This window comes from Corvus kubaryi, unplaced genomic scaffold, assembly GCF_017639235.1.
Source record: "Corvus kubaryi isolate FWS band 111438036 unplaced genomic scaffold, C.kubaryi_AGA036_p1.0 37367, whole genome shotgun sequence".
NCBI lineage: Eukaryota > Metazoa > Chordata > Aves > Passeriformes > Corvidae > Corvus > Corvus kubaryi.
Genome location: NW_024581119.1, coordinates 1,565,669 through 1,632,396, shown reverse-complemented (window position 1 = coordinate 1,632,396; position 66,728 = coordinate 1,565,669). Strand labels below are relative to the sequence as shown.

At 52.5% G+C, this 66,728-nt stretch overlaps 6 protein-coding genes and 1 long non-coding RNA gene across 11 annotated transcripts in view; 2 read left to right on the top strand and 5 right to left on the bottom strand.

The window, feature by feature from the left end:
• The window catches only part of ABCG4 (ATP binding cassette subfamily G member 4), a 12,494-nt gene extending 9,386 nt beyond the window's left edge, over positions 1-3,108 (bottom strand). Inside the window, exons 1-2 of one of the 2 annotated variants that reach the window (XM_042034442.1) lie at positions 2,673-3,108; positions 928-1,165 (exon numbers count right to left, since the gene is read on the bottom strand). In XM_042034442.1, coding sequence (XP_041890376.1) covers positions 928-1,156 — 229 coding nt within the window. In that variant the 5' untranslated portion in view covers positions 1,157-1,165; positions 2,673-3,108. Of the gene's footprint in view, positions 1-927; positions 1,166-2,467; positions 2,581-2,672 lie in introns of those variants that run through there. The other variant, XM_042034443.1, reaches the window with a different exon arrangement.
• Positions 3,109-3,641: 533 nt separating this feature from the next.
• On the bottom strand, positions 3,642-7,411 carry LOC121667611 (complement receptor type 1-like). The gene is made up of 5 exons (XM_042034452.1): positions 6,401-7,411; positions 5,999-6,133; positions 5,676-5,843; positions 5,355-5,558; positions 3,642-5,240 (listed from the first exon to the last, which is right to left on the bottom strand). Exons 1-5 carry the CDS (start codon positions 6,573-6,575, stop codon positions 5,227-5,229), a joined length of 696 nt encoding a protein of 231 aa, XP_041890386.1. The 5' UTR covers positions 6,576-7,411; the 3' UTR covers positions 3,642-5,226.
• Positions 7,412-7,509: 98 nt separating this feature from the next.
• LOC121667607 (histone H4 transcription factor) lies at positions 7,510-12,518 on the bottom strand. Its single transcript, XM_042034444.1, has 9 exons — positions 12,219-12,518; positions 11,392-11,618; positions 11,115-11,226; positions 10,529-10,681; positions 9,951-10,028; positions 9,739-9,859; positions 9,506-9,644; positions 9,265-9,389; positions 7,510-8,678 (listed from the first exon to the last, which is right to left on the bottom strand). The coding sequence occupies exons 1-9, from the start codon at positions 12,379-12,381 to the stop codon at positions 8,171-8,173; spliced, it is 1,626 nt and encodes a 541-aa protein (XP_041890378.1). The 5' UTR covers positions 12,382-12,518; the 3' UTR covers positions 7,510-8,170.
• Positions 12,519-17,005: 4,487 nt separating this feature from the next.
• Positions 17,006-23,067, top strand: CUNH11orf53 (chromosome unknown C11orf53 homolog; the record flags this gene model as incomplete). Its single annotated transcript, XM_042034034.1, has 4 exons — positions 17,006-17,167; positions 20,852-20,894; positions 21,546-21,844; positions 22,499-23,067. Coding segments are annotated over 4 exons (903 nt in total), but the record flags the coding sequence as incomplete, so codon positions are not given.
• A 2,308-nt stretch (positions 23,068-25,375) lies between these two features.
• Positions 25,376-33,494, top strand: COLCA2 (colorectal cancer associated 2). 3 transcript variants are annotated; one of them, XM_042034451.1, is made up of 5 exons: positions 25,376-25,603; positions 27,446-27,555; positions 29,273-29,339; positions 30,745-30,971; positions 31,361-33,494. In XM_042034451.1, exons 1-5 carry the CDS (start codon positions 25,597-25,599, stop codon positions 31,697-31,699), a joined length of 750 nt encoding a protein of 249 aa, XP_041890385.1. In that variant the 5' UTR covers positions 25,376-25,596; the 3' UTR covers positions 31,700-33,494. The 3 variants fall into 3 exon arrangements, with proteins under 3 accessions (XP_041890385.1, XP_041890384.1, XP_041890383.1); XM_042034450.1 differs by lacking the exon at positions 25,376-25,603 and adding an exon at positions 27,141-27,292 and having other exon boundaries at positions 27,446-27,540; XM_042034449.1 differs by lacking the exon at positions 25,376-25,603 and adding an exon at positions 27,141-27,292.
• On the bottom strand, positions 26,999-30,430 carry LOC121667613. The gene is made up of 2 exons (XR_006017120.1): positions 29,228-30,430; positions 26,999-28,974 (listed from the first exon to the last, which is right to left on the bottom strand). It is a non-coding gene; the product is annotated as an uncharacterized LOC121667613 (long non-coding RNA).
• A 20-nt stretch (positions 33,495-33,514) lies between the features above and the next one.
• On the bottom strand, positions 33,515-57,399 carry POU2AF1 (POU class 2 homeobox associating factor 1). 2 transcript variants are annotated; one of them, XM_042034445.1, is made up of 12 exons: positions 56,022-57,399; positions 48,585-48,712; positions 47,877-47,919; positions 47,532-47,803; positions 46,279-46,550; positions 43,186-43,291; positions 42,400-42,546; positions 40,295-40,346; positions 39,732-39,898; positions 39,278-39,394; positions 36,499-36,663; positions 33,515-36,300 (listed from the first exon to the last, which is right to left on the bottom strand). In XM_042034445.1, the coding sequence occupies exons 1-12, from the start codon at positions 56,035-56,037 to the stop codon at positions 36,229-36,231; spliced, it is 1,557 nt and encodes a 518-aa protein (XP_041890379.1). In that variant the 5' UTR covers positions 56,038-57,399; the 3' UTR covers positions 33,515-36,228. The 2 variants fall into 2 exon arrangements, with proteins under 2 accessions (XP_041890379.1, XP_041890380.1); XM_042034446.1 differs by lacking the exons at positions 33,515-36,300; positions 36,499-36,663; positions 39,278-39,394; ... (2 more) ...; positions 42,400-42,546; positions 43,186-43,291 and having other exon boundaries at positions 44,366-46,550; positions 56,022-56,727.
• Between the last annotated feature and the right edge of the window lie 9,329 nt (positions 57,400-66,728).

Below are 66,728 nucleotides of genomic sequence, written 5' to 3'. Positions count from 1 at the left end.
CTTTCCCCCTCCCTCGCTGCAGGGCATTGGCCCGCTGGCAAGCAGCCGGTTCCCTCCTGGGGGCTACAGCACAGTGTGCCCTGGCGAACCCGCGGCTGTGCCATGGATCCTCCTGGGATGCCTCCTCAGCATCCCGGGTAAACAGGGAGGCACCATCCCGGCAGATGTCGGGGCTGCTCCCACCGTGTTTCAGTGCCTCGGTTTCCCGAGCTGCACAGCCCGGGGACAGGGGCAGAGCTCCGTCCGGCGCTCCTGGCTGGCAGGGCCCCTCACCGGGCAGCCCTGTGACCTCGGTCCCTGCTCGTCCCTGCCTGCCTTCGGCTTCTGCAGATCAGCTCACCCTCCATCTTATCGGGCTGCCTGATTGGCATCCCATTAACTGAGAGCGCTAATTAAAGCGGACTACCACCCACCAGCCACCATCTGCCTCCCCTCTCCCCTCCCTGAGCTCTCGGCCAGAGTCGTACACAGGGAGGGGAGCCAGGGCCTCGGCTGCACAGGGAGAGGAAATCCCCCCCAAACCACACCTGCTCCTCGCCAGGCTCTGAGCTGGGGCAGCCCTGGGGTCTCCTGCTGCATCCCACACAGCCATCATACCCCAAACAGCAGTGCTGGGGAAACCCATCCCATCCCATCCCATCCCTCCTGGCTGCCCCAGGATAGCTGCCCTGGCCAGAGGTTTCCCTGGAATGCGCTCGGCCTTCGCCCGGCATTGCACAGCACACGCAGGCACGCAGCAACTGCTGCGGGACAAGAGCCTTCCCCCTCCTCCCGCGGACACCCAGAACAAACAAGCGGCCACAAAGAGCCCCTGGCACTCGGACAGACCAGGGTGAGATCATGGCATGCAGAACGGGAATGAGAACGGGTGTGAGAGCCCTGCAGGTCCCCTCCCCTCCCTGCCCTTCCCCACCCGCCAGCTCCTACCTCTCTTCCTCCACCAGGATCCCTCCCGCACGGAGTAGGACAGGTCGATGAACTCGATGTTGACAGCCGAGCGCTTCGGGAGGTGGGAGAACCTCTGGGCCTCTGTGATGTGGTTCTCCACCTTCTTTAAGTGGGTGGTGAGCAGCGGGGCGTCCGGAGGGCTGGCGTGGCACACCGTGTCCTCCAGGGCGATGGAGACGCACGCGGGATCCATGCCCTTCTCCGCCATCCTGCTGCTCTGTGGGGAGCGCACAGGGATCGGCTCACAGCAGGCTCCCTCTTCCAGGCACTGCAGGGACCAGCCCACAGCGAGTCCTGTCTCTCCTTCTCCCGCTGGCTCCAGGCCTCGCTGCCCCCTCCGCCCAGCTGGGGCCAGCACCCACATCTGGCTGGAACGATGGAGCCGGCCAGGGATGCCGAGCCTGCACCGAGAGGCTCAGGGCGAGGAACAGCAGGATTTTGTGCAGCTCCACAGTCAATAATTCATGCACTTCCTGCAGCTTGGTCCAGCTCCGGCAGCAGAGCTGGCAGGGCTGCTCAGCTCCCCCGGCCCTGGGGCTGCTGGGGTCCCTGCCCCGATCCCATTTGTCACGGTGGGTGCAGGATGGGAGGTGGCAGAGCTGATGTTCTGCCCTGTGCCTGGATGTCCCCAAGGACTCACCAGGAACCAGCCCTGCCCGCCCTGGCCTCAGGGAACACAGGTATGAAATCTGAAGCAAGCAGATTATTCCAGCTGGTTTCTTGGACAAAGCACGCCGTGCTCCCGGGCCAGAGCAGTCAGGGATAGATCAGACCCTCAGCTGGTGCCTGGGGTCCCCCTGGGCTTGCTGGGAGAACCTTAACAGAACAGGGAGGGGGCCCTGCCGGTGCCATTCCTTCTCTGCCTTCCTTGCCTCATCGTTTCACCTTCCGGGCTCTTACAGAACAGCCTCGGAGGCCAGGCCAGCCCTTAACTGGGGCCATGACGCTGACACACCTGCCCCAGCCCTCTCCTGCCTGCAGCGCTCTCACGGCGGCTGCAGCCCGGCCGAGCTCCTCGTGTCTCCGCTCGACTTGGGGACTCTGCGGCGCCGGGGGATGCTGAGCCGAGCAGGGCGGGGAGCACGCTCACCCCGCTCTCAGAGGCTGGGAGGAGATCGGGGATCCCCCCGGCAGCAGGAAAAGGAGCTCGGGCTGTGCCTGAGCGGGCTGTGCCCTGCACCCATCTCGCCTCCCAGTCCGGGGTCTCACCGCCTCGCTAACCTACATTCAGCTGGGGCTGCGGGCAGTGGCTCGCTGCGGATGCCGCGCACAACCACGGCCCCTGCGAGGGGCGGCCGGATGCCGGGAGCTGCGGGAGATCCCCCAGCCCACTCCCTGCTGCAGGCAGATCCCGCTCAGTGCTGGAAGGAAGCCAGCCCAGCCCCGGGGAAGGAGGGGTGGGAAGGAGGGGTGGGGGTTCCCAGCCCGCGGGTCCCCTCTCAGCATCCGCGGGGTGCAGCAACGGGGGGCTCGGGGGTGGTGGTGGGGGGCAGCGGGCTCGAAGCGCCCTCGGGCTCACCTTGACTCCTCCGGCTGGGCGTTCACGGAGCGCTAAATCCCGCAAGCGGCTCTCCGCGGCTTAGCCCAGCCCCGAGGCGCGGGGTGGGGACGGGAAGGCTTTGCCGAGGATGCTCTTCCTTCATCCCTGCTCCCCGCCGGCCCCCCCCCCCCCCAGCCCCCCCCCCCCGGCCCCGGCCCGGGTCCCGGCTCTCCCGCAGCCTCACCTGGCAGGGTGCGGGGCGGCGGCTCCGCTCCCGCAGCGCCCCCGCCTCGCCTCCTCCGCAGACAAAGGGGCGATGCCCGGGGGGCCCGGCCGGGCGGGGGCCGGCTCGGTTCGGCTCGGTTCGGCGCGGCTCCGGTGCTCAGCGGCGGGAGCCGGGCTGGGCGCTGCCCCCGCGGGTGCCCGGCCCGGGTCTCCTCCCCATCCCTCCGCGGGGCTGGGTGGGCAGGGCGGGCGGGGGGCGCTCCGGCCCCAGCCCCGCAGTGGCTAGCAGAAGCCCCGCAGTGGCTAGCAGCGGCCCCGCAGTGGCCAGCAGCGGCCCCCCAGGCCCGGCTGCTCGGGGGTGCCCCTCTCCGCCAGCCCCGCGGCCGGTGCTGCCGGGCGGGGAGCGGGATGGGCGGCAGGATGGATGGATGGATGGGCTGCCCGGGCGGGCAGCGCTGCCAGGCAGCGAAAAATCCTCTTAAAGGGACCGGCCCTATTTCCTCCCGCTGCCTGCCAGCAGGCCCTGAGCATCCCCGAGCACACGCCTGGGGTTTGCCAGCCCTGCCTCTGCACCCCCCTGCACCCCAGCGCCGGCTCCCGCTCGCACCTGGGACACAGCCCCCACATCTCCCCCCGCTGCCCCCTCAGCCCAAACCCCCCTGAGGGGGCCCCACACACCCTAAACCCACTCGTGCCCCGCTCAGCCCTGCACAGACCCCTGTCCAGACACCTCAACATGGGCATGGGGTGAAACCAGGGCTGCGATGGCTTGGGACAGCCAGTGGGGTGACAGCTGGTCACAAAGGGTCGTGCTAGGGGGTGTCCCTCCAGGGCTTTACGCCCAGCACACCCTCCCCGCTGCAGCTCATCCTGCAGGACCTGGATCCCGCTGCACCTCCACCCCCCCAGCATCACGCCTGGCTCCCTCCTCGCTGTTACTCACACCTCTCACCCACCACAGCACTTAAACACGAAAGACATATGGAAATGAGTGGCACCAGCAAGAGTATTAATTAAAAAACCATCTGTTGAGCCAAGGAGAGCTTTCCCCACCCCTCACCAGCTTAGGGCTGGGACAGAGCTCAGGGCAGGATCCAGGCAGGGGAGACCATGGGGCTGGGCCAGGGGAGGGCACGAGGAGTTATCCATGGAGCCAAGCTCCTCATGGAGGTCTTAAGTCATCTTGTCATGGAGCAAAAGGCACGTGGGACTCACCCAGCTCTCCCTGCATCCAGCTGCCTCCCCTCCCTGGGGCAGTCCCGTGAGCAGGTCCCAGCCCAGGCCCGCTCTGTGCAGCGCCACACAGCCCTTCCTCCCTAGAGGGGGGCAGAAGGATGTCCTGGGAATGACTCCGTTGCTGTTAAACCCCTTTCTGCTCAGCTGGGCCCAAGCTGGTGGCCATGCAGCAACCAGCAGCTGCTGTGGAGTCAGTTCAAGGTGGAAGGAAGCAGAGATGGGGCCCATTCACATCCCTCTAATCCCCAGCTGGGACCCTCCTGAAGTGGCCTTGTCCACAGCTGTGTCCCCATCAGGACAGTGGCACTGTCCCCACTCGCTCAGGACAGCGGCAGAGAGAGCCTGTCCTGGTTCTGTCATCTGTGTTCAGGGCCCCAGGGACAGAGCAGGCAGCAGAACCTCTTTGCATGACAGGAAAACCTGTCTGATTCCCTGCAAATATACTTTTAATTACCCGTGGCTGGTCCTGCAGCGCCCTCAGCAATGCCACCACACGTGCTCCAGACCTTCTCCTTCCCTGGGGAATAACGCTGCTTCATCAGGAGCCAGAGACGTCCTCAAGGGGCACAAAGCTGTTCCTGGCTGGAGCCAAATCTCTCTCTTTGTAGCCTCAAAATGCTGGGAGGAGAAGCCCCTGGGGAAAGGGGCTCTCAGAGCAGACCACAGACCCCCTGGAAGGAGCAGGACCAGCAGCCAGCACGTGGAACAGCCCAAGGGAAAGATTTTCCACGTGGGAGACAAGACCTTTCCCCACTCTGCACTCCTAGGGAGGCTCAGGGCAGTTTGACCCACTGGATTCCTCAGCAATGCTGAGCCCTGCAGCCCTGGCCAGGCTGCTCTGCCTGTGGCATGGGGACAGGAGGCACATGCCACACTCCTGATGGCCTCAGCAAGCTCAGAGGGCAGCTCCACCTCTCATTCAGGGCCTGGAATTACCCGAGAGGGAGAAATCCCAACCTGCAGCACTGAGGGACAGGTATTTTGCAACAGGCACAGGTGCTACCTCTGCCCTAGAAGGGGGTCTGGGCCTCCTCGGGGAAGCCACCAGGCAAATGGGTGCTGGCACCGCTGCCCCCAAGTTCAGCTGCAGGAAACACACGCAGATCCCAGCAGCTGCTGCTCCCAGAGCATCCCCTGCCTCTGGAGAGTCCTGGGATGAGCCAGCCCTGCACGAGTGAGTCCAGAGCATCTCTTTGCCTCGCAGATGGCAGCCTCGGGACAGGCAGAGCTTATGGAAGGAGCACAGCAATGGAGACATGTGGTGAAGGGAAGCAGAACCCAGGGTGGAAGCCTCCCTCAGCACAGGGCCAGTGGCCACAGCCCCGGGTGGCCCAGCTCTACGTGGAGGAACCTGAGGAGAGCAAAGACAGGAGATTTTAAGCTGTTTGCAGCCCTCATCTCCCAGTGCCAACCTTCCCCACAGACCAGGGAGCCACAGCTGGGCAGTGCCACCGCCAGGACTCACCGCAGGGCACGTGGCAGTCGCACTCGCAGATGTCACAGCGCTGGAACCAGCGGGCCCAGCCCGACAGCTTGGTGACACAGGCCGAGATCTTGATGCAGCCGCGATTGAGGAAGGCTCCCAGGTGCGCCTGGCTGCCGCAGGACGAGGAGCACTTGCCGGTGATGTCCCGCTCGCTGATCTCGATGCGGCCCCGCAGGCAGATCCCTGCAGGGGCAGGGGCAGAGCCCATCACGGGCTGCTCACCTGGGGGACGTGCTCGCCCTTGGGGACATGCGTGCAGCGCTGCTGGCGAGCGCTCAGCGCGGCAGCCGCGGTACTCACGGAGGCAGGAGGGCTTGGGGGTCCAGCGGCCGTCGGACTGGCAGGCGCTGGCGGGCTCCCCCAGCAGCAGGAAGCCGGGCCGGCAGCTGTAGCGCACCACGGAGCCCACCCACCAGTCGTTCCCGTGCACCACCGAGTTAAAATCCGCCTCGGGCCGCCCGCAGTTCACTGCGGACAGGGATGGAACCGGGGCTGGCAGCCTGGACAGCCCCGGGCTGTGTGCCCGCGTGGCCCGGGCTGCTGGCGGCACTCACACACCTGAGTGTGGCACAAAGCCCTGCAGCACCCCCGGGGATGCCCCGTCCTTCCCCCCGTGGCTTTACCTCTGCAGAAGGACTTGTAGCCCAGCCAGCAGCAGCTGCCGTTCCCACACTGGCTCCTCTTCAGCTCCTTGTGCCTCCCCTTGCAGCCCCCCACGCAGATGGGCGCCGTGCCAGACCAGTAAGTGTCCAGCTGTCCTGGGGCCGCAGCGGGCAGGGCAGGGCTGAGCGGGGCTGGCGGGACACCATTCCCACAGCCGCCCAGCCCTCAGGGTCCCACAGGGTCACAAAAGCTCAGCCCAGCCCGCCCCAGCCCTTGCTGTGGTGAGGAGTGCATCCACTCAGAGCCCAGCTCCCAATTCCCCCGTGCCAAGCCTTGCTCTTGCTCCTCACTGGGGAGGACTGGTGCCAGCAGCTCTGGGGCACCCCATAAACCCCCTCATCATCCCCCAAGGCCCCTGTTACCTTCTGGGTCCTGGCAGGAGACCAGCGTGGCCAGCACGGTGAGGAAGAAGAGGCCCAGTGCCATCATCTGCCCTCCTCCCCTTGCCCCTCCAACCTCAGACCCCTCTCTGCTCGCCCAGGAGAAAGTGAATTGGTTTCCACACACACACCCAGGCCAGGGGATGCTGCAGGACATGGGGGGAGGGAGGAGACATTCCCTTTAATGCCAATCCTCCTCCAGCAGATAATCTCTGGCAGATTACCCTGCACCTGGTGGTTAAAGGGACAACTCCCAGCCACTCCCAGCACCCAGCACCCACCCGAAACCCAGCAGGATGCGGGCACAGCCGTGGCTTTGGAGCACATTGGAAAGAGGGCCAGGCTGGAAGTGCTGTGAATGCAAAGCTGGCACGGGGCCCTTCTCTCGAAGGCATCCTCAGCCCAGCTCTGCCAAGGCCCGGGAGCAGAGGCCAGGCAGGGACGGGAAGGCTGGGCAAGGCCACGCTGAGCACCAAGGGCAGGGATGCTCTGCCTGGAGCAAGGAGCATCTTCCAGCAGTGGGGGCTGTCAGGGACAGCCTCTGCCTCTCCCTCAGGGGTGCTGGGATCAAGTGGTTTCCTCCGGCAACCTGGAATTCCAACAGCTTTTGCTCCGCTGCTTGAGAAAGGGACACGAGGGGATAAGTCAGCATCCAGCCAAGACCAGCAAGGTGCCTCCCTGTGTCCCCCTGGGCACATCACCTCCACACCCACGGCAGGGAAGGCCTAAGTGTCACTCCAGGGACCCCAAATCCATGCTGTCCTTGTCCGAGCACTCAACAAAGGACGAGCTGGCTCGGCTCACAAGCCCAGGCTGCTCCCTGTATTCAGACGAGGCCGGAGCAGGCAGCAGACAGCCCTGGGGGAGGCAGCAAAACTCAATCCCACAGCAGCAACAGCGCCAGAGCTAAACCTGGCCTTCCAGTGCCACCTCTGGGGAGCAGCACACTCCAGTGGTGCCTGCACAGTGCCAGGAGAGCCTGGCAGCTCCTCAGCGCCCACCTCCCACACTGCAGGCATCCCAGTGCCATCCACCCACCACAGCAAGGCTGGCAGGGATGAGGCTGAGCAGAAACAGACACCAGACACTGCTGGGCCCAGCAGCCTGATGTTTATTTTCTTGCCAAAGTACACTTAGCTCAGCCAGGAGCCCAAACCCCAATGTGGGGAGGACACCCAGGGCATGATAAAAGCAGCAAGAGGCTCCCAATGTCCCAGTGCTGCAGTGGCCTGCAAGGGACAGCACCTCCAGTGCTGTCCTCCCAGAGACCAGTGCTGGTTATGGGATCAGGGAGGGAAACACCACCACCAGCACCAGGTGAGACAGGAAACGTGTGCAGGAAGTGCTGAGGAAGGCGTGAAATCCCCTGGAGAAGGGGGCAGGACAGGCCTGCCAAGGGCCACACACCTCCCCAGGGAAGAGGCGTCAGCACCAGTGTGTGCTCCCACAGCCTGCAGGGCTCAGCACGGGCACAGCTGGTGACCAACTGCCCCTGCCAGGCCCAGGCCAAACCGCCTGGAAGGGTGGGAGAAGCTCGACAGGCCCTAATCCCCAAAAGGAGGAGGCAGACAGCTCCCTCCAGCTCAGATCCCTCGATTCACACCTGGGAGAGCTCCCCCGTCCCTCCCCTGTGCCCATGCTGACCAGAACCAGCCACCAGCGAGGCCGGGCTGAGGACAAGCCCAGCCCTCTCCCCAAGCACTCCCCCAGCAGCACAGCCCATGGAGGTTTAGGCTCTCCTCATGCAGCCCCTCACACGATCTGGATGCCCAGCTCCTCTGCTGTTTTCTGCAGCCTGTCCATGACGTTCTCCTCCAGCTCTGCAGCCAGGGCTGCTGTGCCCTGCTCCTCCGAGGCCGTGCTGGCCATCACGTAATAGACAGTCTCGCTCTGGCCCTGCTCGTTGGTCCTGTTCACCACTCGGATGATGGGGCTGCTCGTGGGGCTGGCTCCTTGCTCCGAGGAGGAGGCAGCCCCCGGGCAGGGGCTGGGCCGCGCTGGCTCAGGGCTGGCAGCAGAGCACAGGGCTGGGGGCACCTGCAGCTCGGACATCCTGCTCTCTGCCAGGGCAGGGTTTGCTGGAGGCTCCAAGAGGATGCCCTGCAGGTTGCCCTCACCCTCAGGCAGCACCACGCACTCGCTGGAGCCATCCAGAGCCTCCCCACGCTTCTCCCTGTCCTTGAGCAGCTGCTCCGTGAGCTCCACGCTCTCGTAGCGCACCAGCTGCAGCCTCATGTAGCCGTCCTCGTGCTCCCTGTACCTGGGCACAGACAGGAAGGGTCAGCCTGGCACGCTCCCCTTCCCAGGAGATGGGGAGCAGCCAAGGAAAGGGCACAGCATCCCAGGTTTCAATCCCAGTGCTGCACAGATGGTACTGCAGCCACTACCCCCAAAAGCAGACCCACGTGGCAGCTCCTGAGCTTTGATGACAGGCCTCAATCACCTCCCCAGCCCACCTCCTTCCACCTCTGTCTCACTGGGAGCACTTCAAGTCCATCCTCTTCCCCTCCCAGCTTCTAGGCTCTGGAAACCCTTTGGAGTTTCCTAGAGGGTGCAGCAGAGGCTTCTGACTCTGACTGATCTCTCTGGAGGGGGACACCTGGACCCAGCCCCTGCCAAGCTCAGAACTGTCCCACCAGAGGCAGCTGTGATGGCACCACTGCCACCCAGCACTGCTCAGATCCCACTGCATGTTTGCTTCCCAGTGCCTCCCAGCCACTGGGAAAGGGGTCTTGAGCACGTTTACAAACAGCAGAGCCCAAGCACTGACAGCACAGCACAGGACGCAGCTCCAGCAATCCCTTGCACTGGAGAGGAGGTACTGAGGAGCTAAAGGTGGGCAGTACCTGAAACGAGGATGTCCCGAGGGCCACTTGAACTGGTGCTTCTTCCTGAGGTGCACAGTGAGGTTGTTCCCCCGTGTGAAGCACTTGTCACACACGTGGCACTTGTACCGGGGCTCCGAGTCACCCTGGGGGCAGAGGGAGCGATGTCAGCACCCCACAGGTGCATGAAAGGAGACACAAAGTTCTCTGAGAAGCCTGACATGGGCTATCACGAGCAACGTAAGCTCTGCTGCCTCCCCACCTCGTGGACTTTCCTGTAGTGCAGTTTGATGGAGCAGAGGGAGCGTGCAGAGAAGGTGCAGGCCTCGAACTCGCAGCGATAGGCCGGCTCCTTGCTGTGCGTGTCCAGGTGCTTCCGCAGGTCAATGAGGTTCTTGCAGCTGAGGAGACAGCGAGGGGACAAAGCTGCAGCACACACACACTCACACAGGTGCCTCTGGGAGGTCTGGGGACAGGGCCAGCGCCGGCCTTCACCTGTAGTCACAGTAGTCACACTTGAAGGGGCGCTCCTCGCTGTGCCGGAAGCGGATGTGGTTGCGCAGGGAGGAGGGCAGCGGGCAGGTCATGTCACACAGGGGGCACTTGTAGTGGTTCACTGGGCCAAAAATGGGGGGAAACGTCACCCCAGAGCAGGGCAGAGCACACAGCCCACAGAGGCTGGGCTGGGAGCAGGGGCCTACACTCACCGTGGTTCCTCATGTGGTCGCGGAGCAGCCTCTCCGTGGCAAATCTCTTGGAGCAGTGGGAACACTGAAACCTCTGCTCTGCAGCAGTGGGGACAGGGAGGGAGGGCAGGGTGGGGAGGGGAGAGGGCAGGGCAGGGAGAACAGCACAGAGAGCAGTGAGGAGAGGTGTCACAGTGGGGCTGGGTCCCTACAAGAGGAACAGTCTCCAGTCCTGCCTCTGAGAGGAGACACTGCCCGGAGGACACGGCCTCAGGCTGTGCCAGGGGAGGTGCAGGTGGGACATCAGGAGGAATTTCTTCATGGAAAGGGTGATTAGATGCTGGAAGGGGCTGCCCAGGGAGGTGGTAGAGTCCCTATCTCTGGTCAGGGCGTGGCTGGCTGACAACGTGAGCATCAATCACAGGCTGGACTCAGTCTCAGAGGTTTCTGATTCAGGAATTCTGTGGCTCACATCAGTCAGCAGAGAAGTCAGGCTGTCCCAAGCACACCCTGCCCTTGGCTCACAGGGTACAAGCAGCTCCAGCAGCCCAAATATCCCAGCCCAGGCCTCCCCCAGCCCTCCCTGCCCCGGGGCTTACGGTCCAGGGCGGTCTGGCGGCGGATGTGGTCGAAGAACTTGGTGTTGTTGGCAAACATCCCCCCGCAGGTGGGACAGGCCACCACCTTCTCCTGCGTGTGGCTGCGCAGGTGCTCCCGCAGTTTGCAGCGGCCCTTGAAGCTGCAGTCGCAGTCTGGGGAGGGACAGCACAGCTGAGAGCCCTCCCATGGGTCACAGCCTCGCTGGAGAGCAGCTTCTGCCTCCTGTTCTGGCTGGCAGGGCTCCAAAATCCCCACGGAGGGGGGTGAGGTCACCACAGTACAACCAGTGTGGGCCCCCCACCCAAGCAGTTAAGGCAATTGCACAAACACAGGAGAAATTCATGAAAAAAGTTAAAATCGAAGGAATAAACTGCAGCCTTTTCTCCAAGGCATGGATTACACTTAAATGGGAAGTTCTGCACTAAGCACTCAACTGATTCCCTGAAGGAAACTCTGCAGGAACATTTCACAGCCAGAACCATGCACACAGCTGGTTCTGAATATCAGGGGGGTCTCTGAAACCTGTTCCCCTGTTTGCAACCCAGCCCAAAGCTCTCAGGAGAAGCTCTGCAGGCTCCCACAAACCTTTCCAGCCACAGAGCACCACGTGGTTCTCCTTGCCCGCTGCCTTGTACTCGGAGCAGAAGCTGTGATCCTCCACGTGCCGGTAGAACCACTCAGGGTTGTCAAATGATCTCTGAGTGGGGCAAGGACAGATAGGACAGGGTGAAAAGCCCAGAACAAGCCCAGATGCTTCCACACAGCTCCAACAGAGCCAGCAGGCAGCTGTGCAGGTGTCCAGGTGAGCTGCAGCACGGCAGCACCTCCCCTCTCACTGCCACACTGAGCCCCCTGCTCTCACCTCACAGTACTCCCAGAGGCACAGGAAGTTCTCCTGGATCTCAGGGATGATATTCCGGCTCTGGAAGTCCAGCTGGCAGTGGCTGACGTCCGCCTGGCTCTGCAGGGCCCTCAGCCCCCACTGCTTGAGCTTGGTGTGGTAGCAGTGGAAGTAGACGTGGCGCACCAGGTCAGCCGGGCTCTCGAGGGAGCAGAAGCCACAGTCCTGCCACAGGCACGTGTACTCCTCTGCAACACAGACAGACAACAACCCCTGCAGCACAAACCACCCCTCTGCAGCACAAAAACACAGCTCCAAGGGTCTCTCCAAGCAAATCTGCCCTCCAAGTAACTTTACTCTCCAAGCAAAGCTCAAGTTCCCGCAGGTGGATACACACCACGTGTGTTCTCCTGAAATCCCAGCCCTGCAGCACTGCTCTACTCAGGGAGAGGAGGAAAAAGGCTGGAAGCTTTCTCTTGTCAGAAACACACAGGGTTATTTAGGCTGGAGAACCCTCCAACATCATCGGGTCCCAGCTGTGCCCCATGCCCACCCTGTCCCCAGCCCAGAGCACCGAGTGCCACCCCCAGCCCTTCCTTGGGCACCTCCAGGGATGGGCACTCCAGACCTCCCTGGGCAGCCCCTGCCAAGGCCTGACCACCCCTTCCATGGGGAAATTCCTGCTGGTGTCCACCCTGAGCCTCCCCTGGCCCAGCCTGAGGCCGTTCCCTCTCCTCCTGTCCCTGTTCCCTGGGAGCAGAGCCCGACCCCCCCGGCTGCCCGCTCCTGTCAGGGACTTGTGCAGAGCCACAAGGTCCCCCCTGAGCTCCTTTTCCCCAGTGCCTTACCCAGTGGGTCCATCTCGTCGCGATGCTCGCCAGGGAGGTGCTGCTGCAGGTGCTGCGCCACGTGCCCGCAGAACTCCTCCATCTCCGGGGCCACGAAGGAGCACTGCTGCCACTCGCACTGCAGCACCACGGCCCCCTTACCGCCGGCCCTGGCGGGCGGCATGGCCGGGGTCGCGCAGGGCTCCCGTGCCGCCCGGAACCGGCCCCGAGCCCGGCGGGACCCGCGGGGTTCGGGTAGAACGGGGACGCGCCCGCGGAGAACGGGGACGCGCCCTCCGCCCGCCTCTGCCCCGCGGGGGGCCCCGGAACGCGACGGACCGCACCCCCCCCCCCCCCGCCAGCCAGCCAATCACAGCCGCCGCCGCCCGCCCACCCGCCAATCACCGCGCAGGAACCCGCGGCGTGCGCGCGGCGGCTGAGCGGGCCCGTCGGGAAAGGGTGCCGGGTTACAAAGGTTCCCAGGTTCTTTAGGTCCTCGGGCTAATTCCACGGATTAATTCGGGTTCGGGAAAAAGCCTATCCCGGGAGCCAGGACCGGTTTTCACTGCAAGGAAGCTGTGGCTGCCCCATGCCTGGAAGTGTCCAAGGTGTTAGACGGAGCTTGGAGCAGCCTGGGACAGTGGAAGGTGTCCCTGCCCATGGCAGGGGTGGAACGGAATGAGCTTTTTAAGGTTCCCTCCAACCCAAAGCGTTCTGTGACTCCAAGTTAATTTTTGGTGCTTCCGGAATAATTCCTTGCTTAAACAAGAGTCCTCACACTGAAAATCCATCCCAGCCAGCACTGAACACAAAACCCACCAGCTCTGCAGCTCCTGCCGAGAGATAACACAAGGAATTCTCTTTGCTCGTCCATCAGTAGGCAGCTCGGAAGGACAGTTTGAATTAAACCCACACTGACTCTCCCATCTGCCGTCCCAGGCTCTTTTGTTACCCAAAGCTGAGGCAAAATTCTCCAAGTTTGCTCTGGCACAGGTAAATGCCTTTTTAAAAGCAAATGTGGGCATACAGAGCAGGCCCAGAGCGCGTCGTGCCAACACACAGCAGCTCCTGCAAATCCCACCACACAGCCCAGCTCTGCCCCAATGGGAACGGAAAACACGGGCCCAAATCCACTAAACAATCCAGGAAATCTGGGTGGGATGATTTTTCAAACAAAAACACAAGGCAAGAGGTTTTCATCTCAAAGAAGCCTGGCTGAGCTTTTGTTCTCTCTCTGGTTGGTTGCACTTTGCAACCAGCACAGAAAACACCTGAATGGGGCTGGGGTTGAACTTGAACACCCTCACCAAAACACATCAATATCCAGCCCAGAAGACAAAACTCCGTGCCAGGAGGCAGCTGGCAAACGCAGCCCACTGCTGATAGAGCAAAACCAACCCTTTTCTGGGCCACTTTCCATCTGCCCCGGCCCACCTGGTGCTTCCTGCCCCTTCTGTTACCTGCCAGCCAAATCCCAGACACCTGTGGGCACCAGAAAGGGCTGGGAAAGAACAGAAGGGCTGAAAGGAGAGTTGTTTTTATATAGAAATCCATCCACACACTGGGAAAGATTCCGCACCCAGGGGCTCGAGTGCTCCCTGGGCTTCGTGGTGTGGAGTCCTCCCGGTCCTGAGCAGGCAGAGAACCCGAGTGGTTCTCCAGGTTAAAAACATCAGGAATTATTCAGGATGTTGTTTCAGCTTGCCTTGCCCAGACACGGCCTTGGCCAGATGCTGCTCTTGGTATTTTTTATTTCCTCCGAAGGAAAAGAAGAATTACACTTTAAAAAGAATTACACATCAAAAAACCCTTCCCCAGGAAGGCAGGACACCTGAGAGGCCGAATGAATCTCCGGGCCAGCGCTGGGGAGAGCTCATGGAATGAGCAGGAGGGCAGGATCTTCCCTAATGGCCCCGCAAGCTGGCAGCAGGCTCCACAAGGAGGGAGATTGAATTAGGAGCAGCATCTCGGCGCCAGGCTCGTCCTGCCCCTGTAAGATGAGCACAGCGATGCTGCACAGAGCCAGCCCCCCCTGCTCGGGCACACAGCACCCCAGAGAGCCTCTGTGCAAGCCCCACTGCAGGGAAAAGGCTCCCTACCAGCAAGTGTGGGGACGTGTCAAAGCAGGGTTTAAGTGGCAGTGGTTAAAGAAGGGTTTAAAGGCTCCATTCCTTGGTCAGATGTTGCACAGCCAAGCCCTGCTGCCGACAGAGGAGTGGCCGTGGCAGTTTTGGCCACCAGAACCTTTAATCTGGGTCCAGCAGCTCCTTTGCTGGCTGCTGTTCCCTCTCCTTGTTCGCTCAGCCCCTCAGAAAGGGGAACCCTCAGTTGACAACAGGGAGCCAAAGCCAGGGATGCTCCTGCCCCAAACTCTCATGGAGCTTGTCCTGCTCCCTGCAGACTCCAGGCAAAGCCCCCTGGGTTCCCAGGCACAGTTTTAGCTGTGGAAAGCCCAGACCAGTCTGTGAGTCCCAGAAAGGCAGAACTCCTGCCCAAGGCCTTCAACAGCTCGTGGGGATCTCACACAGGACAAGGTGCTCATCCCAAGCCTTGTTTTTCCAGGTAGATTCCTCACCTGTAAGGAAATCGTTCCTCCCCGCAAGGCTTGGCAGCCTTTCACTTCAACCCGAGGGTTTTCTGTCCATAAACCTCTGGTTTTCATCCATGAAATGTCAGCTCGGACAGGAAGGAGGCTCCTGGGGAAGGATCTGCACTGACCATGCAAATTGGAGTGAAACACAGATCCAGGGATTTGCATTTAAGCAAATCCCAAACAAGGTACGGTGCTGGAGTCATCCCTAAATTCTAGAAAACCCATTTCCGCCAGGCTCAGCTGGAAGTTTCCCAGGGAATTATGAGCACAGGCTTCACTCTGCTCTGGGAAGCTCATGAGGGACAGACCTTCCCCAAATTCCTGCAGGATCCGGGAGCTGGGACTCGTCAGCAGCACCAACAATGGAAACAGGTGAGTTCCAGCACCTCAGGTTTTCCCAAGTTGAGGCATCTTCATGGCAATATCAGGGAAAGAACAAACTGTGCTGTCCTTGGGCTCCTATTGAAAAAAAAAAAAACCCACAAAAATTGTTTAAAGCAGACAAATGACATCGGAAATGTCCCAGGAATTTAATGGCATCCATTAGCACGCTCTGCCTTCTCCAGACTGAATTGCTGCTCCTTCACACTGCAATGGTTTTTTGGGTTTTTTTTTTCCAAAAGGCAGTTAGATCAAAGTGATGTGAAATTGGATTCAATTTGCTTGGAAATGATACAAACTCAGGCCTGAATTAGCATTTTCTGCCCCAGTGCTGCCAGTGGCAGAGTTGTCTGAAGTTCTGACAGCTCAGCATCAGATGCCTCAGGATAATTCACTGGAAGCAACAGGTTTGGTGGTGTGGTAACTTCAGACCAGGGTCTGAGGGCTGAGCATTGCTTAATTAAAACCATTTGGGCAGAGGAATGAATAACTGAGGGTGTGAGTGAAGTGACTTCACCAGCACAGAGCAGCGTGTAAGGGTGGAGGGGGATGGAAATGCTTTCCTGATGCCTTGAGACCACAGTAAAGGTGTCAGGAAAACCCCTGCAGAGCATCAGGCTTGCTGGAGTCCTCTGCAGATTCCTGGGAGAGTTGATGTCCATTTTGGGCCACTTTTGCTGCTTTTTGGTATGAGATTCTCACCTTCACCTCTGGTTTTGGGACTCCATCCCTTGCTTTGTGTTTGCTTTGTGCCTGGCCTTGGCTGAATCTGTCTGGTCAGCACTCAAACACCAAAATAAAATTCCAGTTGCCCAAATTTGCAGCTGCTATGACCCAAAAAAAACCGATCTGGGGCAACGCCAAGCCAGCACTGTGCTGTTTGAACCCTCTCATCTCCCCCTGTGTGCGTGTGTGTGCACACCTGGGGCCACAATGCCACCAGAAACGGAGCCAAGGGACACATCCTGAGGCACAGAAGAGCCAAATGATCAATTCTAGAGATCAAACACATCAGCTGTGCAGTGGCAGTTTGTGCTCCTGCAGGAGAGCGTGGCTCTGTGTTTTCCAAGGGATTAGCTTCAGTTAGGGGTTATTTTCCGGGATAAGTCAATAAAAGCCCACATGGAAACTCCCCCCTGGCTGTGCAGGTGCGAGCTCTGTGTTCAGGCCAGGATAAAAGAGCTGGCCCCGCTATTGTCCCTCAGCTCTGCACCCTCCCTTGTGCCACAAGCTCTGTGCACAGTGTGGATCTCCCAAAGCTCCGTGCAGGCACGGGGAGAGGGCAGGTGCCTCATGCCAAAGCCACCCAGAGCTGTTTTGGGTTGTGCTGTGTCCCAGGCAGGGCAAAAACACAGGGCCAGAGCCTCCAGGTGCCACAGCAGGGACACTCAGTGCCTTCCTCGATAACCTGGGTAGAGCAGAGCCCTGAGTACCTGCCTGTGGCTGCTGTGGAGACAAAACAGGCTGAGCCTTTCTCTTCTTGAGGTCCAGAGGAGCCTCTCCATCCATCCAGAGCATTTCCATGGGATCAGAGCTGGCAGGGAGCTGTGCTGGGAGCCAGCAGCTCCACAAGGGCTGAGCCACAACCCCTCTACTGAAAGAAACAGGGACTGAACAGTTAAATAAACATTTGCTGACCCAAACGGGAAATGTGTGGGATTCCCTTTGGAAAAAGAAAAGCCAAAAACCACCAGGCAGAGAGGGACCTGCATGGAAAGGGTAACACACACCGGTCTTTCCTCTGCTCTCACTGTTGGGCTCCCGAGGGATGATTTTCTACTAATAATTGCAGATTTCTATTTTTCCTCCCTAACTCGATGCCCAGAGGTGATGAATTGGCTTCTTCCAGCTGCTCTGTGCTCTCCCTGAACCCTGCATTCCCTCAGTCCCTGCAGATTTCGGCAAACGTGTGTACCAAGGAGTGCGAGTGAAACACACGGTCAAGGATCTCCTGGCTGAAAAACGATCCCGGCAGAGCAGCGGCTCCCGGTTCAGTGTGAGTCCCATCCCCCCACCCCCTTTTTAACCTCATAAAGTCGTGTCATCCCATCCTCTGCTTTCAAGAGAGTTTGGGGCCCTGTCGGTAGTAACAGAGAACAGCGAAAACGTTTGCAACACTAATGCTTGCCCCAAGACATCGATGATGGCTCTGTGATTTTTACATCTGTGAACCCTAAATGCCTCAAAGCCCTTTTTTTCCCCTCCCTTTTCAAGCATAGCAGTGATGTTAAATTCCTCTTTCACATCCCACGTGTGACACCTTCCCAAGTCAACTTCCTTTTCCACCAGCTACACTTGGACAGTGCCCTGAAAATAGCTGCTCTTCCCCTAATGCCGAGCTCCTTCCAGCTCCTCTCAGAGTGCCAGGGGAAGCTGCAGGGATGTCATGGGCTGGAAAGAGGCCAAGCATCAGCTTGGAAGAGATGATTTCCTCTTGGAGTGGTTCTATGGCAACAGGAAACCCAAGTCCTACTACACTACATTGTTTTTCTCCTCAGTTGCCAGCCAGAAAAGCAATGCTGTCCCCAGGAGGGGACACAATATTGTGATGCCAGTACGAGGTGGCATCCAGTGGCACAACGAACCTTCCCCTGGGTGCTCCTGGGACTCACCTCTGCTGGGCAGCAGCTCCTCCCTTCCAGGCTGGCTGGGAGCTCTGGGACACTGACAGAGGAGGGAGTGCTGGAACTGTGTCCTGGAAGGAAAGAGACGGAGCAGAGCCCCGGGTTACTGGCAGCAGAACACAGAGATTGGGGCTTCTGATGCTTTTCCCCCCAAAAGCCATTCACCTCTGGCTTTTTTTTGCTGAGGAGACCTCACAAGGACTTACTTGAGGGTTCTGCTCACTGTGACTTTCATGCCCGTTAACTCTGTGCAACAAAACAGGCAGGAAAAACCAGGATTGGGCATCACCAAACACAGCAAAATCCAGCCACAGATCCATCTGCAGAGCCTTGAGCTGCTGCGGGAAGGCAGAAGCCCCCCGAGCCATGGAGAGGCACTGGGAAAGAGTCATTTGGAAAGACAAGCTCCCACCAGGCAGAAGTTTAGGAAGAGTTCCTTGGGGAGCAGCAGGAAGCAGCTGAGAAAACAGCTCAGAAAACAGCTCCTGGTTGATGATATCACCATTTACCTGCTCCCTTTCTGGAGGCGGCAGCTTCAACAACCACAATCAAAATCCCCTGGAACTGTAAAATCCTCCTCGCTTTATTGCCCTTGGCTTTGTGCTCCGCAGCTCAGCAGTTGTGTGTCTCTGCCTGATGCAAAACCAGCCCTGCTGCTCCTTCCCTGAGAGAGACAAAAAATTATTGTGCAGGGCAAACATCCGTATTTGCTCGGACATATCATGAAAAGAGCAGCTGTAAGTGCAGCTCTGTTTGTCTGGCAGAATACGACCCAGAATCAAAGCCAGTGGCAGATAACTGAACACCCCTTTGTCTCTTGATGATGTGGGGTAATTTAGCTGCATCTTTTCTTTCAGGGTGATCTTTGCTCCAGAAAAAATCCCTCGGCCGTTGTTGGTGCGAGCAGAGGCCGCTGGAGGAGGCCTGAGCTGAGCAGGGAAGGTCAGGGCTCAGCAGAGCAGAGCTTTGGGCTGAGGGTTCAACAATTTCCTGACAGCCAGGCCCTGCACACATCGAGTGGTGGGAAATCAGGGTGTGCTGTGAGGAAAACCACACCGGATCGGGGATTCTGCACCAGCTGCAGGGCTCGGGCCTGGGCTTTAGGGAGGCTCTGGCTGTTCCTGTGCATAGGTATGAACCTGCAGTTGTCCTCTGCAGGGTAAAAGGATTCCTGTCTTCTCTGAGGTGTGGAAGTGGATTCCTGCACAGGTGAAGCACTGCAATGCTCTGGTTTAAAGAGAATTCATTGCTGGGTGCCCACAGACCAGGGCCAGACACTCAGCAGTGCCCTGCCCAGGCTAAGCTTTGCTTTTTTGGAGAATTTTTATTCCTTCAGCTGCTCTACTACAGACTGGGACCAGAGAAGTGATGCCCAGGAGCCAAAGCACTGCCAAAGAGCAGCCAGTGCAGAGCCAGGTCATTATTTTGAGCTGGATCCTTGCATTTAGGCATTCTGTAGATGAGTTAGGAGGCAGTGAAGCAACAGAGCTCTCTGGAGTAATCCCAGGCAGGATCTGTGCCTGGCCATGGGCGAGGCAGGCTGAGCCCAGCTTATCAACAGCTGGACACGCTCTGGGCCCCAGGGAGGCTGAGCAGACCTGCAGGAGATCCAGGCTCCCCATTCCCATGGCATGGAGAAGAAGCAGTGCAGGGAGGAAATTAACTAATGGGTTTCAATTAAGCCTGATAAGGAGCAGGGAAGGGAATGAAATGCAGGGCTCAGCTCTGATGAGCCCAAGGATGGGCTGCAGCAGAGGCTCCTGCACTCGAGTTAAGGCAGGTAAAGCCCTCAGAGCTCCTGGCACCTCTGTGACTCTGCACCACAGGTGTGTGCACAGAGCCAGGCAGTTCAGTGGCTGTTGAACAGACAGGATCAAAGATTAAATCCTCTGATAACTGGAAATGATCCCTGCTGGAGCCTGCCAGCCATGCCCAGGGACCTTCCTGTTCCTCCGGCAGAGCATCCCAGCTCCCATCACTGCAGCCCCTTGTCCTTCGGGCAGCATCTGTGCTGTGTGAACCTCCCAGCTCGGCTTTTTCCTCTGAAAGTGACCTGGATGCTGAGAGAGGACCTGGATTTGCATGTGATGGCTTTAGCTGGGGACAGGTGCAAGCCCTGCCCGTGTGACATGAACGCTCCTCTGTCCACAAGCCCAGGGGCTCCTTCCTGACACCTCCTGTCACCTCTGCAGCGCGTGTGGCCTGTGCAGGCTCAGAGCTCATTTCCATGACAGAGCAGGGAGCAGCTGCAAACCTTCCCTTGGCAGTAAAGGGAAGTCCTCAGAGCTGGCAAATTTAATTCAAATCTAAACCTCTAAATTTGGTTGCCTGCTACAGCAGGAACCTCCTGTTTGCACTATGCAAACTGGACAGAGCACTGCCCAGGGGACACAGAGATGACATCAGTGCAGCTCGGGGCTCTGGATTCCTGCCCTGGGGATCCCAAAAGCAGAACTCAGTGGGATTCCAGAGGAGAAGATGCCTTTGCCAGGGTGCTGTGGAAGGAATTAGGCACTGGGAGCATCAGGGGCACTCCGGGGGTAATTCTCCTTTACCTGGGGACCAAGAGGACATGATGAGGGTGATTGTTATTGCTGTAGGACCCAAATAGGATCTAGGAACTCTCTTTCCACACAGCCTGCTTGTGCTGCCAGGAGGGGCCAGGTAAAGCAGCTCCGGGGCAGCAGACCCCGCACAGCTGAGCTGGAACACGGGCTGGAATCTGCCCACTTTGGCCACTCCAGAGCTCAGATCTCACCTTGTCTGGTTTGTGCCAACACCAAAAGGACTCCTCAGCATTCTGCCTGCTTTATGGGACGCTGTGGGACAGGAGGAAGAAGCCAGTTATCTTGATACTCCTCCTCTTATCAGCTCTGCACAAGACCTTCAAAATCTCTGCTTAGCCTACATCTGTTAATACCTCCAAGGCCCCGGGCTGGAAATCAGGGAGTTAAACCCTTCACAGCACCCAGGCTCAAATAATGCACGTGAATTACACTCGGAGAGCTGCCTTGCTTTGAAAAGTCATTTTTAAAATGTTTCTTTCTCTTTTGCAGGGCAGCACCAGCACAGTGCAGTCACCCTTTGGCCAAGTGCCAGGTAAGGTTTTCCCTCCGCAGATAAACACCTTCCCTGCAGGTGGGAGGGTTGGCACAGCCCTGTCTGTTCTCCTCCAGAGGATGTGAAACAAGCTCTGCAGCGGGGCCACCCCTCAGAGAGAGCCCAGGAGGAAAGTAATTAAAAGAATGGAAAAAAGAACAGCAATAATCTTGTGTAAAATCCTCAAAGACAGTAATTAAAGCACTTCCCACCTCTTTTAGCAGAGGAGCCACACAGAACCCATCCTTTTCCTCCTGTGTTTTCCAATTTTCCCTGGAGCTGGAGAGAGAAACCAAAATCAGGAGCTGATCTGTTTTATTCCTTGAGCTCTCATGCAGAGAAAGGGGAGTGAGGCTGGAACCTCCTCCCCAGGGGAGCAGAACAAGGCAAAAGCCCAGCCTGGCTAAGCTGACCTCAATCTCCCTGCCCTCCTATTTAAAGCTCTCCAAACACGTTTGGTTTGCTGCAGTTGGAGGTCACCAGATGGAACCCAAAGCACCTGGGCTCACACACCTGTGTCGAGGAAGGATGGATTCCTGGGTGATGCTGGACAGAAAAGGGCTCTGCTTTGCACCCACAGAGGTGCCCATAGTTCTGTGGCTGCTGTCAGAGTTTTTCTTACAGTTTCCCACCCTTTTTTCTGGCCCCCAGGCTCACCCACCACGGCTGGGTACTACGGCGTCCGCAGATCCTTCCCGGCCGAGCTGGATTTCCACAGCACCAAGCAGTTTGTCAGTGATGTCTACTCCTCCCCTCTGGGCTCCAAGCCCTTTTCCTGCGACTCCTCTGTCCCCCAGGGCTACCCAGCCCTCCCGGAGCCCTACCTCAGCGAGCAGTTCGGGGATCACCGTGCTCCTCCTCTCCCAGCTGGCACCAGCTCCTTCTTCAGCCCTCCGGCCGTGCCCCCTCTCCTGCCATCCTTCCCCAACGACACGGGGCACTTCCTGCTCGTGAGTGGCTCGATGGTTCCGTCCCCCAGGGCAGGTTCACCCCATTTAAATGCGGGGTTAAGTCAGGAGCACTCGTGGGGGAAGGATGTGGCTGTTACAGGAGCAGCCACAGCAGTGGGGCCGGACTCTGGGGGAAGGTTTGCTCTCTTTGGTCCCATCTAATTCTCCCCTCTTCCTGTTGGGGACATTCCGCTCTGCTCTGAGCTGGACACCACTCCCAGGCACAGAGTGGGATTGTTGGGGTGCCCTAGGCAGGGCCAGGAGCAGGATTTGATGATTCCTGTGGGTCCCTTCCAACTCAGGATATTCTGTGATTCTATGATTTGACAAAACCCTCCCTTTCTAGAAACAGCCCTTGGTGACTCCAGGCTGTTGCCTGTCCCTATCCCTGCCACTTCCCAGCTCCACTCACACACCAGGACAGAGCTCCTGGATCCTGTAGGATCAGGGCTGGTCAGTCCTACTGGGACCCTATTCCAGGCCTTGCCCACCACTGACAGGACGGATGTTTCCTTTCAGCAGTTCTAACACCAAACACTGCTCCAGAGCCACAGAAACCCTCTGAGTGTTCCCAGGGATAGATGTTCCATTACTTGCAGGACAGGCTTTAGTCCCTAAAGGTTTTTCTTGCCTTCTCTCCCTGTTTCCCTGCAGAGAGAGCCCTGGGAGCAGACCTCACCCGAGAGCCTCAGCCAGGCTGACAGTGCCTGCTCAGACCCTCTGCAGGCACTGCCTGCCAGCTCCAGCTGCCTCTCCCCGCCTGAATCCGGAGGTGTTTCCCCGTTCCGAGGTTCAGGTTGGACCCCGGCCATCCATGGAGCCCAGCCCTACCCTCTGCACCCCCTTGAAGATGTCCACTACTCCCCCAGCTACGCGGCCACCTCGCCCTACAGCTTGTCCCCGTTCATGGCCGGGGCCAACGAGCCCTCCAGGATGAGCCACCTGTGCCCGGAGCAGCCCTCGGAGGCACCGCACCTTCCCGACCACTCTGCCTGGGCTAAAGAGGATGGAAGTGCCCTCTGGGGGACTTACGAAGGCAGGAGAACTTATTGAGGAGAGAGAAGTGCTGGAGGAAAGAGAAACAGACCGTTATTGAAGCAAATTTTACACTCCTTCCTAAAACTGCTCCTTCAAACGTGATGCTCTGTGCTCTGGTTAGAAACACAGCCCCTTGGACACACCACGTTTAGCTCAGAGTGGTGCCTTCTAGTGCCTCGTGAAAGGAATTTCTCCCAGTCCCACTGTGCCACAAGTAAAATACTCAGCCTGAAAAATGTCTGCGCTCGGCAGGTTTTTTCCTACCAACACGGATTCCTCCTCAGAGGGCTTTTCAATGGTTTAGAGGTTCTGGAGGGTGTGGGCACTGCCCTGCCTGCTGACCCGTGCCCGAGGAAGCCTGCCCATCCCTGCCACTGCAGAGCACCAAACGCAGCCTCCCCGACATCCCCTCTGTCCCGAGCTAACCGCAGAGCCGCTCCCTCCTTGCTCACACCAGATCCACACACACCTGGTGGGCACGGGGCAGGCTGCTCCAGGGGGCATCCAGGTGGGCTGTCGGTGGGAACGGGACCGATTCCCAGTCCCGGGGCCACTCCGGGGCCCGTGGCCACTAGAGGTAGCTCTGCACACGCAAACACACCGAGCTGGCACGCTCACGGCACATCCCGACTGCTCTGGCCCAGGGAGGGGAGCACCCCCTTTGCCTCCTCTCGCCACCCCCCCCCCCCCCCCCCCCCAAGCCTGGCATCCACAGCAGCAGCAACAAAAGCCTCTGCAGCATTCCAGCCCCATGGAATGTGTAGGGATGAGACGTTTTAAATCCCTCCTTGCCTTTTCTCCTCAAATCCTGGGGCTGGGGGGGGGGGGGCATTTGAAGCCTTCACAGCCCCTTCCCCTCCCACGAGTGGCAGGTATGGAGCCTCCTGGGGTGGCCCCTGCCCAGCCAGAGCTGCTCCCCGATCATCCCAGGGTGTGTGCAGGTCTCCTGGCCCCAGAGCCAGCGCTGCTGCCCCCAAACCTGAGTCCTGCTCCAGCCTTCTTCCACTCCCCAGCTGACACCAGTGCATCCCAGTGCCCATCTCAGCTGTTCCTTCTGCCAGGGGCTGGTGTGAGCAGGGCCACCAGGCCAGCGTGGCTGTGTTGCCATCAAGCTCTGAGGGAGAAGCAGGGACAGGGTTTTGAGCTTGTCTTGAAAGTGCTTGACGCCGTCAGGCATTCAGCTCCTACCCAAGGCAGGGTTTTTATCCACCTGGAGATGCTCTGAAGCTCGGGCCCTGCAGGAACACCCAGAACTCAGCTGCCTCGTGTTCCCTGAAGGCATGCGGCTCCCCCGGGGCTGGAGCTGGGCAGCCTGCCGGCTCTGGGCTCTGCTTACGGGGGTAAACGCCATCCCAGCTCCCAGGCATTCCAGCTCCCTGCAGCCTGCCCGGGCCGCGCCCACCCACAGCAGCTCCAGGAGGGAGCAGCCCCAGGAAGGGAAGAGCTTCAGATCCCAAATTCCTCAGTGACACCCCCCCCACTCCATTCCCAGCACAGCACATTCCTCCGTGGCAGGCGGGCTCCTCTCCCGGTGGGATGTGTCCCTATAAAGCTGTCCCAGGCAAGGCTTGGCCTACCAGGAGCTGCAGGGGCACATTTCAGAGCCAGGAATGGCCTCACTCCCCGCAGAAATCCAGTGGTATTTGTTCAACTTAAAGGAAAAGAAAAGATTCGGCCGTGACAGCAGCCAGCCTGAGCTTGCTGGTAGATGATTAACAGCCCGGCCTGCTCTCTGCCTCGACTCCCTGCCCATGGCAGAGGCCGTGGTCCCCACGAAAAAGCTCAAAAGCAGCCTAAAAACGCAGCTCCAGCAGCGCTGCGAAGGGATGGTCACCGCAGAGCTCTGAGCCACACACACTGAAGCCCAGCAGCTGCAGCTCGCAGGGCAGGCCAGCGCTGAGGCGAGTGGGGAAAAGGCACAGACAAGTGTGTGTGCAGCACAGACAAGCAGCCTGAATTGGGGGAAAACACAAATAAACTCCAGTACGAGCCCAGCATCCGGGCAGAGGGAGGGAATGCTGTGGGAGCAAGTGGGGTTGAGGCAGCTTCAGCCACCTGGGTGCCCAGGGCAGCCTCTTTGTTAGGCCACGCCTGCCCGCTGCCATTTTGGCCCCAAACCCTCAGAATTTAGCCTTAAAATGCGAAAAAATGTGCAAAAAGCAAGTCGGTCCCTTGCAGAGTCCTCACTGCAGGTAGCAAATGAAATATGAGAGGGCTGGAGCCCAGCCTGTGCATCTGAGGGGAAAACACTGAGCTGCTTTGTAGGCATCTGCTTCCTTTGGGGAAAGATGGATAAAACCCTGCAAATGTCCCAAAAGCAAAGGGTGGGGAGGGTGACCCCACCGAATCCTATTCCCCCAGACCCTCTGCTAGATGGGGATGTGCTCAGTTTCACAAAAAGATAGCCCATTTTGTGGAGCCTTTGAATATTCAAATTGAAACTATCGCGCAATCATTGATTGTCAAATCATTGGTTTCTAGAGGTTTTAAATACTTGGCATTAGGAGAGAAAAACTCAAACTTATACCCGTAGGGATAAAACAATAATATTGTCGGGATCCACCTGCCATTGCCACCAGGCAGGCAGGTCCCTTCACCCCCAAATTTCAAGCCTGACTCCTCTTGCCCCCTTCGCCAGCTCGTGGGGCCGGGGCCGGGGCCACCTCTGCTGCTGCACCGGGCCCCTGGCGAGGCGCTGCCCGCTCCGGCTCAGGATGTCCGGTAAGCCCCGCTCTGGCCCCCGCCGGCCACCCACTCCCCGCTTTGGGGCCGTTTCGGGGTTCGCCGGGGTCACTTCGCGAGCGAGGCGATCCCGCCTGCCAAGGCAGGAGGGAGCGGGGAGGGCGGGGAGGAGGGAGGGAGGAGGCAGGGAAGGCTCGGCTGCTGCCCGCCGGCTGCCGGCGCGGCCGGCTCGGGACGGGGCTCCGCGGGCACCGAGCGGGGCTCTGCCGGGTCAGCTGCGCTGCGGCCCCCGGGCCGGGGGTGACAGGGGACCCCCGCACCTCTGGGTGCCCTCCTCGCACACTCCGTCCCTGTCACGCTGCTCCTGAACCCCAACCCTGCTCCCCGACCCCGAGTCCACCCCCTGTCCTTGTCACCCTGCTCCTCCTCACCCCGTGCCTGACTCCCAGCCCACCCTCAGCACCCTTTCCCTCGATCTCCAGCCCCATCACTCTGCCCCCTGACCCCCAGACCACCCCTGGTGCCCTTCTTCCTGACCCCCAGCCCCATCACCCTGACCCCCAGAACCACCACTCTGCTCCCTGCCCACCCTGTGCCCACCCTCGCCATCCCACCCTTGACCCTGCTAGAAGGGGCTGCTACCTGAGAGCCGTCCCTGGCTGGAGGGAGGCCTGGTAACCAGGGTGTTCTCCTTCAATTCCACCCTTCCCTCCCCTGATTTTCCCCATCTTCAGTTTGTTGAACAGAAACAAAACACCAAAACATGAGATGGATAATCCCCAGCTGAGCCCAGCTCAGCAAACTGCCCTCAAGGCAGCCCCGTCACCTCTCTGGAGGGACCCGGGTGCCTGTCACAGCTTGTCCTCACCCAGAGCAGCACGGGGGCACTGGGAGGGCTGGCAGAGGTTCCAGCAGAGGAGGACAGTGCCTGCAGTACAGGATCCCCTGGATGTGTGGGCAGAACCTGCAAAGCCAGTGCTGGTTTTGTGCCAGGATGTCCTGGCAGCGTGCGGCTGCCTCGGAGAGGATGTCCCACATCCAGAGGTGGCACTGGAAGGCCGGGTTTAGCTCTGGCACTGCTGCTCTCCTGCTGTGGGTTTATTTTTGGTGCTTCCTTCAGGGCTGTCTGCTGCCTGCTCTGGCATTTTTTGAGTTTCTAACCAGTCTGGGTGTGTTTCCTTGTGTGATTTGGATTAAAACTCCAGCAGAAAGTTAGGGCAGAAACAACTGCCAGAGGATCTGAGTGCTTTACCATGAGTACAAGAAGTGGTTTTTCAGAAGACGTAAATTCTTTATCATTTCCTGTCCTAAAAATCCCTCATCAGGCAGGGACTGGTGATTGCTGGTTGGTTTTGGCTGGATTAAACACACCCTAAATGCTTGTTTGAAATAAATAAGGGGTGTACATGAGCAGAATAAAGAGATAATCTGGGCTTTGCAAGAAAGCAGTCATTTTATTTGTGTTTTGTTTAGCTCTCTGAATAACCACCCACATCTTTCCATTGTTTTATTCCTGGGCTTCATCTGCTGGATGAAGCGCTTCCCACATTTATTTACAGGTCCTGAGAGAGGCAAATATGTTAGGAATTTAAATGAATCCAACAGCAGCACCAGATGGAGCTGGAAGGGGGGAAGAAGGAGATAGAGGAGAATAAAACATGTGGTTATTAAACATTATCAACAGCAAGATTTTCATGAGCGTCTGCTTGCCACAAGCTGGAATAGCAGGTGTTAAAGAGGGCTGTGTGATTACAAACAGTCAGTTAGTCATGTTAACTCTAATTGTTCTCCATGTAGAGCATGCCTGAAAACCTGCTGGATTTGCTGTTTGCTCTGAGGTTCTCCCTCCTTGTTAAGTGTTTTTTCCATGAATTCTTCCAGGAAAGCCCAAGGTGTACCAAGGTGTGAGGGTAAAGATCACAGTCAAGGAGTTACTGCAGCAGAGGAGGGCACGGCAAGCAGCCACCGGTTCAGCAGTGAGTAAAAATGTTGTGAGTAAAAATGCTTGCTTTGCACCTTCTCCTTTAATGTTTTGTTTGTTTAGGTTTTTTGTGGGGGTTTTTTTGTTGTTTTTTTGGGGTTTTTTTTTTGCCAAGACTGGGCAAAATCTGTAATTTCTGGGCCAAAACCTGAGTGTGACAGGCTGGTGAGGATGGGGGAAAAGAACATTCAGCCAGACTGGCTGCAGCAGTGACCTAGGGGGGTGAGAATCTGAGGAACACAGCGAGAAAGCAAAGCTGCTGCTCCAGAAAAGTCACTCTCTGCAGGATGGAAGGCTCACCTGGGCAGCCCCATCCCTTCTGGAGGAGGGGATGGAGCTCTGTGTGCACACACACGAGCACATTCCCTCTCATTCCCTCTTCCAGCCTTTGTAGGATTCCTCCAGCTCCAGCCACTCTGGGGATTTGCATAAAGAGCTTGGCAAATCATTATTTCTTCCTGGTTCGTGACATTACAGCTCTTGAAGGCTTTCAGATTTCAGCTTCTGCACCTTGTTGCAGCTGACTGCACAAAAATCAGCCTGAGAGCCAGGGGCAGAGAGGTCTGGGTGAACAGAATTGTCAGGTTTTGGAAACGCTGGGTCACTCCTCCCCTGCAGCCCCGACAGCAGCAGCCTCTTCATCTCAGCCAGGTGTCCCAGGGCTGTGTGGAACCGCTTTTCACTTCCCACCACCCCGTCACACAACCCCTGTGGTGCCCACACAGGAAAAAGTGAAAAGTGGCGGTGAGAGAAGTCACCTCGGTGACCTGCACAAGGTGTGTCCCGCCCCAAAACCCCCGAGGGTTTGGGCTGGCAGGATGAGCACTGAGAAAAGCTCAACCTGGGGACTTCATCTCTGTCTGCCTTGTCACATCTGCAACAGGGAGAAAAGGCACTCTCAGCCCAGAAGAGCCACTGTTTAAGGAATTAAATGCACGGGATGTGCTGGGAAGTTGTTACCAGGGAAATGAGCTGCTCACTCGAGAGCATCTTGAATAATGGAAATAAGTGGAGCTCTGTATGAATTAAAACTGAGGGGGGAAATCCAGCAGTATTTGTACTTGTAGAGTAAAATCCTGGTCCCATGCAACAAACATCAAAACTCCCATTGCTTTTGGGGTGGATTTCTCCCTTCCAGCAGGGCAGGTTCCTAGAAGTGGTTGATCTGTCTTGCTTCAGATTCCAACATCCCTTAAAAAACGAGGTTGTCCATTGTCTCTCAGAGGAGATATTTCCAATTTTGCCCAAACCAGCACATCCATTTTCACAGACCTGTGTTGGAGTGGGGAGCAGTGCCAGAGCTGGTTCTCAAACGACATCAATCCGTTCTGATGGGATCCCTGCGGTGGTCTTTAGTTAATTACTCATTCTCAGTAATATCCATCTCTACGAATTCCTCGGGATTCCCTCCACTGTGGAATTCACCCTCCTGGAAATTAACACACGTGAGTTTCAGAGGCAGCTCTGTGCAATCGGGAGTGCAGCAAACAGAGCCCCTCAGCACGGTGCCGATCCCAGGGCTTCACACTGGGCTGGTGCTGCGGTTCCCAGCGCTGGCACTGGGAAAAGTCCTGTTACACACTTTAATCGAACGTTCTGTCAATGCCGGGGAGCTTTTCCAAGCCACAGCCATGAGGGAAATTAGGTTTATATAAAGAGCTTACACCAAAATCCAGACTCACCTTGCTCTGTGCCACAATTCCTCTCCTTCCCTTCTCTTTGCTCAGGTTCCTTGGGGCAGCAGCAGCAGCAGCAGCATCCAGTTTGCAGAGCCTGTGTCTCCGCCTCACCCAGGTTGGTACAAAGCCCATCCACACGGCCCTTCCCTCCCCATTCCCAAATTTTCCCACAGCCCCGAGCCTTCCCAGCCCAGGTTTGAGGCCGGCACCACCCGCGGTGCGGCCAATCAGCACCTGGAAGGAGCCCGTGGAATGCAGATGAGGAGCTCAGGAGCACACGGTGCTCTCCTTTCTAGAGGTTGTTCTTCCCACAGCAAGGAACTGGATCCCCTTCGGGAAGGGATGCTCGTCCCTAGGGAATAACAACACCTTCCCCAGGCTGTGGGTGCCACTGAGGGTCAGAGTGCCCTGGAGCACTTGGCTGAGTTCTGTTCTCTTCTCCCTCTCCTGGCAGCATCCATAGGAGTGAGAGAAAGACCAGATTTTCAACACCACCAAGGGTTTCTTCCTCCTGCCTGCGAATATCCCAGGAAAAGGGGGAAGGGGTGAGGGGAGTGGCACTTTGGGCTCACAGATCCTTCAATTATCCCCAGCCAAAGCACAGGGGAAAGGTTGGGCAGGTGTGAGTGCACCCATTGCATGGACAAAGAAATTGTTCCATCGTCAATAGCTGAGAGTCCATTTGCTTATGTTAATAAAGAAACGTGAGACACGCCAGAGCTGACATGCCAAAGCCTTTCCAGGCTGGAAAGTCTCCATCAGTTTATGTATTTTGGGTGTTTCTCACTCCCCACAGCCAGCTGAACACTGCCAACTTGACCCTACAGTGTGCACTTCAGACCTGTGCCCTTCGTGTGGACAGGGCTTTGCCTTAAACCATGTTTGAACTCGGTGTGAAAAGATAATAATTCTGAAAAGCCAGGTCTGCTGGGAGCTTTCCAGGAACTCACCCTTTGGCCAGTAACACTATGTGATTGCAGTGCCACATCATCCCTGGCTTGCTCCATTTGTTCTGCTCAGAAGTTTGTCTCCTGTCTGGCTGTTCAGAGGATAAAAGAGCAAATTATCCTCCTGTTATCCCCTTTTTCCTGCAGGTGTAGCTGCCCCGGGTCTGGAGATGAGGCAAAGGCACATCTGCCAGGCTGGGAAGCACAAATCACTGCCTGGCACCACCTTCTGGGGCTGCAAACAGTGTCTGAGTGTTTGAGGGTCAAGTGTCTGAGGGAGTTTCCAGCTGGATCCCTGTCCAAAATGCCTGGGGCCAGAAGTTTCCAGCATTTGAAGAGCTTTATAGTTGAGAGGGCTGAATTCCCTGAGTTATTCACATGCTTTTGAGCATCTCCCTCCTGGTTTCTGCTTTCCTGGAAAATTCACCTTGCCCTTGCAGGACCTATTTTAATGTCTAAACTCACAGGGTTACTGAACATAGGAGAGCACTGAAGCCTGGCCTGGGGCAGCACTGCCCTTTGTGAGACAGACACTGAATAACCTGCTGCTGTCTGCTGTCCCTTCTCTCCCAGAACCTTTTGAAGCAGAACCCATCCCTTCTGTGCCCAGCTGCTGCCCGTCCTGGCAGTTTTCCAGCTGCCTCTCCTGCGAGGAAAGCCCTGGATACCTGGAGCAGCTGATAGATTCCTGCCTCCAGTCGGATGCACCCTCAGAGCCAGCGTTCAGTGCCTGCCAGCCGTCCTCACACTACACCCCCGACGCCTTCCAGCCAGTCCAGCTCTGCTTCAACCAGGGCCTGGTGAGCTTTGGGCCCCAGGGGAGCAGCCACAGTGTCCCCAAGGGGAGAGGGAGTCACATCCTGGGGCAGAACAGCAGCAATGTGGGAATCTGGCTGCTTTTAGGAGCCTGGGATGCTCATGGGCTCTGATTGTTTTCCCATGGAGGGCCCCAAATAAACTGGGAGAGGCTGCAGGATGGGGAATGTCCCAAGTTCAAGTAGCAGCCCAGTTCCTGCTAGGGATTGTCCCTACTAATAGAAACTGCCTTTGGGTTTAGACCTCCAAGGGCCAAACTGTCCCCCAGGGCAGCCAGACCCCCCTGAGAAAGGCAACAGCACGGGAATTCTGGCTGCTGGCCACATTTCCCTGAAGTATCCCCTTTTTTCCCTTTTTCTCTCTCAAACTCCAGGCTGCCAGCTCGCCCAGCTCAGCTGACCTGCCCAGCCCGTGGAACTACAGCTGCTCTCCCCCTCAGCTGTCTCCCCTCACCCCGCTGACCCCCAGCCCGCCCTCCTCTCTGGACACCAAGCCCTACAGCTGCCCCGTGGAGGAGTGGCCCTGCCACCCCCCCTGCCCCTTCCCCAGCCCTGCCTGCTGCTGCACAGCCTGTGGCTCCCAGAACATGGACAGCAGGGTCCCTCAGTGCTTCCCCTGCCCCAGCACGGACTGCATGGAGTTCCTGCCACCCCTGGCCGTGGCTGAGGACTTCTTCAGGAGGGACAGGAGCTGTGACATCTGCTACAGCTAATGGGGGCTGTGGTTTCACACATCCACTGCATCCAAATCAGATTAAATTGCCCATGAACTATGCAAAGTTGTGCTGCCTAACACAGTCCAGTTTATTCTTCACTACTTACACAGTTTCTTACATGATGCTGTCACTACATTAATCCTCCTACAGTCAGGGGTGTTTGGTTGTTGTTGTGGTGGTTTGGTGGGGTTTTTTCCCTGTTTTTTTTCATTGTTGCTGTTTTTGAAATAAATCTTAAGCTGCCTTATCAGACCAGTGTCATGGAAACAGCTCTTTTTGATACAAATAGATCATTTGGTGCAAATGCTGAAGCCTGGTCATTTTTCGTGTGCTAAAGGTCAGTGCTTTTCCCTTCTGCTGCTGACCCTGCTCTCATGGAGGTGAGGATGAGATTTTGATCAGCCTATTCAGTGACATGAAAGGTCTCACTCACCCTTTCCAGCAGATAAAAAGTCCATATTTAATCCAGCATCCAGCTTTTCCCAGCTCTGAGGTGGATCTGCAGCTCCTCACCCGCTGCTGCTGCCCTGGTGACATTTTCCAGTGGTTCTGGCAGAAAAGGAAAGCTGCTGTTTGCCACACCAGCCCAGGGTTTAGCCCATAGCCCCTCAGAGGTAAAATCCAGTGCCAGACTAGCAGGGTTTTGTCTTTTTTTAAATAAAATATGCTTTAAAAATAGTTTGACACCTTCAAATGATATCTCCCCTTCTCCCCTGATTAATCTCAGCGTTGGCCCAAGTGATAAATTCATGAGGTCACAGCAAGCTCATAAAGAGCTGTAACTTTGCAGCAGTTAAAGGTGTGATCACCCCTGCACAGGGACACCCCACCAAGTGTCATTTTAGTAGTGCTGGCAGCTGCTTCAGCCCCTGAGTGATATTTAGGGGCACTGGAGGGCTGAACTTCTGCCCCAGAGCTCACCCAGTGCCAGCTACCCCTGCCTGCTGCCTCAGGAGCGGGCACACCTCGAGCCACATGTCAAGGCCCCTTATCAGCAACATGAAAGAGCCAGGAGAAGATAAGGCTGAGGCAAGAAATTTGAGGCTTCTATAAAAAATGGGGTGCCCACATCCTCCCCAAGGTTGGCCTGAGCTTAGCAGAGCCAAGGAGATGCTCTCAGGGAGCCAAGGGCACCGTGAAATGGTGAATAAGGGTTGGAGAACACCCTTATTAACACATCTTACAGGAGTAGCCTAAGTGTGCACAGCAGGGAAGGGAAGTGTTGGAGTCTAACAAGATATCTCTGACCTCCAGATGAGGTGGATGTGTAATTCTGATCGATTATTGGCAGATTGAACAGTTATCAATGTATTGTGGTGTGGATCCTCCCCAGGACTGCTCTGTGCAAGGGCTGTGGTTGTGCCCATCCCTGATGCCATGGCTGCTGCTTGGGCACAGCCACTGAGCAATGTGAGCACTAAAACCACCCTACATCTCCCATCCTTATCCTTGGATGATGCCCGGATCCAGGCAAAAAAAAATCTCCTCAGTGGAGGAGACAAGGATATTTCCAGCTAAATGTTCCTACACACCAAGATCTCCAGGCTCCATCAGCTTCCATCCCTTAAGCAGCACTGTCCCCCATCCCTTGCAGCCTCTTCCTCTTTCCCTGCTGCTCCTTCTCCAGTGGTTTTGCAATCCTCCTGTGCCAGACTGGAAACATGTTTGAGATGCTGTCCCCACCCCCCTGTCAACAGCCCCAGGGGACACACTCAGGGCAAGTAAAAGCTTGCTGGCTGTTGACACAAAGTCTTGTTGACACAAGAAAGGGAAAAAACACAACAGAGGAGCCATTCAAAGGTTGATTGTGCATTTTCTGGCTGTGAGAAATGTATTATTTCCCTCCTTCATCTCTCCCAAAAATAAAAGAGGAGTTAAAGGAAATACCTAAACCAGAGCTGGCATAGCCCTGCTGAAAGGCTGGCATTTCATCAGTCCCTGCCAGGTGAAGCCCTGACGGCCTTTATAAACACAAACCCGAGGATCATCTCATGCTCACAAAGCCATGAATAACTCCAGAAGTCACCCAAAGTTACAGAGAAAAGAGAAGGTTCTTATTTTCAGCTTTTCTACCCGAGAATTTGATCTAAATGATCTAAAAGTTTTGCTTGCCAACCGACTGACAGCTTTTCTACAGTGCCACTTCAGAATGTTTGTTTGGTGATAACGAGCCTTTGTTATGAGCAACTTATCCAAAGCCACAGGTAGGAAGAGATAAACTGTGCAAATAAAGGGATATCACACACTGCCAGCAATGCTGAGCTTAGAGAAGTTACATTTCCCCTGAAATAGCAATAAAAAAATGAGGGGTGAACTATGAACTGCTTAAATCAGTGAAACTCACCCCAGTAGAGAAGACACTCAGGACAGGTTTGAGACTTAAATTGATTTTCTTCACAGCTAGGCCAGGAATTAGGAAAGGGAAAGGTGTTTTACACACAGGGGGAAGCAGCAGCTTCCAACAGTCTGGGGGCTCCAGTCCAAAGCCAGCAGGAGCAGCTTGTGGATTGTGGCTGCTTTCAGAGCAGGCCTCTGGTGGCTGAGCTCTGGGAAGCTGAGCACAGAGAGAAGGAATCCTGGGGCTGTCATGGGTTCTTCCCACTCAAACCTCATCCATCAGCTCCCAGCAGCACCAGCTGCCAGGGTGATGCTTTAATGGAGCCACATTCCTCCCAAAAGGATGTTTTTCCAGATACTCTGGAGACGGTGATGATTCCAGACTCCCAGTGACACTGCTTTGTATGAAACACCCAACAGATGACATAATAAAGAGAAAAGCCACTCCGGGAGAGAAAGCTCCTGTATTTTTTTCACTCACTGCCAAAGGACTTCAGTCACCTCAGAGACATTTCTAGATGGCAAAAAGCTTTTTACATTTTCCCTGCTGCACCACGTGCTGCTCACAGTTTGACAGTTCTGCTGCTGGCAGGTTCCAGAAATTAATATTTTATCCATCATTTTGTCTTGCCACACGGTACTAACTCCCTGATACAGTTCTCTCTCCATTCAGGCCTTGCTATAACATCCTTCCAAGTGAGACAGCACAGGCTTTTGCTGGCCTGTGCTCAGATACATGAAAATTTATGCAAACACATGCAAATACACGTCTGCTTCTCTGTCAGTGGTGTTGGCAGGATTGTAGACACGGTGTAGTGAGAGGCAATGGCCCAACAGCAGAGAGAGGAGGGCTGGAAAACCGAGACCTCTGCATTTCTTAAGAGCTTTTGTTCATGTCAGTTGTTTAAACACCCCAGGCCTTCGAGTGCCTCAGGAAATCCCACGCCACTGAGGCAGCTGGTGAGTGCTCAAAGAAGTGGCTGCAGTGATTTAAGAGCTCTCCCTTCATCTCTCTGCTCATCCTGCTAGAGAACAGCACCTGTGCAACACTGAGAAACCAGCAAAACACAGCTCACAGTGAGCCCTGAGCGTGGGACAGCCTCTCAAAACACGGCCTCGCCTCCCTTCAGACACCGACCTTCAGTCCCCTGCCCTGGCAGAGACACTGATTGCACAGCAATTCACAAATCATTTCACAGAAACGCTAGAAAGAATCTGTTAAACCCCTCTCAGATGGGAATGGGAGTAGGGGAGCCCTCACTCCTTGCACCCTGACCCTGCTGTGCGCAGACCCACAGAGGTTTTCTGCCCTAAAAGCTGTTGGAGACCCAGAGGAATTCTCTGTCTCCCACACAGGTGAGGGTTCAGCTCCCCACCTGAGGGGCTTCCAGAGCTGTTCTGTGCCACCAGAGCTGGAGACTCGGGTTGGATTGGAAGTCTCCCTTCACTGGGAAGCCCTCAGGAGCCACACAAACCTGCCCCATGTCCTTGTTCTTACAGCACCTGTTTCTTTTCTTGGGCTGGGGTGACAGCCTGGCCATGGAGAGCTGCTCCAGGGCCCTCCCAAAGTGCTGAGAACAGGGAGTTCCAGCTTGCAGGACCCTCCCGTGGGGCTCTTGGGTTTCGATGTCCATTCCCTCAGGTGAAATCCAGCCAGGGATGCCTCCTCAGGCTGACTGGAGCTCTCCATCCAGGCTTTCCCCTCCCCTCAGGATCCTGCATTCCCAGGGGAGCAGGATCAGTGCTAACTGCACATCCCAGAGGCTTCAGCATTTCCAGCAGCCCCTCTGTACAGGGCCCAGCCAGAGGCACAGGTTGGGGGTGTCTCAGAGCAGCATTTCTCAACCTTTTATAGCCAAACTGCCCCCTTGTGCTCTGTCACCTCCAAGGGTTTCAGCTGCTACCAAATCAGAGCTTGGCTGTGCTTTGAACTTATTTGGAATGTTCACTTATTTATCTAGCAGCCATTTGCTCTGCTTGCCTCCTTGCTTGCAAGCAATTAGCATTCTTTGTTAACAAAATTGAGTTTTCAACCATTTGGAAGCTGCTCAAGGCCCACAGGTTGAGAAACACTCTCATCCCACCCTGGTTTAAGCCCGGAGGAGCAGGGATGTGCTGGAGAACCACCCTCACAGTTTTTATAGGAGGCAGAAGCTGGAGTTGGAGGCATTCCATAAATTGCAGTTCACTCAGGATCTGGCATTTCTGCGGCAGGAGATGAATGCAGGTGTGACTTTCCCTTTCTTCAGCAAATGCCTGACCTGCCAAAAAATGTCGAATTTCAGGAATTACCATCTGAGCCACCCAAAACACTCACACACACAATTATTTACATGTACATGTGCAACTAAATAAACATCCACATATATCAGGAATATTTTTATACCTGCAAGCAGGAAACCCACGCACCCCTGGGTGTGCAGGTGTGTTAGGGGAGAGCAGCAGGGTGGATCCCATACCTGATCCCCAGCTTTTCCAGGAGGGGCCATGTGGATTGGCTGGTCGTTGTCCAAATTCCGGATGCTCGGGTCTGCCCCGTGGTCCAGGAGCAGCTGGATGATTTCTTTCTGGTTCTTGTCACCAGGCAAAGCAGCTGCCATGTGCAGGGCTGTGTTGCCATGGGCCTAAAGCAGGGGGAGGAGAAGGAAAAGGAGTAAAAAACCCAGATAAACTCCCTCATGAGCTGTGCTATCTCCTCAGAATCATCCTAGAAAAGGAGATGTGAAATGAGAGAAGAATCCTCATGGGATTTGTCCTCAGGAGGTGAGGGAGGATCTCTGCTCTGTTTCTCCCACACAGGAGGTTTGTGGATCTAGATTGTATTTCTTTGTTAGAGCACCACAAGTTGGGGGCTTTGATGCTTTGGGTGTAGGTGTTAAATAGCCCTGGAAGCAGGAACATTCCCTGGTTGCAGGAATTGCCCCTAAATCATACCCTCATGTATGATTGCTCTGAAATCCCCCCCTAAAACTGCTCTGAAATCACCCCCTAAATCACACCCTCATGGAAACAGAGACCTGGGGATTTACTGGAAAAAGAGAAGGATGTAAGAGCCATGGAAACATTCCACTGGGAAACATTAAATCGGATTATAGACACCAAACACATCATGCTCTTGCCCACCACACAAAGCTCCACCCCACCAGCCCCATTTGTGCTCCACACATCCCCACTGCCCCCTTTTCCAACACTTCCAAGTGCCAGGAAGTTGCAAATTCCCGAGGTTAAGCATGGATTGGCTCCAGTGACAGGATCTGCACGGGAAGGACAGAGCTGGCTGTGAAGCCAGGCATGGATGGAGGGTGCTGCAATTGGGTGCAGAGAAGCTCTGGTGCCACCAGACCGTGTAGAAATCTGTGCCCTGTCTGGTCAGGTATGACTGGTAACGGCTGTAAATGACAAAAACCTGATAAACAAACGCACAAGGCGAGGTATTTTTAGGCTGCAAGAGTCTCATTGAGGCAGCTGCTTGTTTTTTTCTCTCAGAAACAATCACGGGTTTGTTATGACATTGGAATGGTTGGACACAAATTGCAGCCTGTATTAATATTCCAGTTGTTAAAATGACTCCACGTGAATTTCAGGTCCTGTTAACCACTGAGACATCAGGGAGAACTGAAGCAGGAAATAAAATAGCAGAATTTCAACAGCTTTTCTCAGACAAGGCATGTTTTACAAGCCCTGAACAAGCAGATCCTCGTCAATTTTATTATCCCAGGAAGCTGAGGGATGGTTACAAGCTCTTTACAGGATTTCTTGTTAAAATGGAAAGATCTGCACTTGAGAGCTTCCAAATTCAGGCATGGGCTAAGAAAATGAGGCAATCTGACAAGGCCTGACCTTGAAGCCTCTGGTTGACTTTAACAGGACTTATTTGAGACAATGTGGGCTCCAGGAATCCTACAGGTGAAGCCTCCAAGGCTCCAATGTTTTTCTCGTTGTGAAAACCCCATGGAAACAGATATGGAGTGAGACAAGCACAAACAGTGGGTGAGCCAGGGAAACCTAAACATGGCTGTTTCCTTGTCTTCTTCATGCTTGGAAGAGCTAAAAGAGCCAGGCTGGGCATCAGACAGCCCCACCATCATATTTCTCCCTGCCCCAGACAGCTCAGCAACAAGACTGAAGGCTCCAAGTGATCCTATCACAGGAGGAAGCTCTCCCAGGATTGTGATCAAGAGACAACAGAGACTCCTCTGGACAGGCTCTCACCTGCCTGAAGGGTCTTTAAAGATACAGAAGGAATGCAGTGAAAAGCCCTTCACTGTACAGAAAAACACAAACTCGGTGCCATTACCCACACACACAACCCAAAATATGTTTTCTCCAGTCCAACAGAATTCTGGAGGGGTAAAAAAAGTGAAGCTGCTCTTTGTCTGCCTCAGTGAGCCACGGAGCTGACAGAGAAATTCAGTTCCTTCCTGAGGGACACAAACTCTGGGGAGCACAAGTAAGGCTGAGAGACTGCAGCTGCTGGAATGAAAACCAGGGACCCCCAGCCTTGTCCCCATCCTCAAAGGTGAAGGACAGAGGGAGGGAAGCACCCAGAATCACCCCCTTAGCCCTGCTGAGACACGGCAGCCTGTCCAGAGTCAAGGCTCTGGCTGGTGGGACAGTGATGTGTCAGCTGAGGCTCCCAGGAATGCCAGGATTTTTGTTTGGGAGGAAGGGTGAAGCTGATGCCTGTGTGAGATAGCAGCATTGCTCGGGATCTGCTCCGAGGTGAGGTGTGGGCCAGCACCCGGGAGGTGTCCAGCTTGCTTTACCCAACCCAGGGATGGCTATGCCAGAAGACATGCAAACAACATTTAGGGCAAAAAGAACCCCCATAGCCCTTGACAGAAACAGGAACTTTGTCCTTCCTGTGATGGCACATTTAACAGGAGACATGAATCGATACCTGGCTGCCCTTCAGTGCCACCTCTCAGTGTTCTGCTGCTGTCAAACCTTGCATCACTGCAGGGCTGTTTTCTCAATCCTCAGCCCAATGTTCTAAAGTTCATGTTCCTCCTCAAGCAACCACTTCCCACATCCTTCCCCTTTCCCCGGTTATTTCACTATCATTCTGTCAGCTCCTGCTGGGAGAGGGCCTTGCTTTTCATGACAGAGTCCAAGCCAGGTGCTGCTTTCCTGGTGTCTTTGTACTGGAAAATGCAGTTTGGGGTTGAAAAGCAGTTCAGATTCACAGCTGTTGCTCTTTCCCTCTGTAAAAATCCCCTTGTTGTTGACAAAAATTACCTTGTTGTTGACAAAATCCTTGGACTTGAAAGCGTTCAGCTCCAAGAAGTACCTGAGCAGGGAGACGTTCCCATCCTGGACTGTGTAATGAAGAACTGTCTTGTTGCTCTTTACATCCTATTTAAAAACAGAGAAAAAAATATAAAAAACCTGAGCCAAATAAGAAATGTTCTAGAGGACAACCTGGAGATATCCCATAAACCCATCAGAGGAAACCCAGGCCAGCTCTGCAGTTGGTGGGGAGCATCTCTTTCCCTCCAGTGACCCTGTGAGTGTCGAGTGTCTGCTTCAGGAGCTCCAAAAGGCAGTACCTAGCTCTGCCAGCAGTCCCTGGGGAAGGGGAACAGGCTTGGCCCTTGTGCCAGCAGCTCATTCCTTCTCCAGTTCTATGTTTTGAGCATTGAATGGGGGAGAATTCCTGGAGAAACCCGGGGATAACCGAGCTGATCCTCACCCGGCTGTAGATGGAGGCTCCGGTCTGCACCAGGAGGTGGATGCAGGATTCCAGCTCCCTGCTCTGGTGCTGGAGCTCCCTGTGCTGCTCCTCTGTCAGTGCCTGGCTGCCCTGATCCCTCAGCAGGGTGTTGTGGGCCAGGACAGCGCAGTGGAGAGGGGTATGGCCTGGAAAATAGATATGGATGGAGGTGAGAAAAACACTGATGTGCAGAGAGGAGGCAGGGCTGGCACAGAGAGCATTTGTTCAGTCATTTATTCAATCATTTATTCAATCTGTGCAGGCATTGTTGGGGCACAAGCCCTTCTCTGGTTTCTTCTCTGGCTCTAGGGACATTTTTTGGGGCATTCCAGCATGTTCTCAGTTCCAATTCTGCACTGAATCCCCCCTGAGCCATCAGCACCTTTGAATTTTGTGGTATTTGAGTGCACAGACACGACTCTCTCTCCCCCAGGCATTTCCTGAGCCTGCTCTGGCCTCCCAGCACACCCCAAAAACCAACGAGCATCAGCCAGTGAAATATCCAACACAGGTTCTCACACCACTTGTGCAAAGCTTTTTACCTTCAAAATCCTTCATTTCCAAATCCAGAGGGAAACCCAGTGACAGGATAACCTGGAGGCAGCAGAGAATTGCAGGATTTTAGCTCAGCAGAACTGTGCAAGCCAAAATGAGCCAAAATGAACAAAATCCAAAATCAAACATCAGATAATGATAATTTAAGTACAAAGTAACCCCTATTTGCCAGTAGATTTCAGTGCTGTGAGTGTTCCCTGGTTTCCTAACTCCCACCTAAGTATCCTTTCAGATTCCCAGTTCAGAACAGTAAAATTCAGTCACTGCCCCAGCTCAGGAGAGCCAGACTCCTTCACTTTTACCCTGGATTAGGCAAAGACACCAGTAACACCAGTAACACCAGTACATGTTTGTTCTGAGTGATCCTTGACAAGGACAAATGAAAATCTCTCCTTGACAGGTATAGCCAAACTTTATGACCTAAAAGTTTGCCAACACTGACAATTCTCAGGCTGGATTTATTTACTTTTTGTTTTCAGTGTGCAGCAGTGTGTGAAGTTAAACCCTCAGCTTGTGGCAACGAGGATAAAGAAACACCAGGAATTGTGATCTGGAGATGAGAATTTCTTGGATTTAGCAGAGAATCAACATTTTAGAACTCTTTAATATGAGAAAATTACGGATTTAACATGATGGAGCGAAGTAGCTCCTTGTCTATATTATTACAGATAATTTATTTATTTCTTTTGATTGACTAAAGCAAGTTGTTCACATTAATGGCTGAGAATTTCTGCAGTGACTCATCTGTGTCAAGCTAGACAAGGCTCAGGACAGAATCCTCTTGCTGAAAGATCACCCAGAACTGTTAGGGCTTGACTTATCTTCTTATAACAATAATAAAATATGTACAGATCAAATATTGACAGCTAGCTCTGAGGTGCTTGATTATTAGAGATTAGATAGTTAATCCATTAGAAAAAAAAACCCCAATAAAATAAACAAATAAACCATAAAGCCTTTCATGGCTCTGACCCCACTGAGGAGCAAGTCTGCGCCCGTTTTCCCTTTTTATGTCAAGGCAAAAAAAAAAAAGAAACCCACAAAAGAAAAACCAAACAAAGGAGCCCTGCAATCCAACAAGGCACTCTGCGAGGCTTTGTTGGCATCATCTGGATTAAAACCCTTTTTCCTACTTAAGGAAGCACCTGTTTTCCAAAGAACTGGCCGTGTTACACATTAACTGCCTGCTAAGGGCTCAGCCTGGGGCACGTGCAGGCACAGCTAACGAATGCTGGACGTGGTGCCAGCACCACAGGCACCCCCTGGCACCTCACCCCTGTCCCCTGGCACCTCACCCCTGTCCCCTGCCCTCAGGGAACTCAGCAGCACCCACCAAACTCTGCCTGTGCTCAGCGCTGCCACAACTCAAGGCAGGCTTTTTTTTATTGATTCCATTTTCTGGCCAATGGTGAAGCGTTTAGGACGCACAGGGTGATAATCCCTGCTGTGGAATCCCTTCCCAAAATTCCCACAGGGCCTTTTTCAAAGTGCTGTTTCGCTGTCCATGGCTGGCACAGAGCTTAGGTGCAGTTCCTGTCTGCAGAGAAATCCATGAAGCCGTAGGGAAGCAAAGATCTGTGCATATAAGTCAGGTTTTGAAGGAAAATCTGAAAATGTGCCTCATTTTGAAGGCTCTGCCTATGCCATCCCTGTCTGCAGGGTTACATCTCATTTCTCCTCAGCTGGTTGGAGCCTGGACACAATTTTTGCTCCTGTCTGGATGACAGTGACCTCAGGGAGGGGGTTTCACCCTGGTTTTAGAGCTCCCTCTCCTCACACCTCATGGCTGGGTATCCCCCTCCAGTGCTCTACCACACTGGGGGCTGCCACCAGCAGATTTAGAGCCGTGATCTGCAGAAATCATTTATTTTGCCCCACAGAGCCACTAAAGAATTTTCCTCTGTAACAGCAGGCTGCAAGTACAGTCCTAAAACAGGAATAAACCCACCCTGGGAAGTCAACTCCTGGCACAAGGAGCCTTTGCTCAGTCTCCATTGCTCGCTGACACCTTGCCTTTATTTAAAAACACCAATATCAACACTTTCTTGTGGTTTTATACTGCCAGCAATTAAAGCCATAAAACTTCTCCTACCTGGAGGACTTGGGCATAGCCGTATGTCGCAGCAAGGTGCAAAGCTGACTGCCCTTTGTTGTCCACAGCATTGATGTCTGCTCCTGCCTGGATCAGGTCGTGGACGATGGCTGCCTGCCTGGCAGTGACAGCCACCAGCAGAGGAGTCTGCAACAGCAGCACAGACACCTGTGAGAGCCAGCTCAGACAAATGGGAGAGTCTGGCAGCAGCTGCTGGCATCAAACAGGGAGCGGGGAAAGGGAATGGCTTTGTGTGAATCAGAGTGGTGTCTGAAATCCCACGGATTGTGGTGCCCGCAGTGAGCACAGCTCACAGGATGGTTTGGAATCCCACATGGCACCATGAGATGGGGATGTTTCCCAGCTCTTGCTGGACTCCCTCTAGTGTTCTTCAGCCCTTAATTTGGATGGCAACCCAAACGCAGCATTTTTGAAACCCCCATTGCATCAGGTACAGAACAAGTCAGTTGGCCGTAAAACTTTCAGCCTAGGAGACTGATGCCAGCACACAAATATTTTGCTGGGCCAGTGTTTTCTTACATCACTCCACGAATCATGGGCTGAAAAAAGAATGGGCTCATTCTCATCCCACCTAATTTTATGATCACGCCACTTAATTTTATGATGCTGCCAGAGGCACCTCAGCGAGGCCTACCAGTGCCAAGCCTTCCTTGCAGGAACAGAGGGGCAGAGCTGGATTTTTTAGGGTATCTTGCTCTCAATCGTGTCAAGCCAGTTCCCATCCCCAACCCTGCAGTCTACAGGAGAAAGTGGCCCCTTTTTTACCTTTCCTCTGTGTTCCTTGGCATCGAGTTTCCTCAGGGGTTTCATGCGCTCTGCAGCTGCCAGCGTGTGGGCCCGCAGGCCTTTAGCTGCATAAATGTGCAGAATTCTAAGACAGTAAATAGAGACACCGATCACTGCTGGGCCACCAAGCACCCTGGGAGCAAACAGTTTTACAGGGTAGCACTGCCACTTTGGGGGTTTTACACCCAGAGTTCCACAGATCCACGCCATGAGCCCCGAAAGCTCCCATTCCCATGGGAAGGGCTTCCTACCTCGAGCAGCTGCAGTGTCCAAGAGCCCTCAGCACTCCTGAGCTTTGCCATGCTGCCTCCTTCCCACTCCAGCACCTTCTTTCAGCTGAGATTCCACACTGGGAGGTGTCAAAGTCCTCCACAATTCCCAGTTTGGGGAATTGGATGTATATATCACTTTTTGGGGTGATGCAGCCCTGGGTGTGTTGGTGAAACCTCACCATCGCTAATTGATATTATTTGTAATCAACCTGTTAAATCTAATCTTTATCACAGCTCCTGGAGAGAGGGACCCAGTCCTTACACTTGGCACAAGACAAAGAGTTGTCACAGCCCATGGGAGTGGCTGGTGGCCCTTAATGTTGGGGAAAACACTTCTCTGCTTCACTGTGGTCATCTGGCTCTGGCTGGAGCCACTTCCATTCCCCCAGGTCCTACTTGCCAGGAAAGTCCAACCCCCTAGAACAGGAGACCACCCCACACACAGTCACAGCAGCCCCTGGCTTCATTCTGCTCCAGACAGCAATATTTGATGCTTTTCAAGCAGAAGGTGGCAGGCAGTTGTTTCTCTCCTCGGGTAATTTTGTAGCCCAGAGCCACCCCTCGCACTTTCAGGAAGTGGAAATACAATTTTCTGGCTAATCTGATTTTCAGTCAAGCTCAGCATTAGCTGTGGCTGCACACCCACACATCCCCAAGGGTGCCAGGAGAGGATCATAGTGATCGAAGCTGAACTGCAGGAGCAAGGACTGCTGCAGGAAATGCCTCCAGGCCACAGCTGGATCATGGAATTCCTCCTTAGTCTGCTTAATGTGCAAAATTAGCACAAAGACTGACAGCTAATCTCTGGTTCTAGCCTGTACAGATATTATTGAACTGATTGATTGCTAAACCAATGCTTGTGGATAGGAAATAAAACACTCTAGGCATAGCAAAGTTACTGTAGATCTTTATTGAAAAAAAAAGAATTTGTCTTTTTTTTCTAACCAGAACAACCCAGAAAGAAATGATGAAACACTTTCATCTCTGTTTTATGTTCACACACAGAATTTACATACATTGGAGTGAAAGGAATTGAAAAGCAATCAGAGCAACCACAGGCTTGATTCACAACTGCTTTATCCCAGTTCTACCTAGGGAATATCTCTGTACTTTATAAAACTGGAGGAAGCAGTGGTGAATTAAGCTCCTTTGAATTAATTTCTTTGCTGGGTTTTTCTGCAAATATAAGCCACTAATTTCAATGCAAACCTGAACTACTGCTATTTTCCAACAACTTTATGATCACTTACATGATCTAATGCTCGTGTCTTCCACATTTGTCAATACACAATAAAAAAAATACTCTTGGAAAGTCTTTAAGACTTTCAACCTGAGTTTTCAAACCTCACCCAGGCATGAACTATAAAGGCCACTTGAAATAGTGCCTGGGTGGCAACTGGACTCCAGGTAATAAAGAGTACAATAAATTATTTTGCAGTTAGTCTTGCAAATAATAAAATCATCTAAAAATCCTGGGCTTTAGAAAGCAGAAAAACCCAGAGAAATTGTGTTCACCAGCCAAGAGCCTCTTGTTTGTCAAGAAACCAGTAAACAGAGTTTGAAGGGGATGTATCTCCTGAAATACATTTGCCTGTGGCATGGCACTCCTGAGCATCAACCAAAATATTTACAGTTGCATCGGAGGGAAAAGTGAAGCTACTCGTTCTCCAGGAGAGGAAATCAGAAAGCCATAAAGGAATTGTGTGCACCTCTGGGCCTGGGGAGCTTTCCAAGGAGAGGTCACTAAAGTGCCCTGGCTCGGCACATCACCAGCTTCACACTCAAAGGCTACAGAAAAGCGAAAATGTTGCCAAATAACAGTAATGCCATGGATTCCTTGTTGGGCTGCAGTCCAGATTCTGGAAAATACCTGTCTTCTCAATGATCTCCTGATACAGGGCCATGAATTGCAATCCTGACTCAGACAAAACTCCCAGGGACTTCAGTGGGACAGGATCTGTCCATTGGCAGAACAGGCAGCGTTACCAGCCAGCCACTAAATCAGCCCCACACCTCAGATTTGGGTATTTTAGAGTCCAAACCCACCCTGCAGCTGAAAGAACACAACCCCAACCCACTGCTCCACACCTGCAGGGCTGGGTTCCAGGAACAGACAAGGTGAGACCTTCCAGCTACACCTTGGTGTGAATTCCTGCCCTGCAAACAGGGATCTCTCACTGCTCTGGCACTTAGTTCAGCTTTATTTTCAGACTACTACACCTAGCTGCACCAGCAGGACAAAGCTACACTTCACATTTTCCTGATTTCCAAAGGAGCAGTTCAATTTAGGAGAGAAAAATGTCAATTTAGGCCCTCCAAACATTTTCTAGTGGCCTAAATCTGGTGAGACTTCCTCCCCACACAGGTCAAAGACACACAAACAAGGCATTTACACAAAAGCAGCCCTATTGAACCGGGTTTGCCAAAATTTAGAGGCAATTGTACCCTCACCAAATGCTACAGCTGGCCTTGGCTACACTGGATTCTGTCAATTTGAGGCCATGAGGGTGAAAGTCACCTCGTGCTGGTGCTGAGCACAAGTGTGCAGCATCCAAAGCCTGCCTGGGAGAGGCAGCAGGAGCTGGAACAGCAGAGCAATCTCGTGCTGGGCGCCAGGACAAAGCAAATTTCACTCAACACACAAATCGCGGTGTGCTAAAATTCCCACCCCACCCCACCTGCTTTCCCTCCCTACTCAAACCCCACTGAGGTGCTGGGTGGAGCATTGAGCAGGTGAGGACCAGGCCCCAGATGTGCAACCTAAAGCCCTTCAACAGAGAGAGCATGGCTTAAAACATACGTATCATTGTCTTCGTCTTCCAGGAGCAGCTTCTCGATGGGCAGGGCGCCGATGGCTCGCCGGGCATCCTCCAGCTCCTGTGGGGCTGGCTCGGGGATGGAGACGGGCACGGGCACGAACTGGGGCCCGGGTAGCGAGGAGGAGGCTGCAGGGTACTGCAGGGTGGAGGCTGGCAGCGCAGAGAGGGGCTGTGCCCACGGGAAGTACGTGAGGGGCGGCTGCTGCTCCGTCACCTCCAGCGGTGGCACCATGGCCGGGGTGGTGCTTCGGGGCTGGGGAAGGGACAGAAATACAACAAAATGAGACAAAAGGCCAGGTGGGGCAGGGGGAGGACACAGCACAGGCTGGGGATGCTCATCCCACTTCTAACATCCCTCATCCTTCTGCTCTGGGTGAAGCTCTGCACTGAGGGTGATGCCTGTCCTGTGTCCAGGTCATGCTTATGTCAGGCTCTCTCCAGCTTCCTGTTCCCATTCCCACCCTCCCTGTGACCCTGTAACACCCTGAGCTGGAAACTGCCCTCTGGACAGTCCCAACTTTGCTGCCATCAAGGCTGAAGCAGCTCCCTGTGGCCTCTGGAACAGCCCAGGCAGAGCCACATCCCAAACCCATCCCATGGCCCTTCCTCAGCAGTGAGGGCCACAAGGACACAGAAATGGCCTTTGGGGGATTTGCTGGGTCTGTCTGAGCAGCCAAACTGAACCAGGGAAAGGAAAATCAGCTGCCTAAGATCCACTGGAACAGAACTCTCTGCCCTTCCCCTCTAAAGGGGATCAGATCATCTTGTGTCAGCCAAGAAGATTTTGTCTGGCCTGAAGCCAAGTGTTCTGCTACCTCCACGTATTTTGACCTTCCTCTTTTATCCTTAAACAGCAACTTTGGAGAAATTTATTGCCAAGTCATCCTCACCTGAATGACATTCCTGCCTCACCTGGTCCATGTGTTTCCCAGAACCCATTTACAATTTTTTTTATTTTAAGCTTGGAAATAAAAGAGTGAAAATCCCTGCTCAGCCTGGAAGAGTGAAGAGAGCTGGGGAAAAGACTGTGAATTTTGCCTGATTCCAGCACAACCACAACTTTTTGCCCTGCTCAAACCATATTACTGTCCAGCCAGAGCTAGGAAAACTACATGGCATGGATGCAAGGACACACAACATTACAGTAATTAAAGAAATTAGACTAACTCCACCCCACAGCTCTTTCTAGAAGGTGGGAATTAACACCATTTCCAGCTTGGTATTTTTGACTTACTGCAAAATTGGTGATGAGAGGCTGAGAAGTGTATGTGAGGACAGAGGAGGGTCCCACCAGGGTGTAGCTGGGACACATGGGCTGGACATACATGTCTGCTGTATAGGGACAGCTGCCAGCCTCGTGGGACACGTAGTCAGGGTAAGGGCTCCACTGGGCCAGGGGCTGCAGAGAGGTGGGAGAGGGCTGGGAGATCCAGCCAGAGGCCAGAGCTCCTTCATCTGGACCAGGCAAGGCAGGGGCAGCTGCGTCCATGTCAATGCAAGGCTGGCCTGGAAAACAGGACAGGATTAAAGCCCAGCCCAGCCTTGTCTGGAGAGTCACACAGAGTCAGGGATACGTTACCCATGGGTGAGTAGGAAGGGAGTGGCTGATGGGGCAAAACAACCTGGAAGAGAGAAAAAAATAAAAATAGAAATCAGAGGTAAAGCCCATCAGCATTAAATTCAATCCCTGAGAGAAACACCAAGGGACAAAGCATATCAGGCATTATCAGCTGATTATCAATGTCAGGGTCTGAATTCTCCCACCCCACACGAGGGCCAGAAGAACTGAGCCTGGCAGCCAGGACACACCACCCCAAACACCCACAATGTCCCCTCAGCTCAAGGGGACCTTAAAGTGTATTTAAACCTCATGTGGCAAAGGGAATTCTCCTTCAGAGAGGAGCCAGCCAAGCTGCCGCCTCCTGGGAGGGCAAATTGAGGCTGAAACTAAGCAGCAAACAGCCAAGGATGGCTCTGGGCCATCCCTTTTAGACTCCTGAACAAGCTGCCTCACTTCCAAGCCACTTTCTGGCCCAAGGAATCAGATCCTGCCAACTGTAAAGCACTTTCCCCTTTCCATTAAGTGATGGAAGGTGCTCAGCACACTAAAACCACTGCACCTAAAGAGATATTAATGGCATTGCCAGGTAACACCAGGCTGCAGGGCCTTCACAGTGCTTTAGAGATGCAAAGGTTTCTCTCACTGCCAAAGCATTGCTGGGGCTGGGCAATCACTGAGCTCCCTGAAGGAGAATTTTCCTCCAGTGTTTGGGGATTTTTCTCTTACCGTTGTAGCTGCAGTAGCACTGGAATTATGGACATTCCCCCTTTTCCTCTTCAACAGCTCCTTCACCGGCTCCTTCACACGGACACCTTGGTAGGGGCGAGGCTGTGGCTGCTGGTCTGGGGCAGAAGCTGAGGAAAAAAAAATTTAAAATGCAGGTGACTTTTCTTTTCCTTCCAGGGAGCCCAAATCCCCACAGCAGCCAGGTGGCTGTACCAGTTCTAATTTATTTTATTCCTCCTTCCCTTTGTGTCCCTCAGTGCCACTGACCTGCAGAGAACAGCTTTACACACTCCCAAAAGGAAAACCTGACTGAAATACCCAACAGGTGACAAACCAGAACTGCTGGCCAGGCAGGGACATAAAAAAGTAGAGATCAGATCTTTAAAAGAAATATATTCACTGTTTAGGCACAAGGTATAAATGCAACCCAAAACAGGGAAGCATCCTCATTTGGAAAACCATCATTAGTTGGACTTAAGTACCTCATTTTGAGCTCAGACAGGTGCTGAAGTTGTGTTTCTGTTCCAAACAGAGGTTGAGAAACAGGTGACAACACATCTCGGATCTTATTCCCAAAAACCTCCCAGCTCACTCCCATAAATTCTGCTCCATTTTGAAGAATTCAGTTTACAGCCAGCTCCAAAGGCCTCTCCCAAGGCCATGTGAGCAGTGGAAGCAGGAGAAGCACATTTCTGCCAGGGCCAGCATTAACAACTCATATTTTACGTGCAGTGTTTGGAGGGAATCAATAGCAGAAGGAAACTGGGGGATATCAAAGCCTGGTGTTTGTAAAGCCACCGATAGCAGCAGCGGCTGCCTGCCCCTTTTTACTGCACTTTGGTGGGTAAATACTCTAATTGATAAGTTTTCCATTTTTAAAGATTGCAACTGGCCTTTGGTTCTGTGAAGTACAAGTGGGTATGCAGCTCCAATCTGAATTTTAAACTGTTATTCCACCCCAGGAGCATTTATTTAGATTTACATTCTACAAGAATGAATCATTTCACCTGGGATCACCTCTCCCAGCTACATTTAATTCTGTGCACACAGAGATGTTTCTGTTGGACCTTCCTGGGAGGAGAAAAATGGAGTTCTAAATACAGAGATTGTAAATCCACCTCAAAAATTACTTAACAGAATAAACGTTTCTGCTCTGTTTTCCTTTTCAAAATACTTTTTTCCCTTCAGCTTGGCTCTTTTATTAACTCTGTCTGACTCTTTACACATAACTTAATTATGAAATCTTGATTGGCCACTTTAAATCCTTTTGGGACCAGACAGAATTACATTTATGCACTGAACTGTTGTCTTTGTTATGCACCTTAAGGAAATAGTTTGCTTTAAAACAGTAGTTGAAGCAAAGATGAATTTCCAGCCTTTGCCTGATCTACCTTTGCTTTCTGTGGGCATCCTTTGTGGCACTTCAAATCAGGTTTCTTGCATTCCTATGAATCCTGTGGCTTTGGAAAGGAAGGTTTTGAAGACAATAATGGTCACTTTAATTCTCCATACAAGGGCTTTTAATACAACTCACATTTTGCCTTTTAAATTTAGTTGGTATTAATTTATATGAGTGCAAATATAAAGAGTTCTGGTGTTCTTGGTGCTTCCTGAAGACATCAGCTCCTCAAACCTGAGCTCTGCCAGAGCTGCTTGAGAGGCAGAAATGAACATTTTGGGGAGTATCTCATGCCCAACTCATCAAAGGGCCTCCCTGCAGAATTAGGGTGGGGAAGGATGGTGGTTTCTGGCTCCAGGTTTGGGGGATGGGAAAGAAGAAATTTACTGTAAAAGCTGACAAATATACCTATTCAGAGTTTCCGGTGTAAGCAGAGTAACCAGAAAAAAAAAATAAAGAGAAAAAAAAATTTTAAAAACCAAAGTCTGCAGATCATATTTCGGTTCCCCCAAGCTGACCTCCAGAAATAAAAATAATGCAAGCACAGCTGCTTTTCCACTGCTCAGGGGTGTGTGGGGTCTGAGCATCGCAGACAGACCACAGCAAAATGGCTTTGGGGCTTCAGGGTGCAATTCCTCATCGAGCTAAAGATACATGGTCATGTACAAATATCAGCATTTGGAGGAATAATGACAATTAAAATATCCTTGTAAAGGAAGAACCTGGATTTAGCCATCTGCAAGTCCTTATAGAAAGGTTTTAACAACCCCTGAAGCTGCCTTGGACCAAGGTTCCATTGTATTTTCATTTAAGTCATGAGATCCCAAATTCCATTCGATAAAATCAAAGGAACAGCAGCAGTGTCCTGGCTTCTCCTGCAATTCCAGGACCACAGAACATCCAGGTGCTGTTCCTCAGTACTGCTTTGACTGGCACCTGCTCTGGGAAGCTGGAGCAGTTTGAAACACCTCAAGTCAAGAAAGAAGAGAAGGGATCCAAACCCAACCACTGGGAAGCTTTGCAATGGCTTCTACAATTCATTTGGGCTCATTTCAGCGCTTTGGCCCGGCTGCCTCCCCAGCCCCCCGTGCGTGCTCAGCCCCAATGCTTCCATCAATGTTATCACCTGATGTATTTGCTAAAAGTCCACAAAAACCTTCAAGCCCTGTGAGCAATCTTTAGAACACCAGAGCTGCTGGAAAGGCACCAAGCGCAGCAGTCCTTTGCCTCTAAACATCGAGTGACAACAGCAGGAAGGTGCTGGATTCCAGACCACGCTGCAATCAGCCTGGAAGTGTCCAAACCGCACAAAAAAAGGTTCCATGGGATCTGTCACCCTCAAGTGATGCAGATACAGACCCCGATTCTCAATAATATCTGTGAAATATTGATCTGAGTAAAAGGTCAGGCAGAGAAAACCTGTCAAGACATCGCCAAAAAATTAAAACTCTATCCTCCCCTACACATTGATTTAACCATTGGTGAAACTGGAGGGAAGAGAGTGGCAGAACAGCTGCTGGAAGGGTGCAGGCACCGAAGCGTGGCGAGTTTCAGATCACTAAACTTCACCCCAGCGGCGCTGGCCTTCACACACACACGAGCTGCAGCTCGGTTTCAGCCTTCAGCCTTCCAGCCAAGGCAGAGCCATTTCCCAGCAGGCAGATTTCAGTTTGAAATGCCCTGCTAATCCTGCCTAGTCCCTGCCTGCAGCAGCAAGTGTCACTCTGGTCCCTCTTCCAGAAGATTTCTGCGCTCACACGCTGACACGTGATAAGCTTATCAATTGAGCAGTGTTAACACTGCAAATATTTTCCCCTTTTTTCTCCTTTCACCTCCAATGTAATAAAAAATTGAAAAGAAACACAATAGGAAAGTTTCTCTTGTTTGCAGTCACACCAAAAAGCAATCACTGACTGCGAATAACAAGGAAAATGTAGATTTCAATTAGCAAACTCCCGAGTTAATGGCTTGGATATTGGAGACCAAATCACATTTTTATCAGACACCGTGAACTTTGGCTAATAAAAAGAAGAAAGGGGCTCAGTTTCAGAGACTTGGATGCTTAGAGTAAAATCAAAACCTTTTTACATCCGTGCCCATTGCAAGGGACTCAACATTGGTCACGATCCTGTCCTTATTTCCTGGCTAATTACACAGTATCCCTCAAAAAAACCAGGGTGATCTTTATCTCTGCTTTGTGGTCAGTCCACAGCAGAACAGAGCACTGAAATGCATTTAACTGCCCAAAATCCCAGATAGTGACATAACAGGGAGTCACTCAGCAGAAATCATCATTTCAACTCCATCCCTATCCCTCAGCAGCCTTCAGGGTGTGTCCCTATTTTAATTAATATTTTAATTGATCCAACCAGCAGTTAAAGGTGAAACATTCTGACATGACCCACCTGCAGCTCCAACCCCTGGAAACAAAAATCCTATTTCTGCCAAGATCCATCTGAATCAGTTGCGGTGGTGGCCTCAGGCTTGGGTGGCTGGTGAGCACCAGGTCCCTGGTACCTGACCTAAATTAATTAACACACACCTGACTGATAATTCTCTGGCTGGTCCTGAGAGTTAATAACCTCATCAATGCCAAATAAATCATGAAACAACTCAGAAAATGTTTATCTGAGTTCCATTTGGCCATTTCTTGCTTCATTATCCATCAACAGCCTTTCTATCCCAAAGGATGCATCCCAGCTTTGCACATCCAGGCTGGGATGGAGCTGGACATGGAGCTTTCTTTGTGCATTTGACACAAACCAAATTTCCCTTCATTTTCAGGTGTCCACCTGCTGTTGGAAGATTTTCCAGGAATCAAATTAGCCTTGGATTCAGGCAGATCTGTGTGCCCTGTGCTGTCCTTGAGGAATGTTTGTGACAAGTGTGCTTTAAAAAAGGTTCCCTTCACACCTAAAAGGATCGAAATGAGTGGAGAGCACCGTGCAGAGCCTGCATCTGTTCCCACACGAGGAAGGTACTGCAGATCAACAAATGCAGCGTGAACTTTGGAGTTTTCCACTTGGACAGAAACAAAAATCAAGGGGAGACACAAAATGCTGGCTAGTCCCTGCTGCTCTGATTATTCTAATTAAAAAAAATAAGAGCTTCCACGTGCCAAATGAGAGTTGGATGCCTTGGCCATGGTAGTGGTGAGGGCTACTAAAAATTCTCTGTTTCAGAATAAGAGAAGCCCTGGTGTGAAGGGGAAGCTGAGATAGACAGAAAGTGTCTTTAACCATAAGTCTCACCCTCAGGTCCTAATTCCTCCCAGCCCATAATACTCTTTCCATTTTAGTAATGCAAGCTTTCCATTTAATTGCTGCTGTGGTCATTCGGAGAGTTTGACACCTGCTTTGCAAAGCATGGATGGGCTCAACTTTCATGCTATCCCTCTTTCCTGGTGGGGTTTTACCAAAATTATCACTCACAAGGTGCAGAATGTCACAGTTTCACCTCTCAGTCTCATTAGCTGATACTTTCAGGGAGGGCTCTGTACAGCCCCACATCTGTTGTGGACAGAAAAGCTTTTCCATTCACTTTAAAAGCATTTGGGAAGGGATTTGCAGAGGTGTGAATTCACATCTCTCAGTGGTAAAGGGAATCTGAGCAGCTGAATCTCAGCTGGTGACTGCAACAGGAGCTGAGCACCCAAAAAACCTTGGACACGGGCAAAACCAGCACCTAAACAGGAGATTCTTGCAGAATTAGAATTTTAGAATTAACAAGGCTGGGAAAGACCTTTGAGATCAGCAAGCCCAACCTGCTTCCACGCTTTTCAGAACAGAAACCATTTGTATGAAAGGCACGTTCGGGTTGTTGGCAAAACTTCACTATGGAGGTGACACTAAAAACAAATTCAGAGGAAATTGCTGGTGCTGCCCATGAATTTCCCATCCCTGAGGGGCTGCTGGGCCTGCTCCCATTCAGCAGAATCCTGGGGAGCCCCGACCAGTCACTTCTCCTGTGCCGTGGGAGGGGAGGCTTTCAGGCTGAGCCACCCTCGGGGTTTTGCGAGCGGAAGCCCAGGGCCCCACTCCTGCAGAGGAGTCACTGTGCCGTGACCCTGGGGAACATTCCCAGCCTGCAGGGCCAGCCAGGCGAGACTCCCTGCAGAGCAAGAGCCTCCAACCACGGCAGCAGAGGGCAAAGTGTCCCAGCTTTCCTTGTGCTCCTGCAGAAATGTCCCCTGAAGGAGCAGGAAACCACCCTTGAGAGGTGCCCTGGGAAATGCCCTCAGGTGAGGTCACATCTGCTGCTTGAGGGCGTTCTTGTATCACTTTTGGGTTTTCACAGATTCACAGAGTATTCTGAGCTGGGAGGGACCCACAAGGATGATCCAGCTCTGAAGGGAATGGCCCCTACAGGGACTGAACCCAAAGTCTTGGTGTTACCAGCACCAAATGAGTCAAATCTCAGGGTTTCTGTTTGGAAAGTTCCCAGGTCACCTGAGCTGCCTCTGCATCAATTCATGTTCCAGAGCGAGGCCACGGGTCCCATGTGGCCACGGGAACATCCATGGGGTCACAGGTGGCCCGAAGCAGGTGGTGCAGGAAACGTGAGGCCACAGCTGGTCACACTGACAGGAAACAGAGGTGACACCGAATGGGGACCCACAGAGCTGCTGAGAACTCCAGCTCCCAGTGAAACCTGTGGGATCTGGCACCTGGGTACCTGCTCTGACCCCAGGGGTCACACAGGGGGTCTCCAGGACACCCCTCCTGCCTGCCTGCAAAGCCAACACACTGCAGTGGCTCGGGAAAGAACAGCATTAATAAGATTTCCAACAGTTCCACGCTGGAAAAAGGAACTCTGACATTGCTGCAAGTGGAGGGAGACTCAAGGATTACAAGCTCAGGGGACACTGGCCAGGAGTTGTCTACAAGTTATCATTAGGGAACACCAGACATAATTTGACTTGTAATTCCTGCTTCCCTTTGAGCACTGCAAGTGTCAAAGAAAGAAAGCAAAATAAAAACACCAGTTCAGTTCCCAATTTCCTCCTACCTAAAGCATTGTTGTTGGCATTGCTGTGTTACTGCAGGAATAAAAAAACAACCCAAAGAAACCATTCATGGACTTCTGAGATGGAAGATTAGAATCAGGATTTGGATATGATCATCTTGCAGGGTTTTCCATGTCTTCTCCCTACTGATCCTGAAAACTGCACAGGATGAAGGGGGAAATAGAAATAAAACTTCCCAAATGCACATTTGAGCTTCCAAAATGTTCAGCTGAAAAGAAAGAAAGCAGGGAAAAAAAAACAGAGGAAACATTTCAAAGCTCACAAAGGCACATGGTTGGTTTACCACACGTAGTGAAACAACCTGCAGGCTGTGATAAAAAGATGAATAATGTCAGATAAGTCACTGGCAAGGGCTTAAGAAATTAATTTTTCCACTCAGGTGTGTTGTAGCATTCTATGTTAATGGAAAAGCACGGTGAGAGGCAAAGGGTGGCAGCACAGCTGCCAAAATGAGCATCACCTACTGATGACAAATGAGATATGATGGTGATAAGAGAATGAAAACCTTGCAAGAAGCAAACACCTACCTGGAGTATGATCAGTAAACTACTCGAGCAAAGGTGGGCCCAGAGGAGTGAAATTATCTTGAAAACAAGAAAACTGATTTCCTGTAAAGTCATAACTGTATTGCCCTCAACCGCTTTGTTCCTTATCTTTTTTATTAGCTGAAAGAAGTGCATATCAAAAAAAAAGGCACAGAAATAAGATTTCTCACAGGTTTCACTTTTCAAAAGGAAAATTTTCTGCTATGTAACCACCGTAACCTTTGATATAATACCTGCATCCTGTTGTTGTTTTTATGAATCATAGTCTTCCACTTGATTCATAGTGATGAAAGCCAACAAAGCAGCCCTGAGCTCATATCCCTGCTGGAAAATGAGCATCACACCTCAGCATCTGCCTCTCTTGAGCCATTCATGAGCATCACGTCCCCTGCCACTCTCTGCTGACTGATCCATCACAGCCCTCCGCTGTCACCAGAGGTAGGAAAAGCAAATCAGAACTCACTTACATTTTTGCCAGTGCATGTTCTGTGGTGGGATGGAGCCTTTTTTCCCCTCTTGGCTGAAGGTGACTCGGCTGTGTGTGTGTGACTCCCAGGTGGGGATGTGACAAGTGAGGGTCAGGATGTTTCTTTCGGCTTTTTAAAAGCGCCGTGTTCCCGCTGAGCCCGGTGACATCATCACATCCTCCAACCACAACCACTTCTACATTTTCCCTTTGCTCTCTGCTCTCCTTCTTCTTCTCCTTCACCGTGCTCAGCAGCTCCTCCGAGGGCAGCGAGCCCTGGGAGATGTTCTGCATAAAAAATGTGTCACCAAGATGGCTTTGAACAGTCGAAGGTGGGACCTGCCCCTCGTGGGATTTTCACCACAGATTTGCAAAATTGGGTCAGAAGGTTGGACAGCAGCAAAGGGTCTTTGAGGAGGATTTTGACCTCTTGTGGCACTAAGGGTGATTTTTTTCTCACATTCTGCTGCTCTGGATGGCACAGCTCTTGTCTCCACACAGCCAAACCAGCCCCCAGGCCATGCCTGCCTGGCCCTTTAAATGTGCAACCCTTCTAAACCCAACATTTGAGTGTTTGCTCCTGCCTTATGAGAATCTCAACTCCCCGGGGCCACTAAATTTGAACTTGTGAGGAAACACCTGTAAACACTTCAAGCCTCATTAAGCCAGGGCGTCCTTCATTTGAAAAAGAAACCCCTTTTTTTTTCTGTTTTGTTTTTATCAAAATACAACACTTCCTACCCAAGGACAAGCAGCCAAAATAGCTGCAAAGCTGAAGGAAGGCCATGGGAGCCTGGAGAGGCTCTTGGCAATAACGACAGCACCAGTACCATCCACACCATGAACACAACCCTCTTCCCTCTAAAAATCAGACCCCTGGGATCAATTTTCACAATTAACACCGACTTAGGAGCTTCATTCCCAGAGAAATATTTGTTGGAGTTGCACAGTGAGGTCAGAATCTCATCATTCCCCCTCTTGTTGTTCAGTTTTTAATCACTGAATTGCCAAAAGTTTGCTCTCACAATTTTCTCTTCCCATAAAAAGACCAAGGCAGGATCTGGTGGGGTTTTTGGACAGAATTTCTACTAAGGGAATTTTATGCTTTCAGGTGTTTCAGGGACCTCTTGGGAGCAGATCCATTCTGTGAACCATTCCACAACACACCAAACTGCGTTTAGTGGGAAAACACTGATTAATCAGCTGAATGCTTAATTGCACTCACTCTGCTTCAAAGACTTGTCCAGAAACCAAAAAAGAAGCAAACCCCAGAGCAACTGGAGTGGAAAGAATTAAGGGATGTGCATGTCTGCCCTCCAAAATAGCCCCAACCTCCTCTGTTCTCAGGCACGAGGGCATTGTTCAGCCACATTTTGCATATCTGAATTATTGCTGAGTACCAGCCCCGCGCTGTGACATCCTCCCTGCTGCTGAAGTGCTTAGTAATAGCTGACAGCCTCGGAGCTGATACTGCAAAACCTGACAGGTAGGCTGGGGTTTAACTCACAGTGATGCCAGGTGAAGCGAGGAAAAGCCCTGAGACTGGTTTCACTGGCATTTCAGCCACACCAGAGCACAAAGGAATCGTGGACTCTCCTATCTGTGAGATATCCGTGGTGCATTTCTCCCCAACCTAATGAAACTCGGTTTCAGAAACCTCACAAAAGTGTAGAATTAAGAAAATGCAGCAGCAAATCTGTTCCTGACAAATTCAGTCTGAAAGCCAGGGCCCAAGCACACATTTAGATTTGCTGAAAGCCTGAGGGACGAGGCAATGCCAGGGAACAGTGGGAAGAGTTCCTGGAGTTTGGCTGCAGCAAAGGCAGTGCCAGAAGGGGTTTGAATTGTGCTCTGCTGAAATTTGCTTCTGGATTCTGACAGCACAGAGCTACTGGGACAGAGCATGGCAAATCAAGGGTCCAGGCAGGTCTCTGGCCTGGTTTTTCGCTCTGAGAACACCCTCTGTGTACATTTGGGCTCTGCAGAGCAGCAGCAGCACCGACTGAGGTTTGTACGCAGCAGGTCTGAAGTGCAGGTGAAGGCAGATTGCTTCATACCCAAAGTAAATATACAGACTCATATTAAAAGAATCTATATGTGCTTATCATCCTGCCCTCAGCTGTGCTTTAATTGAGCTTAGAAAAGCTGTGGATAACATTTAAATAACTCAGGATTAAACCGGTTTTGAGGTCTTTACATCGATACTTTAAAAATACGAAGCCAGGCAGATAAAGTCTTATTGTAATAGACATCTAAAATGAGGAAGTTGCAGAAAAGGGGCAAGTTTTCCTCAGATAAAAGTGTTTTGGTGGCTGCTAATCATCCATTTCCATATTTTACACGTGGTTTCTAGATTAACTTTTGATGGGCTAACAAAGAATCGCTCTCCAAAAAGTAACTTCAATTGTACATTAAGATAGGAAGGGCCACATGACCCCACACCTAGCAAAATAAAAATAGGAGTTTTTCCTCATTTCATGCATTTTATAAACACAATTTAGTTAAGGACCATTTGTTTATGAGGTCCAAAGGAAGAGACAAAAGTGGATAGAAAGATCAAAAGCATCATATTTGCCTCTTCCCCTGAAAACTCTGTAATTCACGGTTCAGGTTTATAAATGTGAACATGAATGATTATAAACTATGACCTTTAAGTCTATAAATAAATCTGGAGCCTCAAAGCTGTTGCAGACCTTCCATCCTTCCCTCTTTTTCACGGCAAACCCTTCCTCCATGCCCCATCCCTCCTGCCACTGCTTCTCCCCAGCACAGCAGTGCAGATGAGCGGGGTAAAGTGATGGAGAGAAAGCAGATTTTTGGTGATCTTGCAGCTAAGCTCTCTGCAAAAAACGTGTTTATGCTCTAAGCCTGATGCTGCTCTTAAGGGGAACTAAAACCAAGGGCTGTCCCTGCTCTGTCTGGTCTGGCCCTGCAAGAATTTTCAGTGATAAATAGAAATATCCCAATGATTTTATATCAATCTGAAGCTGAGCTTTAATTCACTCCCTCGTCTCTTTGATGTTTTCTTACCAGCCCAGCTCCAGGGAATCAGTAATTTTCTCCCCAAAGTGGATTAATGCTGTTGACAGAAGTGCTGAGTGTTTGTTGTTGTTGTGGGGTGTGGGGGGTTTATTTTTGTTGGTTTTTAAACAAGTCAATATTAGCACTTCAATGCTGCCATGCAGCACGAGAGGTAGGAATATGTGAGGAGTAGTTTGATATTTCAGAAAGCTTTGTGGTCTGCAAGCACAAACATTTACCTTTGAGAACACAAAACCTCAATTAATAAGTGGATCTTTGGATGAATGTAGGGGACAACCACGCTTAGAAAAGGTTCTCATACTCCTTTTCTAAGGAGAGGATGGAGGAAATGAAAAGCTGAGTCTCATTTAAGGCAGAGAAATCAGACATAGGACTGGGAAAGGTTTGCTATTTGAGATCACAGATTCTACAACCTGTGTCTTTACTTTGTAGCTTGACATTGAATGTGGAAATACAGCAGGAAACCCTCCAGAACCACAGCTCAGAGAGCCTGGATCTGTTCCAGGCAGTTGATGTAAATCCCATCTCCTGATTTAGGAACCTCACGCTGCCCCCTGGTGAATTCCCTGAGCACAACCTGAGCTCTGGGCCACCCAAATCCCACCCACCCTCAGCTCTTTTGGTAGGACACAGGGCAGCACTGAACGAGGCTCCTCATTCTGGAACTGATGAGATGATTAGACAGCAAAATTGCTTCGCTCAAAGTCACATCAGAAATCTGTAACTGGGACAGGAGCAGAGGCCAAATTTTTGGGGCCAGCCTTGTGTACAAGGCCCTGCTTAATCCTGTGCTTCCCAAGGAGTGCATCACCCTTTTATTCAGTACCATAATTAACGCTGAAACGAGCGGGGTGCAATAAACTCAGCTTTGTTGGGTTTTTTTCTTCTTCTTCTTTCGTTTTTTAATATTGATGTGAGCCTCACACCTCCCACTGCACCCTCTGCAACGAGTTCTGATTCATTCCTCAGCTTTGATAAGGAACAAATGATGCAGCCCTCGTGTGTGCTCAGCATTGGAGACGAAGCCCTTGGGCAGCACAAACCAGCAGAGCCCTCTCAGACAGCCAGGACCTGATCCTGGCACATTCCAAATCCATTACATGGATCTTTTCCCACAATAAATTATCCCTTGTATCAGGCACAAAGGAAAGTGGGAAACCCTTCGAAACTCTGCTTGAGCAAAGAGATTTCTCAACATCCTCAAAAAAGTTCTGAGTTCTGGAGTAAAAAGTTCTAGAGTAAAGAGGAAATAAAAAAAATCCAACTCAACGATATTTGCCTGCACTTAGAGAGGTGAGAATTTCCCATCAGCAAGCCCTTGTGGGTTTTTTAACACACACCAAGTACTAGAAGAGCCCTTTCCAGGATTTTTATCCTAAGGAGATCACCTGGTCTGTCCCTGAGCTCCAAGATGCAACTGGTTCACCCCCTCCAAAAAAACCCAGACCGACACAGAACCACTGCAGCACTTGCTAAATATTTAAGAATACATAAATATCGATGGATACTGTTTGTAGTGATCTCCCCCCTCCTCTCAGCTCTCCCCTGCCCTTGCCTCCACCTTCCTGCTGCTCACACAGACCATGCCGAGCACGGCCTCAGGGCCTTGTCTCAATGAATTCTGTGATTCCCTGAGAGGCTCCTAAAGCACCTGGACTGAGAGGAGAAGGGGCAGCATCTCTGTAACTTCCCCACCTACGGGAGCATCACCCTGGTGCTTTTCTGGCTTCCAGAGCCTGTGCTCACCAACAAACACAGTGCAAACCACCCATCCAAAACGATCTGTTGGGAAATTACACCCAGAGCCACCCCCAAAACAAACGCGGCGCTGACAGAAATCCAACGCAGGTCGCAAATGATTCACGGAGAGAAAACAGGATTAAGGGTATCACTGAGTGCCACGCACGGAAATGGCACGGCTGGCTCTGGGAGCTGCCAGGGTGACACCTCAGGGAAGCCTGGGGTGACACCCGTTGGGAAATAAACGCAGCAGGAAGTTCCATGTTCCCTCTGGAGTCTCAGACTTTGCCTGTCCTGCACAGAACCCAGGGAATGTTGTCCGAAAAAAACTTTGCTCCCTCTCTGCCGAGTCTGCCAAAGCACAGCAGGTTTTCAAGGAGTTTTTAGTGGCCTTTCTCCTCACAGCAGCAGAGCTGAAGAGCAAGGAGGGGGTGTAACACGGGTTCGGGGATGCTTCTCACGCCCTACATTCACCATTCGCAGAAGAGGCTTTCATTCCAAATTCCTGTTACTGTTGACACGAGTTTAGGTTCTGAGAACAGCACTTTTGACTGGATGCACACTAAGGCAAGCCCTAGAAAAACATTTCAGAGCTCCCACTCTGTGTGCTCAGTTCACGCAGTGGAAGAATCATCTCAAACCGTCCTAGAAAAGCCAAATTCAGCCCAGCCCTGTGCCCAACTCAGCAGAGCAACCCAGGGGCTCCAACACCTCCTTTCACATGCAGATATTGGCCCAGGCCTGCCAAAACCTAACCCCCAGCATTTCTTCGAGCCAAAGGTGCCTGATATTCCACTATCAGGTCAGATAATCAGGCTGCTTCCACCCGATTCACCCAGCACATGAGCCCTGGCTCTGCTACCAAGGCAAAAGTTCAAATCCAAGCTGAGTCACAAGGAAAGTCAAGTCCCCTTTGTCTGGTACTTTTCTGGAAAACAAACGTGTTGACAGCACTCTCTGGGCACGTTTGCCCCCAGAGCTTCGGGGAGGAACGGGGCTCAGCAGCTCTGGCAGCATCTGCTGCCTGCCTTGCCCCGAATCCCTGCAGAGCAGTGGGCAGAGAGCTGCAGAGAACAATGGTGAGCTCTGAGTGTACACAACAGCTCCCATCGCTTCATTTACTTTTCTGTGGTCTCCTCCAAAGCTCTGGGAAAGCCCCCTGAGGGTGCAGCTGCTTCGGAAAGCTCGGGACGTTTACTTTTCCCAGGAGACGAGGAGCGTGAGGGGTTGGACAGCTCTGCCTGCAGGAGCACCCCCGGAGCTCAGCTCATCTCTGCGGTCACATTAATTCCCTGCTTGGTCTGGGCGAAAAGGCTCCATTAGGAAGTTGGGGGAGAGGGGAAATAGGAAAAGTTTTATACTTTACTCACTCCATGTGTGTACCCTTCCATTTTTGCTGCTACTGTGGCAGCACTTGATCGAAACAGCAAATTCTTGGCATCAAAAGGAATCCACATCAGCGAGTTCAGTCACCTGTTTTTCAGTCCTGGCTAAGTTAGAGGGAGAGGAGCTTCATGGCATGAAGCAAAGTGGCATTTTTGTGCTCCGAACAGCTCCCACTCCGAGGAGAAAGCTGCAGCTCCCTTTCGGGAGTCGGTGAAATGGGATCTGCAGCTCCTGCGAGCCAGCGGGGAGATCTCAGCAGCCACGCTCAGCAAGGCTCTCAGAGCCAGGCCAGCCTTGGATGCAGAGGTGTTTATCAGCATTTCAATGATCCGACTCGACTGTGGGAGACAAACAATCCCTGCCCGCCGAACCCACAAACCAGCACGGATTCACCAGCAAGAGCCACCTCCTTCCCACCGACAGCTGTCACTGTCCCCAGACTCCAGCGTGAAGCCGCCCAAACGAACAACAAAGCACAAGCAAAAGCCATAATTTAGTTAAACCCCAAAGCTTCCCGCTCCTGCAGCCGGTATTTATACATGAATTATTCGGCCAGGTGCGCATTCGTTGGCTGAAGCTGCCACCTGCTGGTCCCCTCCCGGCTGCTGCGGATCAAGCCGTGAAACCAGGGGAAATGCTCAACAAAATAAATCAGAGACAACCTCGTTTCCCCTCATTCCACCCAGCAAATCATAATTTTAAGAAAGGAAAGTGCAGCACCGCCCCCCCCGGGGCCGCCCAATGTGATGTAAGAGCAGCATCCTGGAGCAAACAGAGAGTTCTGCTCTGATTTTCTTTCAGGGCACTCAGCAGAGCTGCTGGACCCCCAGGAAGATTTAGGACACATTCTAGAAGGCACAGAAATAAAACAGAAAGTCTGTTTGCGGACATGAATCTTCTGCTAGCCAGTTCTGCCTGCAAACTTTTTGTTTAACCCCAATTTAAAAAAAGAGGGGGAAAAAAAGGGATGTTAAAAAAAAAAAAAACCAGCAGATGCTTAAAAGTTTCACCATCACGGCAGTAACATCAGCAGCAAAGAATGTCTCTGAGAAGAATGTTCAAGCCAGACATTCCCATTTTAAACACTGATTGCTCCTTAACCATCTTTTCTACATATTTTTGGATAATCTCCCTCCTCTCCTGCAGTGCAGAGAGAGATAAGGGCATTTTCTTGCACTCCAGATGCACAAAAATGATAAAAATAAAAGGGGAAAAAAAGAAAAAGGGCTTTCCTTTTGGAGCGCTCAGCTGTGAAAACTCCCCACTCTCAGTGTCTGGAGCTCTCACTGGGTGACTTTTAATTGTGTTTAATCGAGGTACAGAAACCAGCCAGAACTGAACTTGACGATTCTGGTGCAAGAACCAATGAAGGCATTTAATTTTCCATTTAATTCTCCCCTTTGTTCACCTGTCAACAGCTCTGCTCACTCTGCAGTTGTTTATTTTCCACACAATTTCACCTCTGAAGGTGCTTTGAGCCAGGGAAAGACTAATGAGGGAAGTTTACCCTGCCGGGAAGTCTGGCCTCAGGAATCCTCACCTGCAACATGAGCTGGGCCTGCCAGAATTCATTCAGCTCCTGCTCTCTCCTGCAGTGCCAGTCCTGTAACCCTGCATGACCTAAATCTCAAAAAAATCTGATTAAATTCAATTATTACACCCCTTGTGCGAGGTATAGAAACCACAGTTGTGGCTATCTCAGTTTAAATGCTCATTTTCACTGTCAGGTGGATTTTTTGTTGGAATACTCAACATCTGCAGGGAGAATTTGGGGGTTTCCCCTCACACAAAATGCTGAATAAGTAAAAAACCAATAAAAAAGATTGCAAGAATGCTGGTCTAAATGATTTCATTTTTTTCCCCACTAGAAAACATCATTTTTAGCAAAAAACCACAAATTGCAGGATGTCCCTAAATCAGTCTTTCCATAATCTATAACATGTCAGATTTACAGGGATACCAGAAAATGAAAAATGACAAAGCACCTGGTCAAAAGTGGAAATAACTTCTGTAGGCATTAAAAATCAGGGGTTTTTCCTTGTAATTCCATGCCTTTATGTCACTGAAAAGTATCAACATCCAAGTAAAATCCCAGACATCCACTGGAATCCAGATTCTCTTTGGATGATGCTGTGACCTGTCCACTTTCACACCAGCACTGGTTGTAGCTGCAATTGTCACATTTTGGGAGACCCAAACCCAAATATTAAGACATATTTGTGGTTGTTTTTTGGGTCTTTTTCTTTTCCTGTTAGACAAGGCCATAGAAAGGATTTTAAGTTGTTTTTCTCTTTACAGAAGGGCAGAATTTTCCTGTGGGGACAGAGCCCCCCGTGGTTTGGATCACACATTCAACAACATTAAAATAATTTCTTCCCTCCCAGCTGCAGGCAGTGAGTTTGAGTGCCTCACAAATGCAGGCAGGCTGTGGCCAGGTGAATAAATTCAGGAAGAATTCAGGTTTTCGGGAAGAATTTGCCAAGCATAGGAAACACTTGGCTGTTGAGCACCAATTTGCCATGCCTGGCATCCTCTCCACTCCTGGGCAAGCCAGCACCTCGTGCTCACCTGCAGAGAGGATGGAGCAGAGCAGCCTTTCCTCACATCCTGCCATGGAAAAGGGGAAATTCCCCAAATCCTGACAGGCAGCAAAAGAAACTCAGTGTGTTTTCAGCAGTAATTAATTTATCTGCAACCTTTGGAAGGCACGAGGTCAGGGCACAGATACCTGCGTTCTGCTGAAGGCTCTCCAAAATTTGCATGGAGTTTTCTGTTCTGATAACATCGGAGAAAAAAAACCAAAACCAAAACAAATCAGATTGTGCTGTTTCAACCATCAGTTGCTGCAAGCGAGGTAAACGTGGACTTTCCCAGCTAAACCTCTCGATATCGTAAAAATATTGTGACTCATTTATTCTGATGTTTCCTCTGGCTTTGTAACTTATAAATGAAACATCAGGAGCGAATACACAAATGAGCTGAGGTGCTGAATATTTTCATATAAGGAAAAATGTTGTTTTCAGTTTCCCTTCCAAGCTTTGTCAACACTCGATGGATTTTCTCAGCAGCCGCAGCAAATGGAACGTTTCAGCCCTTGCAGTGAGGCAGGAAGAGCCAAAGCACAGCAATAAATCCCATCCTGCCATTAAACCACTGAATACTCAGAAAATGAATGAGCTTTTTGATTTTCGGTATGAAAAAAAAAGGAAAAAAAGGCAAACCCAACTCAAAGAAACAAAATAAAGCCAACCAAACCCAAATTCACAGAGCATCCAGGTCGGGGTTCAGGGATGAAGGGTCGCTGCTGTTCCCACTCTTGGTGGAAATGGGTTTTGGAATATCACTAAATATGTGCATCTTTCTGAATGTTTATCACAGAGTTTAACAATTCCCAGAAAATCTGGGGCAAAAATCCTGCTCGTTGTGAAAACCAGTCCCTTACAAGACATTAGAAAATGGTGCTGCTGAAATTCTTTTCTCACGTAGCCACATACAATAAAACACCTAAATTTTCAAAATCCCTTTGCTCCTGTGACACAGACCATTCCTTTCCACAGAGACCTCAATCACAGTCAATTCTTTTTCGTGCATTTTAACCCTGCTGACAACAAATTCCATCTTGCAGCCCTTGAGGAGCTTGACGAGTCAGCGCTGCCGCTTTCCCCTGCGCGCTTACAGGGACCAAGAGGCTGAAAGATGAAGGCACCAAATCCTGTTTTGCATTTCCATTAAGGCTGGGCATCGTTAAATGTGAGACAGGATGAAAGCCTGCCCTGGTCCCGAGTGTGAACAGAATGCTTCAGGGATGACTGGCTGTGGTTTAAGTGATTTGACTGCAGTCACGCAGAGATTTGAGCCAGATGCCACCACAGCCACCTCTCAAACCCTGGCACAAAGCTCCTCCTCGGTAGGCAATGAGCAAATCAGAATTAGCTCCAAAAGCTTCAAAGTCCTGGCCCCATCCTCTGTAACCAGCAGAGATTCCTGATTTATGTCCTGCCTTGACTACTTTGGGAGAAAACTTCAAAGAAAGCTTTCCAGGAAAACAAGATTTGGGAAAAGACAGAGCCAAGCATGGCTGGACCCTAGAAATCTGCTGAAGAAGTTAATTCATTAATTAAACCTAGTTTCAAATCTCTACCATCCTCCTACCTGCAATTCCTCTCCAGCACCAGCTCCCAAATAAGGGGAGACTTTGGCTGTTCCCTGTATTTTCTGAGGGAGAACAGTGAATTAAACCTCCAATAACACTGACACAGCGCCCAGGGCCACGCAAAATAATCCCATTTTGGAGCTTTTGCACAAACATTCATCCTGTTACCAGAAGAGAATCCTGCAGGTAATTAACTCAGCCTGACAGGGCTCAGCAAGGCAGGACACAACGTGTTTTATGGGGACCACTGCATTTTTCTGCCTGGGCCCTGTTTTATGGGGACCATTCCTTTTTTCTGACCCTTTGGATGTGGCTCCAGGCAGGAGCAGCCTCATGCTCCTGACTCACCCTGAAATCTACCACTTGTCCTGCAGGAAAAGTAGGATT

Bases quoted from the DNA above. Each gene is read 5' to 3' on its own strand.
- COLCA2 (XM_042034449.1), top strand. From the start codon at position 27,223: ATGTGGTTATTAAACATTATCAACAGCAAGATTTTCATGAGCGTCTGC. The intron at 29,340-30,744 runs GTTGGTACAAAG...CTTCTCTCCCAG, and splicing joins TGTGTCTCCGCCTCACCCAG to AACCTTTTGAAGCAGAACCC. The intron at 30,972-31,360 runs GTGAGCTTTGGG...CTCAAACTCCAG, and splicing joins TCTGCTTCAACCAGGGCCTG to GCTGCCAGCTCGCCCAGCTC.
- LOC121667611 (XM_042034452.1), bottom strand. From the start codon at position 6,575: ATGTCCTGCAGCATCCCCTGGCCTGGGTGTGTGTGTGGAAACCAATTC. The intron at 6,134-6,400 runs GTAACAGGGGCC...CTGCGGCCCCAG, and splicing joins CTCCTGCCAGGACCCAGAAG to GACAGCTGGACACTTACTGG. The intron at 5,559-5,675 runs GTGAGTACCGCG...CTGCCCCTGCAG, and splicing joins CCCCAAGCCCTCCTGCCTCC to GGATCTGCCTGCGGGGCCGC.
- POU2AF1 (XM_042034445.1), bottom strand. The intron at 47,920-48,584 runs GTAAGAGAAAAA...TCTCTCTTCCAG, and splicing joins GTGCTACTGCAGCTACAACG to GTTGTTTTGCCCCATCAGCC. The intron at 40,347-42,399 runs GTAGGAGAAGTT...TGCTGCCTCCAG, and splicing joins GCTATGCCCAAGTCCTCCAG to GTTATCCTGTCACTGGGTTT.
- LOC121667607 (XM_042034444.1), bottom strand. From the start codon at position 12,381: ATGCCGCCCGCCAGGGCCGGCGGTAAGGGGGCCGTGGTGCTGCAGTGC. The intron at 11,619-12,218 runs GTAAGGCACTGG...TCTGTGTTGCAG, and splicing joins CGACGAGATGGACCCACTGG to AGGAGTACACGTGCCTGTGG. The intron at 10,029-10,528 runs GTAAGCCCCGGG...CCACTGCTGCAG, and splicing joins CCGCCAGACCGCCCTGGACC to AGCAGAGGTTTCAGTGTTCC.